This window comes from Bidens hawaiensis, unplaced genomic scaffold (genome assembly GCF_021521415.1).
Source record: "Bidens hawaiensis isolate Kalapana, Puna unplaced genomic scaffold, B.hawaiensis_p1.1 tig00016868_1, whole genome shotgun sequence".
Taxonomy (NCBI): Eukaryota; Viridiplantae; Streptophyta; class Magnoliopsida; order Asterales; family Asteraceae; genus Bidens; species Bidens hawaiensis.
Window position 1 is genome coordinate 468,573 of NW_027492558.1, and position 71,905 is coordinate 540,477.

Here is a 71,905-nt window from a genome sequence, read left to right on the forward strand (position 1 = left end):
AACACAAAAAACGGCAACCCTTCACGCAGGTCAGTCATAGGTAAAGTTTGGTGATCCCACTAAATGAAAGTGCCGGTCCTAACCGCACAAATCATGATAGAGGAAACCGAACTAACCTGTTGACAACCGCGCGTCGAACGGTTAGTTTATTCAAAACACTGATATTCCGGTTTTCACCGCATAAATAAGTGTAAAGAAATCGTTGCGTGTGGACGGCGGCAAAACCCGCGTAAACACAATAAACGGAAAACCTTCACGCAGGTCAGTTATAGGTAAAGTTTGGTGATCCCACTAAATGAAACCGAACTAACCTATTGACAACCGCGCGTCGAACGGTTAACCTATTCAAAATACTTAGAAAATTTCTAACGGAAGGATGATGAAAACCTCCGCGCAGGTCAGATATAGGTGAAGTTTAGCCATCCTACCAAGTGCAAGTGACGGTTTTACCAGCACAATCACGAAGGAGGAAGCAAAACTTCAACCTATTATCTACCACGTTCAAAGGTTAACTTATTCTAAACACTTAGAAAATTTCTAACGAAAAGATGAGGAAAACCTCCACGCAGGTCAGATATAGGTAAAGTTTAGCCATCCTACTAAGTGCAAGTGACGGTCTTACCCGCACAATCACGAAGGAGGAAACAAAACTTCAACCTATTATCTACCACGTTCAAAGGTTAACTTATTCAGAACACTTGGAAAGTTGCTAATTTAAACTAAAGTATGCATGAGCAAGTCATATAACTTTTATAAAGCAAGTCATCCAGTGAAAGTAGCTGTCTTACCTGCACAAAGATTTATATTTCATAATAATTCATTACAAGAATGGCCGGGTAACTACCCGCCTACATGAATATAAATCTATACAATGTAAACCTATCCTAACAGTGGGAAGGGATCTTAAGGTTCAAGCTTCAGGACCACTCCCTCCAAACCCACTTGTACCCGCACCATCAGTTGGCTGTGGCGGTTCAAGGAAGGTCTTTAGAATGGTTAGCCCATCATCAGCAGCAGCAACTTCGTTCACCTTCTCCACCACCGGATGCGGGAAGGCGGCATACTGGTTCACTGCTTGGTCATATACAGCTTCAGTATCCACATCATATAAAGGGAAGTTGGAAGGCGGGATGCCATTCTCAATGAACCCTAGACCAAGCAGGAAGCCGGCCTTTTCCCCATCCTCATGAGAAGCGTTGAGGGCTGCGCTCATGGCATCGTCATATGATGTGTCCGTGAAGACTCGATGCACAACCTACAAGAAAAAATACAAGTATCAAAACCTTTTCTATGCACAAAGAAAAGCGTAAAGATATCATGAAATTACGCATACCTGAGACAACGCTTCTCGAAGAAGCCATTCCTTGGCAACCAGAGCCTCCTGGAGGGCAGCTTGAGCTTGGTTACGGGCGCGTTCGGCTTCACTTTTGTTAAGGTTGGCGAGCAACACTTCCTTAGCAGCAGCCTCTTCAACGCCCTTTAGCTTCCGCTCAGTGTGGTCAAGCACGCCCCTCTGGTCCAAGATCTCCTGGAGCTTCTTGGCGTCTTCCATAGCCAAGGCATCATGAGCCTGCTGGAGCCTCTCTAGCTTGGCTTTAAGCTCCTCATTCTCAATGCGTAGAGGCTCAGCAACAGTTTCAGCCTTGGTGGCCCTCTCAGTTGCGTTCCGTGCAGTTTCCTTAGCCAGCCGAAGCTGTTCGTTAACAGCTTGGGCAGCCTTGGAACGGGCCTCGAGACGGGCCTGAACTTCAACTTCAAGGGCCTGGAAGGCCTTCTCCTTTTCCGCAGCCACTGCGGCAAGCCTCTTGTTCTCCTCCCGGATGGCCCGCGCCTGAGCCACTTCCAGGCTACGCGCCGTCTTTAACTTGTCGTTTTCACGACAAAGTAACTCGACGCGCAGCTGCATCCGGGCAAGGAGAATCCGCAGTTCATTCGACAGCCTACCCTCCTGGTAGCTGGACATGGCTTCCCCCAGCGCACCGGCGGGGGCGGCGTGGCGCGCCCATTCGACGCATTCGACAGGCGTCCGAAGGGTTGTTCCTCGGCGGATGTTCCATCGTGAAACATACACTTCATTGGAATCCGACACTGCAAAAGCATAAGGCAGTTAGGAAAAGATGATAAAATATATATATATATAAAATAAAGGCCAAAATAACCCTACGCACCTGTAGGGTCGACGACAGGCCTGTAGCCGCCAAACCCATCACCCGAACCTAACGGATATCCATCTAAGAGGTCAGGCAGATGGGAAGGAGGCAGAGATTGGCTTGACGCCCCAACCCCGGACATACCTGAAGGACCGGCCGTAGTCGCCGGCGCCGGAGGAGGCATAGCGGAGGCCGCTGTGGTAGAAACCAGCGGAGGTGAACTCACCGGAGGTGAACTCACAACCGCGGCCGCGGCTGTGGAAGAATCCACAGAAATACTCACCGCCGGCTCAGTGAAAGAATCAGTGAATATGGCAATGACAACCGGCGGGGACGTCGTCACGGTTGGAACAGTTGGCTCAACCGGGTGAGCAACTGAACCAACAACTGAAGCAGGCGCAGTCGCCTGGGTCATCGCCTCAGATAGGTTGACCAAACCTACCGTCATGGGTCCGGAGGTGCTCCTCCCCGCTCCGCCCTGGAATGCGGTAGCATCCACGCCTACACGAAGACAAGATATATAAGTATAATGGCGGAAAGATATGAAGTTAAAAGTAAAGGAAGATTATACTTACGGGTTTTCTTGAGCCTAAAAGTTCTGACAGGCGGGGACGAACCCGATGGAGCCGGCCTCTTCACGCCGCTCACCGTCGTCACACTGGGCTGCCCTGAGGTGACAGCCGTCTCAGCCTCCGGAGCAGTGGTCTCAACACCACCTGGGTTCCCCGCCGCCTCCTCGCTCTCGGTCCCCGGATCGGCAGTGGAGGCAACCTTCGCCTTCCCCTTCCCGCCGGCAGCCTCTTCTTCCTCGCCAATAAAGGACCATCTGCGGATTCCTCATCAGAAGATGACAAAATTAGAGGAATTCCCGCAGAGGTTTGAGCATTGAGAGGGCGAGGGTCAAAAAGTTCTTTACCTGGCTGCCTGGCGCTCAGGATCACGTGGCCTGGCGGGTAGACCTCCACGAACCGATCCGCCGTTTGCTCAAGGACGGGCAACTCGTGCTCATCTAGAGCACGAGTACCCATCCGAGCGGGACCATCACTCTCCCGCGGCTGCAGGAGAGACTGCAAGTCGTTTCCCTCTGAAATAAAAAAAGAAACAATTAGAAGAAAAACCTATATCAACAAAGAAAACAGAGCATACCGTAAGGGACAGAGTTCAAACCGTATTCGAGGACGATGGGAATCTGTGACCCCTCCTTCCACACCCGGCTCATCCCGAGCATCACCATCCCGGACTCCGCAAAGCGGTACACCGGAGTCTGGATCCGGGAGATCTTGGCGAACCACTCCGCCTCTTGGTAGTTGAGGGCGTGAAGGGCGGGGAGTGCTCTCCCATTCTTAAACGTCATCGCAAGGGGGACGACGCGAGCGGAAATATAGAAAAATTCCCGCTTCCACGACCGAAGACTGCGCTCGGTAGCGCAGATCTTCAAACCCTTGATCCGATTGACCAAGGTGTACCACCCCTGGATGCACCTCCAGGAGTAAAAGGTCATCAACCAATCAACGTGGGGCTCCACGCCTAGAACGAGGCACACCCACTCAAAGAGGCGGATCTTGGCGACCGCCATCGGGTGTACCTCTGTCAGATGCACACCGTGCCTCTCCAAGACACGATATACAAACTTCATCAATGGGAACCTGAGATTCCCATAGACGAAGAACGCATCGTACACCCCTATCTTGCCCTTGGGGGCATCGTACACCGTCTGGTGTGGCTCCGGAAACTCAGGCTCGAACGGCTCGAGCATGAACTTCCGGACGACGTACTGATAGAGGTCGGCCGGAAGAGCACACTGGCACTCGCCAGCAGTACTCTTATCGTCCTTATCGGAAGTGGACGACGGATTCTCGACGAACACGTCAGACTCCTCGGCAGTGGCCTCAACATCATGGGAAGAAGACATTCTGGAAGGATGAAAGGCAACGATTTCAGAAAGAATATTCGCCGGAAATCGCTTAGAAGGAGAAGATAGAAGTGAAAGTGTGGATTACAAAGGACTCTCTCCCCCTTTATATACTCATCGCAATAAATGCGATGAATTTAATGCGGAAGAGAGAGAAATCACAGGTGCAATGAAACTATGACACGTGGCAAAGACCAAGCTGGCAACAGCTGTCGAAAGGACGCATGCCATAAATTTCGCGGCCACGCGCCCGAAAACTCGCGCCCACGCGCCTGAAAAAGCGTCTGGAATGACCATGTACTGTCACGTCGCCATAACTTCCTGCACGTCCTGACACTGTCAGAAGAAACCGTCGGACGACGTTTCAACAGTTTGGACTGTTCTTATCCTTTCACCAACTCTTCGAATTTCAAAAAGATTCAAAAGTAAGCGGGAATATACCCCTTACCTTGGCAACCAAGTAACTATAAGACAGGTGCGAGTACAGTGTTAAGGCAAAACCCTTCACATACTTAGCACCTACAGGGAATTGAAGCCAAGAATACCTCGGCAACCAAGTAACCATAAGACGGGTGCGAGTACAGTGTCAAGGCAAAACCCTTCACATACTAAGCACCCGTAGGGAATTGAAGCCAGGAATACCTTGGAAGTAACTATAAGACGAGTGCGGGTACAGTGTCAAGGCGAAACCCTTCACATACCTAGCACTCCGCAGGGAATTGAAACCAAGAAGGATCTTCTGGGCCATGCTTGCGGAAACGGGAATAACATCCCCGCAAAGCGGGAACGTCGAGAACTAGATTGTTTGAAGCTCCAAGATGGAATTGGTTGTTTAAACATAATTGATCACTATGTTCAAAACTACCAAAACCTCATGGAGAATCTACACAAGTGGAACTCAACGCTCCTGACTTGCGAGGAGGTTACAGACCTACCCGCATCATACCCAAAGATCAAGCAGGAAAGTCGGGAATTTCTGCACGTGACATTAGGACTTCCGTGGGAAGAATCCCCATGGAAAACCTTAAAACTATAACCCTTTTCAAAACCCTTTGCTTAAGTCCAAAAGTTCACCTCACTTATTAACAATTAATGAGAAGAACATTGGACTGGGGGACTTGAAGAGGTAGATCCCAGCAGAGCCCAGTTGGACCCGCAAGACTCACCTCAAAGAGGGACGTCTGCGCAGTTGAACCCGCAAGACTCACCTTCAACAGGGACGTCTGCGCAAAAGCTAAACTCGCAACCCCTTGAAGAGGGACGTCTGCGCAGAAACCAACTGGGCCCGCAGGACCCACCATGCTCAGAGACGTGACGTCCTTATGCGCAGTACGCAAGCTGTTCCCGCAGGAAAAGCCTCCCAATGGTGAAGTACTCTGCCTGTTCCCGCAGCTGCGGATACAAGCCATCAAGGAAGGATACCTGCGCAGCAAGGCTACACGCACAAGGCACTTAACTCTTAAATAATTCAGTAATGTCACCTGAAGGAGTGAGCAAGCCGGGAACACTCCCGCACAAAGCCGGGAACACTCCCGCACAAATGAGCCAGTCCGTACGATACTGGAGGATCTTTTGTACTGTACCTGACGAGATATGGACAAAAGATCTGACCAAAGATACGACAGCTCACTGACAACAGTACGACGAGCAGCACGCTCTTGTACTGTATGTCACTATTAGCCGCTGCCTACTCACCAACCTGTCGGAGGACGTGCATAGCCTGCAGTTGGTGGAACAGGAATAGTACACAGCCGGCCTGGTCATTATCAGCCGCTGCCTACCCACCAACCACCAGCATGGCATGTGCGTAGCCCACAGTTGGTAGAACAGGAACACTATTCAGCCGGCTGTACCTGCTTGGAAACCTACCTTCGGCTATAAATACTCCAACACCTTGGAATGGTATTATCTCATCTGATCTTATCTCATATCTTGATATATTACCTGATATCTGCTCTAGTCATTCTCTTAATATACACTTATATTCAAGAGCAATCTAGTCTGATTCTCACGCCGGAGGGTGGTCACAAGGAGGTACCCCCCCCTTCTCAGTGACGAGCTCATGGTGTCTATTTTGCAGGTTATCAGAAGAACCATCTTCGCCGGATCTAACCCCTCGTGGGAAACATCTATTTAACCCCCAGATTATCCGTAATCTGTCCGGGGTCGATTAGTGTTTCTTCAACTAGTGATCTCCATAACCGCCATTGCCGAGTGGTACCAAACTTCTGCAGCGCCTTTTTCTAACAGAACCGCAAAGCAAAGTAGAGCTCGTGACTCGGTAATGGTTTTACAAATGGTGGGATTCTGTTTAGCAAGATGCCAGAGTGCGCGTGCAGCCATTGATTTCATGTAAGCTTTTGTCGCCGGATCCTCTAACTCCCGCCCTTTGTGTAAACTATTGGCGGAGAGTGAAAGACTAGGATGTGATGAACGTTCGGCTTGTGAGTCGAAGTTGGTAACGCCCCGTTCTGTTTAAGTCCATCTTTCATGATCATTGTGCTCGCTACCACACTATGCATTTTAACCGGTTGTTTGTTAAAACCAGACGGATGAGCCACTCGGCTCTTAAACTCATCATCATATGTCGAGTTGTTACTAGCATTATTATTACCATTAGTATTGTTACTAGCTAAAACAACTGCGTGAATGGAAGTCGGTTTATTACTAGTAATCGCATACTTACTATGCTCTTCAACCGTCTCAAACGCAAGATGACCGACAAGCAACCTTACAATCCCGTGCTGCGCAAACAAATCCTGGCATTCGGGATTATGCGCCACGAGCTCCGAAACCGCCCACGCGACGACCGCTTGCACCTTCATAGGGCTTTCTTTCAAAATCTTAACAAAAACCGAACAAACACCCGCTTGAACCATAAGCTCAACGCTCTCGAAATCCCTTCCAAGCAACCCGATCGCATTCGCAGCGTTCTCCTGACCTTCCGGTTTCCCCTCCTTAACTAACTTCAGCAACGGACCGACACCGCCTTCCTCGATAATTAACTTCCCATACCGATCGTTGTCACGCGCAAGCGACACGAGCGACGCCGCAGCATCGGACCGGTCATCCAACGTCCCGGTGTGCAAAATAGCGATTTGTTCCCAAATTAAACACAAAATCGGCTCATTCGCAGCGATCGGAGGAAGACCCAGGTACTCATCAGTCGAATTATTCGGGGCGGACACACGTAACAGCCACGACACGTCACCAATTGAGTTCTCGAGCTGTAACGACATCTTCCGGAAGGCGGCTGCCGGGTCGAGGTTAAACACGCGCTTGACGAAGCCGTTGTTTCGACACTTTAAGGTTAGGGAATGGGCTTTTTCTAGAACCTGTTCGGTGTCGTCGATGATGCGTCTGGCGGGACGTTCGTAGAGGTCGTTGCTGGCACGCGCCGCCTGGCGGAGGAGTCCGGCGAGTTTTTCGGTCTTGGATTTGAGTTCGGCGCATTCTTGTTTGTTGTTGCAGGCTTCGCCGGCGAGCTTGATGATTTGGTCGGATAAGTGGATGGGTTTGGCTAGGATGTGTTTGACTAGGTCCGCCATGAGTGGTGGCCTGAGGGATTGGGTGTGTGGTGAGGAATGGAAGAAGAAGAAGAAGAAGAAGAAGAATATTATTTATTCAGAGTCGACGGGCTTTACAAAGTCAAAAGTCAAAACAGGCTTTCAATTGGTCTCATATCGTATTCATACCTGTTCCAAGATAACTATTGTTTATTTCACTTTGTTATACAAAATTATTTTTAGCTAGTGGGTGTAGAGGCCTTAAATAGACGCGAATCGGTTGATTTTGGTTACGTGTGTTATGCTATCAGAACTAAAACAAAATATATATAAAAATTGGGGTTAACTAATGGGTTGGTGTTTGTCGGTAAAACTCGGGCGTTGGAAAAACCCGAGCGTTGAAACGGTAAGTTTACGCAAATTCAGTCGGTTTACGTCACGTTCGTTATGGTACCGGAACAAAAGAAAAAAACAAATTTGGCATTCGGTCGGTTTACCTTACGTTCATTACTGTACCGAAACTAAAACAAAATGCGGTGAGTCTACACGAATTCGGTCAGTTAAAGTCACGTTCGTTACGGTACCGAAAATAAAAAACAAAACAAAACTGACATTCGATCGGTTTAAATTATGTGCTTTACGATACTGAAACCTGAATTAAAAAAATAAAATTAAATTTCATCAACCATATTGGGCTACTTGGCGGTACCAAAGTTGTCTTTGGCTACTTGGCGGTACCAAAGGGTTATTTGGTTTCTCTTATTGGAATCTGGTTTAAAGCATTTAGTATCATGTTAAGTCAAGGGATTTTTCAGGTTGTGGGTGTCGTTTTGGGTTGGTGAGCCTGGTAATCATGTTCTGTTTTATTAACGAAGTAGTGATCAATTTGTTAAAGTGATCCTGAATGTTTGGGCATAATAAAAACATGTTCTTTTTTATAATTATTTTCATTTGTTATATTAGTTTTACCTTTGTTATATGTTCCACACCTTGCTGGTTGTTGTTATTAATATATATATTAAAAAGGGGATTGAATCCTCCTCACTGACTTACTACTAAATATTTTAATATTTTATTAATTATTATAACCACTAAATCACTCACCGTAATTTCATTATAAATAGACATAATGATTTTTATTTTTTTTATTTTACTTTTTTTTTTCAACTATTTAAAATATCTAATAAACTATATTTTATTAAAACACTAAACCTGGACAGCTATCAGCTTTACATGTTTTATCTATCGGTTAAACGATTTTCTTAAACTTTGCTTTCATATTTTTTACAGTTTTGTCTTTACAATAAGAGTTAATAGCCATTTTCGTACCTATGGTTTGCTACTTTCACCACTTCAGTCCAAAGTTTGAAATTTTGTCAATTTAGTCCTTATAGTTTTAAACATTAGCCAATTACGTCCCCCCGTCTAACGGCATCCAACCATGTCGTTAGTTTTAGGGGTATTTTTGTCTTTCTCCTGTTTATATTTAGTTAATGGTCAATTTCATCCCTGTGGTTTGATACTTTTGCTACTTCAGTCCAAAGTTTGAAATTTGTCAATTTTATGTTTAATTTTTCAGAGTTTTTTTTTAGCTACTTCAGTCCATGATGGAATTCATTGGTAAAGTGGTCAGGGTAATTCCCTAAAACTGAACTATACCGAAAAAACTAAAATTGTTTCTCTGATTAATGCATAATAGCAAGGGTTTAGAGATTAACATATCGTAGCAAACATCTAGGTCGAAATCAACATCAGGAGGTCAATATCCCGCATTTCCATGTTCTCAAGAAATTGATGCACTAAATCGCATGTGTGTTCTTCAAATCATGGTGTTGTTCTTGAATTCGTCGAATTCAACCTAGAATTGTAGTAGATATGAAGAATTCAAGAACAACACCACGATTTGAAAAACACACATGCGATCTAGTGTATCAATTTCTTGAGCAAACATGGATATGCAGGATATTCAACCTCCTGATGTGATTTCGATCAAGATGTTTGCTACAATATGTTAATCTCTAAACCATAACTATTATGCATTAACCAAATAAACGATTTTAGTTTTATCAGTATAGTACGGTTTTAGGGAATTACCTTGACCACTTTACCAATGAATTCCACCATGGGAAGAGTTTAGAAAATGTCTAGAAACTAAATGCGAGGAGGGTATGATTATTGTTATCGACAGAGTAAACGTAAACCTGTTTTGGTCGATGCTCGATGGTTTTGGGCTTGGATTATGCTCTTAAGGGCTATAGACAAAAAAAAATCTGAATAAATTAAACATAAAATTGAAAAATTTTCAAACTTTGGACTGAAGTAGCAAAAGTATCAAACCACAGTGACGAAACTGACCATTAACTAAACATAAACAGGAGAAAGACAAAAATATCCCTTAAACTAACAGCATAGTTGGATGCCGTTAGACGAGAGGACGTAATTGGCTAATGTTTAAAACTATAAGGACTAAATTGACAAAATTTCAAACTTTGGACTGAAGTGGTGAAAGTAGCAAACCATATGGACGAAAATAGACATTAACTCTTAGAATAACCGAAACTTTGTTCATGATTTAAAAATATCCCATCGTCACATGGTTTTATACCCACGTTTTAACGTTTGATACCTAACCTTTATAAATTTTTTTGGTTTACTAATATATGCTTACGAATTTGTGTTGGTACCGTCGATACAAACCGAATTTGTGTTGGTTTGCAGCTGTAACGTGATGGTTTTTTTGGTTTTCTACATATGATAATTTGTTGTATTCTGGTATTGACGGGTTTATTTATTTTGTTTGGTTTCAATATTGTAACATGATACATACTGACTTCCCGTCAACTTACAACAAGTTTATGGTTTAATGTTTTTACTTATGTTTTTTTGTTTGATTTAACGGTCCGGCCGTGAAACGCGGGGTTATAAATCCTAGTTATAAATTAATAATAGATAGATGCTGTTGAAAGAAAGATAATTATTAAAGTGACTTTATACTACGGATCTTTCTTGATTGAGTAAAAAGAACTCATCATAGAAAGTCACCATTAGGCAAACTCTACACATGAATCTTTCTCGTAACGGTCTTTTTTTTAAAACATGGTATTTAAACTTTCTTCACTTATTAGAGACACAAAACTTTTATCGAATGCTATAATATTATTAGGCCAAAGACACTTTCATTTATAAGATTTTTATCATATATCATAAATTTTTAAATCTTTTAATTGTGCCTGATTTTTTTTGTCAATGGTCTTCTTTACGATAAAAGAAACTTTATCACAAAAAGACATAGTACTGTAGTAATATTAATACCGTAAGTTTTTAACGATATCTCTTGATTCACAAAACTCTTTTCACAATATATATATATATATACTTTCATAAAGCTAATTATCGTAGCTTCAGGGTCACCACAATTCATTAGTCATGCTAATTTCCTCTGTATCGTTTCAATTTTATCAAATGTGACTGAAAACACAAAGTAAAAATAGGTGGTATTTAAAGGACGTGCATTCATCATAAAAAAAAATTCATTAATAAAAATTATTTTTCACTATTATTCTTAGATTCTCTAGAAATCGGCAGAGGTCACAGTATGCAATCTTCTTTAAGATGACAGAAATCACTATAACTTCTTTCTTTTAAGATGTGAAAGGAAACACCATAATCTTCCAAGTTTTAAGACAGTGATCATGTGTCCATCGTCTCACTAATCTAGATAGCGACACCTTCGTTATTCTCTAAATTGGAATTAAATATTTTGATCTTGATCTCTCAAATAAATGAATAATATAGAATGTTACTTGAAAGAACATTGTTTCGTGTTAGATTAATGAAAGGTTTGTTAAAATGCATGTAAGAAGTCCATGAGTGCGACACTTTTAAACATGTGATTGGTTAATGTATATAAAGTAAAGCTGATTTATTAAATAATTGTTTTATTCCCAAAGCGTTCACTTCTCTATTTGATTAAACCACCCTTTTAATGTATATTGGATTTTAATAAGCTTTCACCTGTTGACTGATATTAATTTTAACTTAAAAAATTCTTTATATTAATCTCAATTTGTATTATTGGCTTTTGCTGAGCCTTTCTCTAATAGGAACTAACCCGGTTAATTTTAGAGCAAAATATATCATTTATCCAATTTGAGAGAGACAAATGAAAATATAATCTAACTTAAAAACTCACCACCACGGCCCCCGCCACCACCACCACCACTGCCGCCGTCGCCACCGCCGACACCGCCACGGCCACCAACGCCACCACCGATGCCACCACCGCGACCGCCGCCGCCGCCACCTCCATCGCTGCCGCCACCACTTGTTTCTCCAAAAGTTGAGGGAGACAAACGAAAAATGTAGTTTAGCTTAAAAGCTCACCACCACGGCTGCCGCCGCCACCACTGCTGCCGCCACCACCAACAACACCCCGCCGCCGACACCACCACCAACACCGCAACCGTCACCGCCACCACCGCGATAGCCGTTGTCGTGAGTGCCGCCACCACCACTGCCACCACCATCTCCGCCTGCTTGAAAATTTATATAATTATTATTGCCGGCTAAAAGACCAAAGTTTGGATTATTGAAATCCAATATCCCATTTTCAAACCCTCCCTTCAAAGGTGGTGGCAGCGGCGGCTGTGGCGGTGGTGGTGGTGGTGGCGGCAGCGACAGTGGTGGTGAGTTTTTAAGTTAAATTACATTTTTCATTTGTCTCCCTCAACTTGAAGAAATAATACATTTTGCTCTAAAACTTACCGGGTTAGTTCTCGTTAAAAAAATAGCTCAGTGAAGGCCAATAGAGTGCAAATTGGGATTAATATAGAGAATTTCTTAGGTTGGGGATTAATATTGGCCAATAAACCAAAGTTTGTATTATTAAAATCCAATATCCTTTTATTAAATACATGTGAATTACTATTTCTTAAGAAAACTTCTTCCAATAATTATGATCCAAAAATTAGCAACTTTTTATAATCTTTGACTTGTTCTTGTGAAAATAGTTCCTCAAAAATGGTTAAAAATAAGACTTTGTTGACTGATTCATCATATATGTTTTGGCATTTATCTATCTTGCGTTTTTCGGCATTTAATCTCGACTGCACATATGAAGCACGATTCATGGTTGAGAAAAATATGTCTAGTGATTGGACAATTAATCCAAAGTTACAGTTGGACGATGACAATGGCCGTGTCTGACTATGATGAAAATCATCATCATCATCATCATCATCATCATCATCATCGTACTCAGTATATCCCACCAATAGCAAAGCTATGGTAGGGTCTGAGGAGGGTAAGATGTAGGCAGCCTTACCTCTACCCCATAGGGATAGAGAGGCTGCTTCCGGTGAGACCCCCGGCTCGATAGTAGTTTTGCATCAAGCCTTGGACATAAGGCACGTAGCACTCAATCATCGGGACACCGGCTGATCGGTGCATGTACCCTTATCTTTCAGCTATCAACGCCACTACATGATGCCTGATTAACCGTCCGTCACTTTTAACGTTATTTTCACGAGATTAGTAAAATAACGTCAAAATTAGTGCAATTTCACTTTTGCCCACCCGAGGGTTCACACATATATACATCATATGTGCGCACCGCAAGCAGGGCTACTGACTATGATGAAAATATGCGATCAATACTGCATATGTCGTTGCATCAACCTTGAGTTTATAGCTTGTAGATTAATCTATCTTTTTTCTTTTCGTTTTCGCAAGGCTTTACATAAAAACAATTTGTAATAAATATTTTCATCACATGCATATTCTTATCTTTATGATTTATTATCATAAAACTAGTGTTTTATACTTATAGTTTATGAATGTAAAAGGTCTATGTTCCATTAATGCATATTCCCAGCCAAAAATCTATGTACCCTATTACCAACCTCTATTGAACTCAATCCTGCAGTCTTAACAATCCCTGAATCATTCATCATTGCTCTCCAGCGATCCGCTTCATCCCAATGATCACACGACGCATACAAATTCGACACCAGCATATAATCTCCATCATTTAAACCATCAAACTTTAACAGCATCTTCACTACTTTCTCTCCAATCTCCAGATCCCTATAATTCACACAAGCACTAAGCAATGCACCCAAAACAGACCTTCCTGGCCTAAATGGCATCGTCTCAATGATCATATACGCACTTTCAAGAAAACCGGCTCGACCCAGAAGGTCAACAATGCACCCATAATGCTCCACTCTACGAGTCACACCATGCGCGGTTTCCATAGATTCAAAAAGGGTTTGACCCTCTTTTATCAGCCCAGAATGGCTGCATGCACTAAGCAAAGCTATGAAGGTTATATCATCAGGCTTTGTGCTTTGAAGCATTTTATTAAACACCTTGAGTGCAGCAACACCGTATCCATGAAGTGCGAGTCCAGATATTAACGCGTTCCAACAGAAAATATCTCGCGTTTTGGACTTGTAAAACACGCGCAAGAAACTGCTTACACATCCACATTTGGCATACATGTCTATCAAAGAAGTGATCACATGTACACTCGAAACGAGCCCCAAATCAAGCGCGCATACATGAATCTCACGGCCTTTCTCTAGTAACCCTAACCCAGCACAAGCAGATAAAGCGGTTGTTACCGTAAGGTAATCCGGAACTACAGTCTTCTCCACTGACATCGTTTCAAAAAGCATAATAACCTCATCAAACAACCCGTTATTCAAATAAATACCAAGTAACGTGTTCCATGAAACGACATTTCGTTCAGGCATTTCATCAAACACCTTATGCGCACCTTTAACATCTCCGTACTTCCCACACGCCAAAATCATAGCGTTCCAAGACACGACACTTCTTTGAGGCATTTCATTGAACACCTTGTGTGCAGAACCCACATCACCGATTTCCGCAAACCCGGACAGCATTATATTAAACGAATAAAGATCCCTATCAGGCATTAATCCAAACAATTGAATAGCAACATCCATATTCTTAAATGAAGCATACGCATCCAACATGGAGTTCCAAGCAATAATATCTTTCATTTGCATATTATCAAACACTTTACGAGCTTCGTGTAGTTTGTTAACAGATGCATACATGTTGAGAAGTGAAGTTTGAACCAGCATGTGGCTGTGAAATGGGGTTTTTGCTATCTGGCCATGGAGGGTTAATCCGGTTTGAAGATTGGAATGATTAGAGACTGCTTTGAGTAATACTGGGTATGTGAAGTTATCTGGAATGAATGATTGTTGCATTTGTTGGTATGAATGGAAAGCTTCTTTGGTGTTGCCTTCGGCTACTTGTTTCTTGATGATCTTGTTCCATGTTTTGAGGTCAAGAGAAGAAGGTGGAACAGAGCATTGCAGATAGAGAGCCATTCATAGCTTCACAATCCCGTTGAAAGATTGGAGCCTTTTGTTGAAGCACGTTAACATGTGTGTCGTGGTGAGACGTCGCTAAAATATAATGTTAGTAAAGGTTGCACGTACGTTATGATTGGTCTGGTTTTAATAAAATTTATATCAAAACGTTATTAAATAAGTAGGTATATATGCAAATTTAAGTTGTCGTGAAGAAAAATATATATATTATACTTGACCCATGCGTCTTACTGGGTTAGCTCGGTATTAAATAAAATTTATGTCGAATCGTACGTAGAAACATTGGTGCGTCGAAATTTAGAGTAACATAACTTGTGAAAAAAGTTAAAATATATTATAATAACCATGATCGGTGCCGCACAAAACTTCTACTAAAATGTAAATATAAATAATGGTTATTCGAAAGAAACATAGTAATTTAAATTTAAATATAAAGTATGTCAAATACCAATTATAGAAAGAAATAATGCAAAATAAAATATAAAAATGAATTAAAATCATTATGTACATGGAGAGACATAAACTAACATTAAAATCAAAGTTGAAAGTGAGTAGAGCATCCATCCGAGCCAAATATCGCAAAAATTTAATTAAGATTATTTCAATCTTTTTCACAAATCACAAATTATTCGCTTTCTCTCTACAAAAATACATATTTTTTTTTCCTTTTATACATTTTGCGCCACGGAAACCATCGATAAAACAAATCAATTGGTGTGTTGTACAGGATAACTAGTCAACATAAATTGTTTGATAAATGATCCAAAACCAATTCTTTTCTTTCCTTCTTAGATGATATATATGATATATATGAATAGAAGGCATATGAAGAAAACACTTTTGATACCAAGACTTAAAAGTTAAAACAATTATGACTACTTCTAGAATAAAACTAACAAACACGATGAACAAAGACAGCATATGAGGACATCTCTTAGCGGTTTTGGTTGGTTCACTCAAGTCACCAATTTACCAGTTCGGTTTTTGTTTCAAAACCACTAAGTTTGGTTTTGGCCTACAATAAAGCTCATGAAATTTTTACTTCTATTTTCACAAATTACCAGCTCTGAGCAGTGCATTGATAAAAATTAGATAATAGAAGGTGAGAGGAAGAATAACAAACAGACCACTTAAAGATAACAAGATCACTAGCCCTGTTTGCGCTTAGATCTTGAATCAGCCCACTTAAAGTAACCACAATTTGCTTCAGGATTTGATGCTGGCCCCTGCAAAGTAATGTTTCTCATATAAGCCAAACCAAAACACATATGTAATGAACATAAAGACACCATTTACAAAACCACAAAATATACCTCTGCACGAGCACAAACATAAAAACGGCGACCAAAAGTGGGTCCTGCTTTCTTCACAACCCGAGAAACGCATTGCTCACCATGACCCTTGCACACAGGAATACTACTCTGCATCATTTGTTGAATTCTTTGCCACTCTAATCGAGCACTTTGACTTTGACTAGCATCAGTTTGAGAAGAATTGCAAGCATCCGATTCACTTGGACACTCACCAGGTTGACATTGGTTGGACTTCACAATATCAGTTTCCGATCCGTCAACCGAATTACTTGTATGGTTGACTGACAACTCAGCGGTCGTGCTCTTAACATCGTTATTTACTGTTGAACTACTGTGAAAAAAGGACTTAAGTGAAAGCTGTGATGATTGACCCTTTTTCAACTTTTTCTTTGCTGCTGTCGAGTCAAAAACCAGACTTTTATCGCATATCTCACTATTTTGCACTTTAACTTCCTCATCAAGAATTTTGGTTTCGTCTGTTGATTGCCTTCTTGATAACATCGACACTACAAAACCGCATTCGGGTCTGTAAGCATCCAAGAAATAGTGCGCGCGCGCATTATCTAAATTAAATATCATTATGAAAATAAATGGTATATTATATACTACCAAGAGTTTGCTGACATCCTCGAACCTGAGGACAATATCTAGTTGATAAAGATGGAGTATTATGTTGTTGAATGTCGGAAATCTCGTTTAAACTCATAAAGACCGGGGCGTGATCTGAACCCTCCATCTTAGTATTTTTCCCTCCTTTCCATTTGTAACTAAAGGTACAAAAGTAACAAATTTGATTATAGTCCAATAAGAAAGAAGAAAACTTGAATCCTAAAAAGTCAAACCCACAAGTCATATATTTGATCCTATGTAAAAAACTTACCTTTGCATGGTCCCAGGTTTGCAGCGTTTAAACTGTGTTAATATGTCGCAATCTTTAACATGGCATGTAAAAAAGTTATGATCTTTCATATCTACATTTTCATGTAAGCATGATCCAGCAGTTATAATATGGTCAATCCTTGACCCAAAATTGAATATCTCCCCACCTGTGTTTGTGGACCAACACGTATACGCTTCTGTTCTATAAATAATTACAGATAATAATATGTTATAAGCAGTATTTAACAAAAATAAAAATTATGATTTATGTTGCACCTTTCAGGATGTTTTGCTCTGAACACATCAAAGAACACGCCTCCACTTTCCACTAGTAAAGATCTAAACCAGCTTCTAAACCTAATAGTATTCAAAATATAAAATTTGAAATGTTTCAAAATATGATTATTGCTTAATAGGGTTGTTAGAACGTAGAAGCTTACTCGTTATTTTCAAAATCTGGTCCCGCGTCACATCTATCTATAGAACAAGGAGCAATGTTAAAATCACCAACAACGATTATTCTCCTTCCTTTACGCATAAGTGCCTCCCATCGTTTCTATAACAAAGCACAAAAAACAAATCATAAAGAAAAAATTGCATTATAATACTTGATTTTAACAGTCGGCGTGAAAAAAAAAAAAGATTACTTGCAGTATCTTGTAGAATGAAAGCTTGAATTCAACCCGTTCAGCATCATCACAAGCGGCTCGAGGCCCGTAAATGTTGAAAAGAACTGCAATTTATAGTTTACTGATTCGTGATCTTATTACGCATTGTTCCAAAATTATTAATAACAACAATTAACAGCCATGACACTCACCAAAATGACCATGATCAGTGATGATACACCGTCCCTCACTATCAATTTTAAGAAGCTCATCTCGATCAAACCCTTCAAGCCCTTCCGCACGCGCCAAAGACTCGTGTTTTGTGGCTGCAAATCCTCTAGAATTCTCTAGCACACCAGTGAACCCTTCCTCTGCATCAACCGGCAGCGCAACTTCATTGCTAGAAAACGCAGATTGCACTTTGCAAAATGTTACCACACCTGTTTAAACATGATCCCAGAAACCAAATAACTTCAAATGTACAAAAACTACAGAAATCACTCGATTAGTGAAGTCAGTTTCATTGGGGCATTTTAACAAACACCTTGTGTGCATACCGGAATAACCCGTGCGGCCTTTTACGAGAGAACGAGTGCAAGAGAAGAATGACTCGTACCCATCTGCTGAAACCACGTCAGCTCTCAATTCTTGCCTAGACAATTTGATTTCCTAAATAATATTAAGTCAAAGAATTTGAAATTAGGTTGTTATTGTTAAACCCTAAACCTAAATAAAATTGGGAAGAGATGAATGGAGAAGAGACCTGGAAGCAGATGATATCGGAATCGAGAGAGTCGAGGAGTTTACGAAGGGAGCCGTACTGAGAGATTCGAGGCCTCAGGCCATTCACGTTATACGTTGCTATCTTCATTCATAAATTCATATGGCTCTCACTCCTTCCTACAACTTCAATGTTAAAGATCAGGTCTCTAATTGAGCCAAACCGCCATTGTTATCGGAAATGTAACAAATCCCGGGTTGCAAAAATCCCAGACTATAACTCAATTAATCACTAGTACTCAATTAATCCCGACTAGATTAATCGTTAGTACTCAATTAATCGGACTTTGTCGGTGGCGACGTTCCGGCTAAAATCGGCGGGTTTCGATGAGATTCCGACCAAATTCATGGCTTCCTGTAATATTCTGGCCAAAATGTACCAGTGTATACGTAAAACTAAAAATCACATATAAAAATATGTGTGTATGTAAGTAAAACTAAATATCAAACATTAAAGTCCTATACGATTTCTCCTGATTAATCGCTAATGACTACTAGCAATTTTTACAACACTGCCTCCAAAAAACCATTTTCGTGATGAGTAAAAGCTTTAATTTTTACAAGATAACATGAAGTAGAAACAGAATAGATGAATAGATTGGTAACACTAAAACTGGTTTCAATCCACTAATATTATAATTTACATAAAAATTTGTAACACAAGTGACAAGGTAGACTATGGCATTAAATTCTCCCAATATCATAACTTTAACTCTTTTAAGAGTTTGGATCAAACACAAACTTGAAAATTGCGAAAATTGTATGGATTGAAAGACATGTGAATTTTTAACGGTGGTATTTTTGTGATTAAATGATTTGTCTCTTTCGAGTTCGAGCTTTCAAAGCAATCGATAATTTGTAAAACCTAATTGATCAGTACCAAATCAATCAATCAACTGTAAATACCTAATAAATTGAAGTGCAAACAATTTGCAGAGTCGATAAAGATCGCACGATTCAGAATAGATAACTCAATTTGAAAGCTATATGATGATGGTTAATGAAACAGTAATAGTTATTGATTTGGTTTTAGACTTTTAGTGATGGATTCATATCCCTCTGCTCTAAACTTTGACAATCTATTTTGTGTTTGCAAAGCTTCTTAAACCCACGTGATTTTTTAAGTTTACTATTTGATGAAACAGAAGCCATTAGCATACTTATAGTGTAGTGTAAAAGGGTGTTTGGGATTTCTTATTTAACCTCCTTATAACCTATATAAGTCATAAGTTATAAGTTATAAAGTTGTAGTTTGTGACTTATCCATTTACAATGTTTAACTTTCTTAAACGCCTTTTAACTTATAAGTTAAAAGTCGTAAGAAGATAAATAAGCAATCTCAAGCACCCTCTAATTAATCGTGTGGCGTAATTACTTGAATTAGTAGCATGGTTATATTTATAAGTAATGTAGTGTAATTACTTGCTTTTGTTACTCTATATATTTTATAAGTAAAGTAATTTTATTACTCTATTTGTAAAATTTATGGAGTAATATTATTCTATACATAATTTTCACTAATAAAACTATATTTTCAATTTTTTACAATTATTTGTAATGATTTTGGCTATGACTTGGCAGCCAACTCATTATTTTAGAGCCCAATTCTTACATCACTACGTATAGTCTTAGAATCAACTTTGAGATTTGGCTTTCTCCACAATGTGAAGCTCATTTTGTTTTCTTGGTTTCATTTTTACTTTGAAGAGTTATTCATCAGGTTTATGTCGAAAAAGCTAGGCAAAAATAGAATCTAAACCGAGTCTGTGCCAATTGAAATTTTGGTGGACAATAATATATATATAAAAGATGTTAAAAACGAATAATGTAAAACACCCCGTATAATAATAATAATAATAATAATAATAATAATAATAATAATAATAATAAGGAAAATTGGAAATAAATAATCTCACCTTTTGTGTATTGGCCGATAATAATCTCACCTTTAAAAATCACTAGCAATGGTCCCACCTTTTAACTATTTTTGTCTCACTGGTCATCTGTTAAAAAATACTTAACGTCGTTATGTTTTTTCCCTAGTTTCAAACCGATGTTTTAGGGATTTTGATCGGAAGAACGATATAAGTCGACTGATGTAAAACTTATTTCGAAACGGTGATTCAAATGGCTTGATTTTTGTTAATTGGAAATTCAAGCACCCGAATTAAAACATTGTTTCGTCGTCTGGGTCACCATTTCGAGATACGTTTTACATCGGTCGACTCGTATCGTTCTTCCGATCAAAAGCCCTAAAACATCGGTTTGAAACTAGGGAAAAAACATAACGACGTTAAGTATTTTTTAACGAAGGACCAGTTAGACAAAAATAGTTAAAAGGTGGAACCATTACTAGTGATTTTTAAAGGTGTGATTATTATCGGCCAATACACAACATGTGAGATTATTTATTTCCAATTTTCTTAATAATAATAATAATAATAATAATAATAATAATAAAAATAAAAGTAGCACCAACAGCAACATGGATTCGTGGTGGGCACATGTCCATTTCCTGCTTACCATAAAAATAATAATGCCTTAATAAATAATGCCTTATGACACAACTCCCTCTAACCTCCATCTTCATCTTCATCTTCATCTTCATGGCAGTCTATATGTTCATTGCAACAAATCCCGTATCTTCAATTTAATCCTTACACCACCATCCACACTCATCTCTTCTTCACTTGTTCTGGTTTAGTAGCATGGATCAACCCAAGCTTGAACTGCATCAACATCAGCATCAGCATCAGCATCATTATAATCCCAATGATCAAAGGTTTGTTTGCATTTCCCTTTCGGTTTTCACTTCATTCATTCGGTGTCACCTTATGTGTTATAGATGAAATGGTAATGTGCTGGTAATTGCGGAATTGTTGTCGGATATTTTAGTGTAGTTGGATTTGACTTGTTTGACATGTGCATCATAATATTCATAACAAGTGAGAGGTGTGGGGCGCACGCTTGTTTGAGTTTGTTATAATCTTCGGTATCAGAACTTCATTGGTTCTAACTTCTAAGCATTAAACAATGGGGGATCTGAGCGCCCTGGAATGCATGTTCCAATGGCCTGAGCCCCCTGTTAGTGCAATCTTGCGTAAGTGTTGGGACTTAGTTGTCGTACTTACAAACCTAGGGGTTTTTGAGTTAGTTTTTCTTCTATTCTTGTCTAACAAGTAATCGTATGGTTATAAATAGGGATTATTTGTAATCAAGTAATCTTACCAATAACATTAATAATTAATACAATAAAAGTTTCGACTTGAAATCTTATAGTCTTCAAATACGACTTTGATCACCCTGATCTTTGGTTCTTGTAATTCACACAAACAGACACACATACATTGTTTGTGGTTAGGCTTCTGAGTTTTTTTTGATTGAGAATTTAAGGCGGTTCGCCAAATGATTTCAATCTGAAAGTGTCATTCACGACTCTCAGATTCTCAAAGCGCTAGATCTTACGAATCCCCAATAATTATGATGCTGTTTAATATATGTCCTTTTATAAATTCTTAATACATGTGATCTATCCTCTTAAATGTTTATAGAGCTTGCAAACATAATGTTGATTCATATTGTAGAGAGATTTTTATGGCTTTTAGATGCATTACTACTTGTGACACGTTATTTATCGGATTCCTAGCATAGAGACGACTGAAGTGGAAGCAAAAGATGCAAATGAAGCTCGGAAAGTTCAAAAAGCTGACCGTGAAAAACTGAGGAGAGACAAACTGAACGAGCAGTTTATTGAGCTGGGAAACGTTCTTGGTAATAACTTTGCCAAATTTATAACTATTACCTGCTCCACCATAAAAGTGTCAAATCGTACAAACGACACTGATTAACGATTAATCCAATGCGCAGATCCAGACAGACCCAAAAATGACAAGGCGAGTATCGTTATTGACGCGATCCAAGTGCTAAAGGATCTGACAACTGAAGTCAACAGATTAAAAGCCGAATGCAGAGCACTATCTGAAGAATCATCCGAGGTAATTACTAATTACTACTAAACCTTCACTTTAAACATCATAATAACATTTGCTTGCTAGGTTTAACTTTTAACGCAGTTAACTGTTTAAAACAGCTTACACAGGAGAAAACCGAACTCAGAGAGGAGAAAACATCATTGAAATCCGATATAGAAAACCTTAACGCAGAATATCAGCAAAGAGTCAGGGGTATGCTTCCTTGGGGTGCCATCAATCCTTCAGTTGTTTTGCCACCATCATTTCCAGTTGCTTTGCCCGTCCATACGGGGCCCATTCCAATGCCCGCGTTTCCTTTTTTCACAAATCATAATCCTACATCCGCCTCGGCTTTTATGCCATATCCAAATCAAGCAATTCCTGTATATGCAAATGTAGCACCTACCTCGTATAGTTCAAACAAGTCCACTGATTGTTCTAGGGGTAGCAATCATAATAATAATAATGAAAAACCGGATGACTCTAGCGACTTGGTAACGGTATTAGAGCTTAAAACCCCGGGGTCACAATCTGGTCAGGTAAAAAGTAAAAAAAACATAGTTTTGACTCGTTTAGATAAGAAATATGTTCGGTATGTAAAGTTTAAAATTTGAGTGATTTGCAGGAGTCATCGGGTGGAGATATAAAAGGGAAGCAACCGAAAGGCGGTTGGTCAAGCAGTAGACAAACTTCTTCATCAAATAGTGTGGTGGACAACAATGGAGGGGTCTAACGACCCGATCCACCTATTTGTATGGTCTTGTTAACTGGTTAGACATAACAGTTAGATAACCTGAGTAAAGCATAGGTGTGTGTTATTTTGATTAGATTCAGCCAGTGTTGTACACTAATTGATTTAAGATTTTAAATAACATCAAACATTATAAAAGAAAAAAAAAAGTCAACTCAGTGAGCCAATGTAATTTTCCATGCATGTTTTGTTTGGATTTTACTTAAATTCTTTTTAACAACTTTTGAAAATAGTGCATTTTCTAGATGTTTTCTAGTTGAGTCTAACTTTTAACAACCTTTTTCTTTAATCTTTGATTTGAATCAAATATTTTAATTGGGTGGCCCACCAAATGATGTCTATGGTTGTTCATGACAAATGACACCTTTTGTCTCTAGCTACCTATGGTGTGTCATCTTACATTATTGTTAACACCTAAACATAATAATTAACTTAATTCATTCAAAATATCACATGTGACTTTTATCTATTTTCTATGTTCACATTTGGTTTCATTGTCTGTCACAAGTTTTTCTTCAACTTTTAGCACTTTATAAGGGTTAGGCTTATAAATGAACCAACAAACATGAATAAAGGCATGTTGATGTTCGTTCATTTTAACTTTAAACGAACACGAATGCTTAATTGGACAAATATTTGTGTTAGTATTCGTTCCATTAAAAAGTATTCGTTTATGTTTGTTCGTTTAAAATTTTTTTTTTTCCATCACAATCGAAGTTTTATATAATTTATTATAAAACGATTACAATAAAGTGGCAGGCAAACGGGCAACAAGCTGCGCCGCAACCCCCTTTTGAACAGCAAAGCCAATCCTGCTAAAAACGAAGCTTTGGGACCTAGAAGCTGAAGAGGTTCCGTATACGACGCGCTGAACCCTACTCAAAAATTTCACAGCCTCTGGAGCCAGAAAACCAAATGTATCAAAGGCAAATGGTAGAAAGACATGTTGATTATCTAAACAAGTTTTCTCGTGTTTAACAACTTTGCCCGATTCAGCCTTCAACGCAGCCTGACCCACAACAAACCCACGGTCCCTGAGCCCAACAAGAGGAGACACTCATGTAAGATCCACACAGGCGTGTTTCCCCCCTGCCCACCCGGACACAAGAATATCAGCTGGTCGTAAAGTAGACCTCCCTTCAATAGGATCCGTGAGAAAGTTAACAGGGGCCTCCTTTTTAGCAGAAATCCCTGCCCGTTTAAGATCTAAACGAACATATATGAACACACGTAAACAAACATAAATGAAATCCCTTAAATAACCACAGATGAACATAACTAGAAGTTTACGAACAAAAATGAACAAATGAAACATGTGTTCATATCCGTTTGTTTAAATAAATGAATACGATTTTTTTGTTCATGTTCGTTATAAACGAATTTCCTGCCGAACGGTTGACGAACAGTTCACTAAACGTTCGGTTCATTTATAGGCATAATAAGGGTCTTTATTGTAAGTTAAAAGAAACACTTGATCAAAGCTAGAAAGTTAGAAACCTTGAGGTAAAGAAGGAACTCGTCTCTTTGGATCAAACGACTTAAAATCACAACGAACACCTGATAAAGTGCTTAAAAACCTTAAATTACATACTTAGGGAGAACCTTAAAAGGACATCAACTATACACACACAAGAAACAACTAAAGACTAACATAAACTATATTCTTGCATACATACATAGTATAAAACATTTTCCTTATACAACCTATGCCTGCGTTTTCTTGAAGAAAATGGCTGCTTTGAGATCTTGGTGAATAAGGGCAAATATCATCCACTCAATAAGAAAACCAATTCACACATGAAAACAAGAAATCTTTTTTTTTTTTTTCTGACGTTGGTATAAAACCTAATTTTTATGTAAACCTTTATGTGCAGTCGGGCTAGAGAGGTTACTTGCGGTTCTTAACAGTCTACGGAACTCAGGCAAGCTGATCCGCCCATCTTTGTCCATGTCAGCCTCCTCTAGAATTGGATCTATCGAGCCTCGCAAACCCGTATGCTGCAAAAGTCAACAATTAGGTGTGAGTAGGCCAAATGGCATAACTTTAAACTAAAAACTGATACGTGTATTTTGAAACCTCATGAAAAATGTAATGCTTGGATTGAATATTATAGTTAAAGTGATGGGCCCGAAAAAGTTGGCGTTAAATTTCTTAGAAAACGAGCATATATTTCGAGTTTGAAAAGAAGCTCCGTTTGACTTGAAAAGGTAATGCAAACTCAAAAGATATTAGTTTTCAACTAAAAAGATACTAGTTTTGATTCTAAAAGGAGTTTGTTCAACCTGAAAAAGTCGATGGTAAACAAATGCTATGCATGTAAAAGTAAAACATGATAAGAAGGGGTACCATTTTGAGTTCTTCAGGAGTTATGTAGCCATCTCTATCAACATCAAATTTTTCGAAAGCAGCCTGTGACAACTGTTGCCATTTTACAGAGTTATGTTCCTCTAATTGATGAACATGGAGAGTCGCAGCCACAAACTCCGTGAAATCCACAAGCCCATCTGTATTGCTGTCTATCTGTATCACACAAACGATATATCCATCAAAACCATGAAACATGATGTGTCTACGTTACAACAAAGTAAAAGAGTTTTGAGTTAGATACATATTTGTTGACTTTTGCATAGCATTGTAAACGTGGGGTTTTCTTAAATAATAGAGAACAACATATCTACTTTATAAAATAAATATAAATATAAATATAAATATTCAAGATTCGCAGACACAGGATTAAGGTTAAGGACTTTTAGAGGAATGGTATAAATTTTGGCTTAGCTTTTCCTATACTTTTGGTGGCCTTTGCACGTTATCTTCTTCTGTGTTCGTATCTCTATAATGTTTTATCTGTTACCATTATACTTCTTCACCATTTTCAATCATAGGTGGCTTTCTAATATTATAGTTTTTGCTTTCTATTGTTAAAATTCCATGTGAAGCACTTTATGTTTCCAATATACTTTTTATGTCCATATATGGTTTTAAAGTCAAGGGTCTCTCTAGAAGAAGCTTCTCTATCCTTGGTATAGAGGTATTGCTTGCCGGCATTTCATCCTTCCCACACCCTACCGATAACTTTGTTATGGGTGAGATTTTACTGGATACGATTGTTGTAATATTCCCCTAATCTCAAATGTCAAGGTCTTCGCTACGACTTAGCCCAACATGTAAACTGTTAGTTAGTTTATATTAGGTTTCAGCCCATATGTCATTAATATGTCATTAGATAGTTAGACAAAGCCCATGGGCTATTACTGGATGTAATTAGGGTTTGCTTCTTGTATATATACGTGTACACACCATTGTAATATTTATTCACTCAATAAACATCCTCTCTTTTACATGGTATCAGAGATACGGCTCTCGATCCAAACCCTAGCCGCCACCTGATCAGAATCCAAATCTGAAAGAAAACGAGTTCCGGTCTCGTTGCATAAACCCTAGCCGCCACCACAAAATCCTTTTTCGACACGTCCCCTAACATCACCGCCATCACCATCGTCACCGGAAACCCCCGATTTATCTTTCCTGAAAAGCCGCCGCCGAACCCCCGCCCCACGCGCCCCCACGCGCCACCGCCGCTCCGCCACTGCCACCCACGCGCCGACGAGTGACGGCGCGTGAACACTGTTCCGGCCGCCGGATTTTTTTCAGATTTCTTGTTTTTCACCTCCGAACCTCCCTGTGTTGTTACTTTTTCGATTCGGGCACTTTTACTTTCCTGTCCCAGCTCGTGTGCTCGTTCTTGCTCGGTGTTCTAAATCTCAGATTCAATGGCCAATAACAAGACTCCAGAAAATCAGATTGCTCCAGGAATCATCAACTGCTCTGCTGTCCTACGCATTCCTGTCAAGCTTGACTCCAAAAATTGGGGTTCGTGGAGTCTCTTTGTCCAAAAAGGCCTTACTGGTGTGGACAAAGACGAACATCTCACTTAGCTACCTCCTGATCCGATTACCCGAGAGTGGCGTATTGATGACTGTGGAATACAAATGGCACTATAGAATGCCATGGAACCACAAATTCTTACTATTGCCCAAAACTTTTCCACTGTGAAGAAGATGTGGGATCACCTTTCTTCATCCTTTTCGGCTTAAGAGTCTCTATCTCATGCATATTCTATGGTCCAGGCCTATGGCAGAGCTGAACAAGGCGATTCTACATTCACCGATTACTTTGCAAGATTTTCTAAACTCCAGGATGAGCTTTGTGCTGCGTATCCACCCACTACTGATTTACAGGTCCAGGAGGAGCGAAACACCAAGATGGATGTCATGACCTTCATTGCCGGTTTATCACCCAAGTATTCAAGCGCTCGGCCTTTACTGTTAAGTAACCCTTCGGCTACTTCCTCTGTTGAATCAACTTATCATTTGTTACGAGAGATGTATGGTCATGATGCAACTCCTACAGACACATCAGCTATGTATACCTCTACTAGTAAAGGTGTTGGTCGAGGCTCATACGACCCACAAAAAAGGTATTGGACGAGGTAATGGTCTTGTCTATCACTATTGCAAGGAACCTGGTCACACTAAATGGGATTGCCCAAATCATCCCCCGGGAAGCCAGCCGCCTCCTCGTCCCAAAGCTCACGTGGCTACCACCGGTGAGGCTTCAGATCCGGTCGCTACTCCAGCCTACACATTTAGTGAATTCTTCGCCTGCAACATCTTCTAAACTCTCAGACACCTGCCCCACTCCACGCGCCAATACGGCCAATTCAGGTACATTTCCTAGTCTCACTTCATCTTGGGTTATTGATTCAGGTGCTACTCATCACATGACTGGAACCCCAATATCCTTTCCAGCCTACACAAAGTTTCCCACCAGCCAGTTCGACTTGCTGATGGATCTTCTTGCCCGGTCCTTGGCATTGGATCCATCACCAATTCGTCAAACCTAAACCTTTCTTCTATTTTGTTTGTTCCTACATTTCCTGATAGCCTTTGTTCCTTGAGCCAACTTACTAAACAAAATAATTGTTCTGCTAAGTTTTATCCTACTCATTGTATCTTTCAGGAGTTGGGGACGAACCGGTAGGAGGCCTCTACCGCTTAACCTTCCCATCACGTCCTACAGCAAACACTTGCGTTTCTAAAGTCATAGAGGACCACTGCTGGTTAGGTCGTCCCTCTACAGCGGTTATGAGGCAAATGAGACCAGATTTACCACTTTCGTCGTTTAATTTTTATTTTGAGTCGTGTCAACTTGGTAAACACACCAGGCGTCCCTATCCCCCTAGAGTGTAATCGAGTCAGTTGTTTTGAACTTTTGCATTCTGATGTATGGGGTCCTTGCCCTAATAAATCTACATTGGGTTTTGAATATTTTGTTACCTTTATTGATGATTATTCTTGTGCTAGTTGGGTTTATTTATTGAAATCTCGTAGTGAGGTGTTTTCCACCTAATGCTTATGTTCAAAACCAGTTTAACACATCAATTAAAACTCTACGATCTAATAACGCAAAAGAATATTTTTCCACCGAATTCACATCATACTTAAAACACCCATGGCATTGTTCATGAATCCTCGTGTGCGTATACATCCCAACAAAATGGTGTCTCACTGTCTCTGAACGCAAGAATCGTCACCTATTAGATGTTGCTCGCACAATCATGTTTCAATCTCATGTTCCACATCGCTTCTGGGAGGACGCCGTTCTCACTGCCACATATCTAATAAATCGCATGCCTACGCCCGTTCTTCATGGTAAAACACCATTTTCTATCCTTTTTCCTACTGGCACTCCATTTCCTCTCGCACCTAAAGTTTTTGGTTATGTGGCCTATGTTCATAATCATCGTCCGAATGTCACTAAACTTGACCCCCGAGCTATCCGTTGTGTCTTTCTTGGTTACTCACGAGTTCAAAAGGGGTATCGGTGCTATAGCCCATCCCTTCACCGATACTTTACCAGTGCCGATGTCACCTTTCGTTAGTCATGTCCCTACTTTCTCGAGCCTACCACTCCTGTGTCTGACCCTTTCCCCGACCTTGATCTACCCACCTCTATCTTCATCCCCACCTTTCCCATGCCCAGTGTACCAGATTCCCCAGCCTTAACTGCTTTTGATCCTGCTCCTATGGGTCCACCGACAGAACCTCCACCCCTACTCTTCACATATAGTCGTCAACGTCGTAATCACTCGTCACAACCTCCTGATTCCCAACCGGACCATGATATGTCCTCAGTTCCACCTCCCGCTTCTGAGACCAACCTCCCCCCACCCACTCCCGAACCCAATCCTACCTCCACTACACCATACGATCCTCTAGGTGCCCCTTTTCCCGATATACCTATTGCCTTTCGCAAAGAACCTCGATGTTGCACCCGTTACCTGATTCAGGATTATGTTGCCTATTCTCATTTGTCTCCTGAATCTCATGCCTACACCACTACCCTTGATTCCTACCCGATTCCCAGGAATGTGATGACAGCTCTTGCTCATCCAGGATGGAGGATGGAGGCAGGCTATGGAGGAGGAAATTGGGGCTCTTAGATCCAATCATACATGGGATCTTGAAACACTTCCTGTAGGGAAGCGTGTTGTTGGTTGTCGTTGGGTATTCACAGTCAAACTACACCCGGATGGCTCGTTACATCGCTTAAAGGCGTGATTGGTCGCCAAAGGTTTTTCTCAGGCATATGGCATTGATTATGATGAAACTTTCTCGCCGGTTGCTAAAATGCCATCTGTCCGTATTTGCATTGCTCTTGCTGCTATTAATCATTGGCCGCTCCACCGGCTTGATGTCAAGAACGCCTTTCTTAATGGTGTTCTTGAAGAGGAAGTGTATATGGAGCAGCCACCAGGGTACCAGGGTTTATTGTTGAGGAGGAGGCCTCGAAAGTTTGCAGACTACGTTGTTCTCTCTATGGTATTAAACAGTCTCCCAGGGCATGGTTTGGTCGATTATCGAGTGTTATGGGACAGTTCGGGATGACACATAGTGCATACGATCATTCTGTCTTTTTTAGACATCAAAAAGGGAAAAGGATTATTGTAGTTGTTTATGTGGATGACATCATAACTACAGGTGATGATACTACCGGGATCACTGAACTCAAACAGTTCCTTCAAACTCAGTTTCAGGTTAGCGACTTAGGTCGGCTGAGGTACTTCCTTGGCATAGAGGTATCTCGCTCTCCACAAGGAATACTTCTCTCTCAACGGAAGTATGTCCTTGATATGTTGACTGAATGTGGCTTGCTGGGTTGCAAACCAGTTGATACCCCAATGCTTCCTACAAAGAAGCTCCTCCCAAAATAAGGGGATCCGATGAAGGATCCTGAGCGATACAGACGGTTGGTTGGTAAACTTAATTATTTAATTGTCACGCGACCGGATATTTCTTTTTCTGTTAGTGTTCTAAGCCAATTCATGGCTGAACCATACACCAGTCACTGGGATGCTGCTCTTCGTGTTTTAAGATATCTCAAGGCCACACCAGGCCTTGGCATCCTATATTCTGATCAGGGTCATTGTCGAGTAGGAGCTTTCACAGAAGAGGGAGATGGTTGGATATCAGGTTTCTCAGACGCAGACTGGGCAGGTTGTCCGATTTCACGACGATCTACTACCGGGTATTGTGTGTTTGTCGGAGGAAATCTTGTATCATGGAAAAGTAAGAAACAACACACGGTATCTAGATCGAGCGCTGAATCGGAGTATAGAGCCATGGCAGATGTAACATCGGAGATGACATGGATTCGTTGTCTTCTCATAGAACTTGGAGTTGTTTCTAAAGACTTGATGCGGCTATACTGTGATTATCAATCAGCCATTTATATAGCCAAAAATCAAGTTTTTCATGAAAGGACAAAACACATTGAGGTTGACTACCATCTTATTAGAGACCGGGTAGTAGGCACACAAATAGATCCTCCATCCATTCAACCGATTCATATTAAGACAAACTTTCAGCTTGCGGATATTCTCACTAAGCCTCTCCGGAAACCTCAAATAGATTTTATTTGTAACAAGTTGGGCATGATTAACATATATGCTCCAACTTGAGGAGGAGTGTTAGTTAGTTTATATTGAGTTTCAGCCCATATGTCATTAGATAGTTAGACAAAGCCCATGGGCCTATTACTGGATGTAATTAGGGTTTGCTTCTTGTATATATACGTGTACACACCATTGTAATATTTATTCACTCAATAAACATCCTCTCTTTTACATAAACCTTCCATTCTAAAACCAATTGGCAATAGGAGCATCCCACCAAACTTAGGATAGAACCCCAAGCGGCTTATATGTTGGGCCTTCCGAGACTTGGGCTAGTCGTGTTTGCTATAATTGATATCAAAGCTACAGTGTTGCCCCTGTGTAGGCATGGTTCATGGACTTGCCAAGTTTGTTCAAAGAGAGACGATATATTGTACTCGTTGACTCGAAGGTGAATCGTGTGAAATAATCGTTAGAATTAATTATAAAAGATTCTCTAACTTTCATGGATAGGATTATTATAATCACATGCTAGCTTATTTGAAACACTTACAGCTTCTAGAATCTCTGAAACACGCGATTCTTTGATCTTCCACGGGAGATCTTTAGCAAGGGCCTAATAAAGAACCATGATAAATTATTAAATTTAGACGAATGCAACAATACACGTTATTCACCTGCCTCACAATCAAATACTGAAATAAACAAACTTGAAGTCAGCATACCTGTCTCATTTCCTCAAGACTAATAGCACCACTCTTATCTATATCAATGGCATGGAATTGATCTTTGAGATCAGACAGTTCCTCTTCATCAAGAGTGCTAGCCAATGCCTGTTACACAATCTTGAGCTTTAGTAACACTTCTTTAATATAATATTAACTAACAAAAAAAATATGCTTACCCGTAAAGCAAACTGTTTTAGGCGACTATATCTCACAAACTGTCGCATGTTTGATAAGACAGAAATGTCAAGAGGAATCTCAGAAGCATCACCACCTTCTCTAACCCACGGGTGTGCTGCAAACGTCCAACAAATTAATACCTTATTGGCCAAAAATACAACACAAAACAAAAATATAGAAGATAAAAAAGATACATACATAGGGCTTGAGCAGCAGTGAGTCGCGCACGCGGATCTTTAACAAGTAACTTTCGCACGAAATCTTTAGCACTTTGGCTTATGCTTGGCCATGGCTTGCGTCGGAAATCAGGCTTGTTTCTTAATACCTATTAATTAAAATAATATTATTCAATTATAGAAAGAAATGGTGTCATTAATGTACAAAGTAGTGTTTCATGCAAAGAAATAACCTCTTTGAAAATCCCGTCCTCTGTTTTATCCCAAAAGGGTCTACGCCCACAAAGTAGAATGTATGAAATTACACCTATACTCCATACATCCGACTCGGGCCCCGATTTACGCCTTAACACTTCGGGAGCGACGTAATAAGCACTACCGACAATATCAGTAAACTTCTTTCCTGCATTAATTAATAAAACAATTAATGAGACTATAAAATGAGAAAAAAGAATCTTGGTGAACTAAATCAATATCATTAAATTATTTGTAACAAAAGTAACTTTTAGGCTTGTAAACAAACGCAACATGTTCATGTTCGTTCATTAACTTTAACCAAACAAACAATTGAACACGAACAATTAAACGAATGAACAGAAATGAGCATAAATGAACAAACAAAAATGTATCGATGTTCGTTCGTTTAACTAAATGAACAAAAAGTTTAACAGCTCACTGAACGCTCGGTTCGTTTACAGAACTAGTAATTTTAGCTTGAAATCTTAAACAAAAAATAGACTATTGTAGACATTTAAGATATTAAACATACCCGGTCTTATGAAGTCCGACAATCCAAAATCGGTAGCCTTCAAATGTGAATCTACTTTTGGTGACTTGAAAAGAAAATTCTGAAAAAATAAAGCAAAACTTATAGTTAGCATCATCCTATGAACACATATTAATAAAAAAATCCCGTGTGGCCTTAGTTGACTATTGACCTTCACGAGTTACTTGCCATCACCCGGAAATCACAAATCTTTATTCGTTGGTACCTCTGGTTTCATATCACGATGCACCAAACCATGTAAGTGACACTGAGCTGCCACTTTAAGCATTTGCCTTACAACTACTGCAGCATCTTTCTCTGTGTATCGACTGTCTTTTCTGCAATAACAAATTAATATTACAACATAAGAAAACCAATAGTTTGACCTCAAAAGTCAACATAGTTCTCTTTTGATAAATCTTCAAAATAATGGGAATTCTTACTTTGATAGGATTCGATCCAGTAATTCACCGCCTTCACATAACCTAAAAAGATAAAGTCATAAACTTTATAAGAATCAAAGCTGTAAAACCGGATCAAGATTCTGATTTTGACTTTGACTCAAAAGATATATGTATTATAACCACTAAATGAATAATATTTAGAACATACTCCATAGCTATATACACGTAAGAATCGTCTTCATATGCATTGTAAAACTGGACCACATTTTCGTGGCCGCTTAACGCTTGCAATATCTTCACTTCTCGCTTCACATCCTCAACTGCAACCGGAAGCATCATCTGCCATAAAACCCAAAGAACAATTCAAGATCACTAAACTCTAGGCTTTGACTAAAAGTCAACACTTTTTTTTAAGTCAATTCCTGCAACTTTGATAATTGATCTAAACCCTAGAGTTTGATAGGCTCAGAAAGTTATGCAAATTATCAGCAGCATACATTTTAATAATAAACAAAAAGTCAAAGAAAAACAAGACATAAATTTAGGATTTTTAACCAAAAAAGTGACAAAATTTACCTTATTTTTATCAATTTTCTTGACTGCAACACGATCTCCACTAATTTTATCAATAGCAACATAAGTATACCCAAATTGACCATGACCCAATAACTTCCCAATTGAATACCTCTGATCAAAATCTTTAAGGTACCCAAAATCAGTTCTTTTCCCACAAGATATCACTCCATTTTGTCTCCTTGAAGTAGCCTTGTTCTTCATCTTATTCTTATTATTATTATTATTATTATTAATATTACTATGGGTATCTTTGGTTTTATGGGAATTGAAATCAGACCCACCTCCATCATGGGCTGTTGATGTTGTTGTCCGGCGGTGGACGACGGCTGTGGCGGCGGCGGCGGCGGAGGATGATGGGGCGTTGCTGCTGGAACCGCTGATCTTGGTGGTTGAAAAACAGGTGCCCATGTTGAAATTGGATTAAAAAGATTGAAACTTTAGTGTTGGAATTGGAATAGGAGTAGAAAAGAATTCAACCCATGTGTGGAAACTTGGGGGACAATGGGTTTGTGGTTATATATTATTATGCATAGAGGAAGAAATGGAAATGGAAATAATTGAAAGGAATTAAAAAAAGAAAGAGGAAAGGTTTAAGCAGATAGGAGGAAAGAGGGGAGAAAGGGAGGTGGTCAAAAACTCAAAATGTGGACTTTTAATTGGTAAAAGGGAAGACCAAAGTTGTGTAGTGTGTGAGTATGACTGACTGACTGTGTGAGAGAGATATTAAAGTGGCTGTGAAGAGCTTTTGTTCATGTTTTGTTTACATGGAGGAAGTGAGATTCTTGAATCTTGACTTTACAGTTCACACCCCCAAAGAGTGTTCGGTGCTGTTTGTTTTTCAGAGGTAAAATGTCAGAAAACTGCGAAACCACATCTGCCAACATCTGTAGCAGAAGAGGTGGACCAAAACTCTGCAGTCTGCAACAAGAAGACTGTTTGTTTTTTAATAACTGCAGACTACCAAAACTATTCTAAATCTAATCTAATCTAATCTCAGAAGACATATAACAAGTTAATGTTTGATATATTAGCTAGCATTCACAGTTCAAGTAACTTCAAAACAATTATCTTTTCCACAAACTAACGCCTAACATAGCAACAATTATCAAGTAAAATCATGAAAATGTTTATAGCATAAAAATAACAATCAAAACACGTATTCATTACCACGAGACAAACAAACACACACTCTGGTTCAATAAGCCCTAACAATCACCAAAATCAATCAAAACATGTATTAACCACTACGAGATAGCATAATCTGGTTCAATAAACCCTAAAATCACCAAACTCAATAATAATAGAACCTACACACCAAACATCAATAGTAACAAAAGGTATGAAATTAAACCTGATATGGGGGAATAGAGGACGGCGGGGTTGCAGCGGTGGGGCGGCACTGGAGCAGTAGAGCGGCAGCGGCAGGTTGCGGCGGTGGGGCGGTGGCGCTGGAGCAGTGGAGAGATGGGGTTGCAGCGGTGGGAGAGTTGGGCGGCAGTGGAGTGACGGGTTGATGGTGGGTGAGTTGGGTGGCAGTGGAGAGGATGAGGGGATTAGGGTTTGGGAGTGTCTGATGGAATAAGAAAGATGGAAAGAAATTGGTTAGAAGAGGTGAGAAGTAACAATACCAACACTTCTGGGAGAAGAGGGCGCGCAGACGTTTTTTAATGAAACGTCTTCGGAAAAACAAACACACTGCAGAGCCCAACGTCTGCGCGCCCTCTTCTCAGTGCAGACAAAAGATGTGGAGAAGTGCTTTTGAGGAAAAACAAACAGCACCTTCCTTTCTTTTACCTCCTAGAGGGTTTTCTCAAAAACCGGTTTCATGTTGTAAACCGATTCAGTTAGGTTAACTTTGGTCAAAACCCTAAACCGGTGTTGGTGGAAAGGAGAAATAGGTTCGGGTCATAAATCGGTGTTGGTGGAAAATATTCGGACCCTGCATAGTTAATGGTTTGGGTCAGATTGAAACGGATTTGGGTTGGGTTGGAACCATGTTGGTAGGGTCGTAAATTGGTTTGAGTGACGAGAGGTGGACCCGATAAACAAACTGGCATTTGGGTCAGGCTGGAACCGGGTTAGCTTAAATCAGTGTAATAGTGTAACGTCCTAGTTTGGATAATAAATAAATGAAATGTCGCGAGTCATTTTAGTTATAGAGCCTTTAGGCTTTGCCTATTTAAACCCTAAAACCCTAAATCATCCTTATCTTTATCATTTCATCATCATTATCACACCCATACACAAACAAATCTCCTACCTCGTCCATTCAAGTTATTCAAGATTCATCCAATCTAAAATAGGTAAACTTTATATTTATTTATCTCGATTCCCTTCTAGTTAAGATTATTAATATGTGACCGAGCCCAACCGACATAAAACGAGCCGACCAAAACAAGTTTCAAGCAAATCTAACAACAATGAAATCATGAAAGCAAAATGAATACAAATCTGAAGATAATAATAAAGATAACAGTAGGTTGTGAAGAACGGAATGCAAGCTATAACAAAACGGTGTGAACAGGGTTCAACGAAACCCGGAGCCCCGTAACCGGAAACCCAAACCAGAATCCGAACTGCTCGGCTAAGGGTTCGAACCCGAGCCCAGATCTGAGCCATAATAAGTCTTGTGTTCAAACCCCTACGAAACCGAACTCGAACCACCCCGTCTGACCAGCGGTGAGCACCCAAGACGGCCACAATCGAGAAACCCAAACCAGATCCAGAAACTCCATTAACCAGTGCGAATCGCCTATGCGAAATGGAGATTTCGCACGGCGTGCGAACTTCCATGCGAGACCCGTACGAAACTTGATGCGAAACCCGATGCGAATTTTTGGTGCGAATTCTCTTGGATGCGGACCGTTGACGTGCGTATAGATGGAGCGTAACCCAGAGGAACGGTGCACAGGCCTAGCCCAACTCCTTCCTCATAACGGTGGAGGCCGGCGCCGGTGGCCGGAGGCTGCAGTGGCGGCGGAGTGAACAAGAAAGAAAAGAAGAAGATGATGGGGGGAGGGAGCAGGTCATGGGTCTTATGTGGGTGTATGGGAATAATAATAATAATAATAATAATAATAATAATAATATTAATAATAATATATTAATATTAGTAGGAATAGAATATTAATAAAGATTTACTTGGATGTGAGGACCCGAACGAAACCCGAACCCGATACCCGACTCGTTTTGAACCCATAACCCGCCAATGACTTATGGGACTCGGGTGAGGTTATAAATAAGATAAGTGAGGAGGGGTGTTTTGGAAATTGTAAGAAATAATAATAAACATAAATAAGAACTAAGCCGAGCATGGATCAAATGTATACCCGACACGGACCCGGACTCACTTAAGGAAGCGTTAACTCATTAACACGATAAGAATGTGAAGTAATAATAATGAAGCAAGTATAATATAAATAATAAAGAAACGAGTATAACAAATAAATAATTATATAATATAATAAATATGAATAGTAATGAACTAATATAATAATAAAAATAAATGCGATAATGATAAGTGTCGATAAGAACGCAAACTAATAAAGACGATTCACTAATAAGATAAAGCCAAGTATATTAAGTGAATATGAACGGTTAAAAAAGAATGCGTGTCGGTTCCGTTAACTTAAAAAGTTAACCTCATTAACTTTAGAAATGAATAAGAAGAGGATTAATGTATGTACATCATTAACAGTTAGTCGAGCCCAGCTGAAGAGAGGGATTACCATTAATTCAGAAATGAATCGACTCCAGTTGAGTTCTAGCCCCTTTTATGTGTTATGTTTTCGGGGTTGTGTGTATACTACGATGTGTTTAGAATTATACACTTAACTTAAATGGTAAGTGTATATTAGATATATGTTTGCGAATGAATGTGAATTGTATGAATAGATTAACTAGTATGCACGTAGTTGTTATATTAGTTATAATTGAAGAAAGTAGAAAGGAAATGTAACGAAGGTAGAATTGTATGGTTGAATGAATATAGGGTTGCGGACCCTACTAATATCTGCGAAGAATATAGGGTGCGGATCCTGCTAATATCTGCGAAGAATAAAGGGTGGCGGACCCTAATAATATATGCGAAGTTTATAGGATGAAAGGCTCTTAAAATATAGAAAGGACGCGTAGGTATTAATTAAAGAAAGTCAGATAAAGTATGGCAGATTGTATGAATGTATGTACGTATATATGTCTGTATGTATGTATACAAGTATGTATGAATGTTAGAAGAACAGGTAACTAATTAATACGTATCCTCGGACGCGTATTATTAAGTAAGTGGATGCAATGTATGTTAATTAACTAGAACTCACTCAGCGTAGCTGACTTTTAGTATGCACGCAGGTGAGTAGAATGAGGCAGGTTGCTTAGAGTGGGACACTTGGCAAATAAAAGAAGACTGGCATCGAAGAAAAGAAGAATCACGCGTTATTTGTATTATGTTAAGTCTTATGTTATTTCAGTTTAAGGACAAAGTATTTAAGCTTATGTAAGAATGATTGACTTTATATTCCGCGAAATGTTTTAATTAACTCTGATTTTCCGAATTATGTGAATGAGTAAAGCCAACCAGCGAGAAAGTAGGGCACCCGGGTCCGGGGCCTTACAAATAGGTAGCATCATGTCGAGTTACGAACCGCTTTGGGCTTCCAGCGTGGTTTTAACACCTTTATTCTCTCCTACCTTTCTTCTTATCTGCCCTACACAAAGATCTCATCTTCACTGATCTTCATCTCCATTGCAGCCCTTTCAAAGGGTCTCTTCATGACTCTCAAAAGCCTGAAGATGGTCTTATAATAGCCAAGGTGGAACATCCTCGTTTTAGAGATTATTTAAATTAGATAATATAAGGTCGTTTAAACGGATGTTGTGTTGTGTTATTTAAGTTAAGTAAATAATATGTATAGAATGGATAAGGTTAAGAGAGATAAATTGGACTTAAGAGTGATTTGGGCCTAAAAGCCTTTGGGCTTTGCCTATTTAAACCCTAAACCCTAGTTTTATCCTTATCTCCATTTCACCATCATTATCCCACCCCTACACACACAAAACCTCTTGTGCACAAACGTTCTCAAATCCAAATTCATCCAACCAAGATATTCAAGATCTAGTTTAATCAAATCCAAAAAGGTAAACCTTATAACTATTTCAATATATTTCTCGTTAAGATTATTAACGCGCAAACCGAGCCAAACCGATATTAAACGAACCAGGCTAAACAAGTTTCAAACAAATATAAGAATAATAATAAAATCATGAGATTTAACAGATACAAATGAAAATAATTTGGTGCAAACGGGTTCGGTGAAACCCGAATCCTAACAGTCGGTCAAACTGGAACTCGAGCCCAGATCCGAGCCATGACGAGTCTCGCGTCCCAAGCCTCTGTCAAACCGAACCCAAACAGGTTCGGGGTGTACGAGTTTAAAACCCAGATCTGAGTGACGACGGAAACCCGGTATGCGAAAAGTCTGAGAAGCGAAATTCGGCGTGCGACACAATCTGATGCGAAACAGTAAATTCGCATCCCAAGCGAAAAACCCTAAGCGAAATACTCCAAGCGAAACCCTTTATGCGAAATCCCTCATGCGAAATTCCTCATGCGAAACCTGACGCGAAATCCCATGCGAATCAGCTTCAATGACACGATGGTGGTCGCCGGAAGGAGAAGGAAGCACTGGGTGACGGCGGCGCTAGGGAAGCACGATGGTGGTGGGGATTGGTGAATGGGCGGAATCGGTAGCGGCGTGGCTGCGGTGGTTGATGGAAGCCGCAAGCAGGGAAGAAAGAAAGAGGAAGATGAAGAGTTGGGGGGGGGGGCTCTTGGGACGGTTAAAGGTTAGGGTTAGGGTTGGGTGGTTGGTGAGTATATATAATAATAATGATAATAATAATAATAATAATTTTTTTTAAACGACTAATTTAGATCACTCACGGACCACTAATATAAAGTTTAATAATAATCCCATTAATAATAAATAATAATAATATAATACTAAGAGTGTGTGCGGATGCAAGAACTTGAACGAACCCGAGACCGACTTGTCTAATGACCCGTGAACCGCCCGAATAAAGGAATGTGAGTTGAAGGTGAACCAAACACAAGAACCTACCCGCTAAAGAAATGAAATATTAATGGAGTTAAGTATAAACCCGAACCCGAACTCGCTTAGGGAAACGCAACTCATAAACGCATTAAGGACGTAAATTAATAATAATGAAGTGAATAAAATAATAAATATATAATAACAATAAATGAGGATTTAAAGTATATTAAATTAATATGAACGGTTTAAGAAGGTTACATGTTGGTTCAGTTAACTTGAAAGTTAACCCCGTTAACTTAAGAAAGGAATAACATGAGATTATAGAGGATTGATATGTGTACATTATTAACAGTTAGTCGGGCACAGTTGAAGAAAAGAATTACTATTAACGGTGAACGCAACAGGATCCAGGTGAGTTATAGCCCCCTTTTTCCTTTAAACGTTTTTGGGGCTGTATGCATACTCCTATGTGAAAGAATAGATATGTGTGACTTTAGTTAATGACATATATCTTGTATGAACGTGTTTATATATATTAATTTATATATATATATATATATACCAAAAGAACCAGAAGGTCCTTATACAATGAAACATACTCATGATAGATTGAATAATAGAAAGCATAACTCTTCAACTTCTGAAGATTTAAAAGCTGAAATAGCCAAACTAAAAAGAGAAATAATAAATCTAAAAAAACAAAGTTATGACTTTGAAAAAAGGATCCTAGATCTTGAAAAAACTAGTATTTATAATACTAAATTAGGAGAAACAACTACTAAATCTCCCACTTATTCCGAAATATTCCCTCCTATGAATTTAGAAGATGAACATATTCATACCATAGAAAATATTATATCACAAAAATGGCTGGTAAAGATTACTTTGTTAATTGAGAATAACTTCAAAAATGATTTTATAGTTCTTATTGACTCAGGAGCAGACCTAAATTGTTTAAGAGAAGGTCTTATCCCCACAAAATACTTTGAAAAAACAACGCATATTCTTAGGACAACTAACCACCAAGATATAGGTGTGAAATACAAGCTTCCTAAAGCAAAGATTTGCCACAATGGAGAATGTATTACTACTTCATTCTTATTAGTAAAAAATATATCTAATGAAGTTATCTCAGGAACACCGTTCTTATCAAAAATATTCCCATTAAAGGAAGTAAACAAAAAAGGTTTCACAGCAACCTATAATGGGAAGAATCTCTACTTTGAGTTTATAACTCAACCTATTGAAAAGATGATAAATGAAATATTGATTCAGGCAAAAACTAGTCAGATTAATTTTCTCAAAGAAGAAATTAATGTTAATACAATTGAAGGTTAAAAAACCCGAAACTATTATTAAAAACTGAACTCCTAAAAAACCAATTTACAAATGACATATGTAATGATCATCCAAATGCTTTCTGGGATGAAAAACAACATATAGTTTCTCTCCCTTATGAAGAAGACTTCCATGAAAGTAATGTCCCGACAAAGGCAAGACCGTGTCAAATGAACTCTGAATATTTAGAGTTATGTAAAAAGGAAATATCTTCGCTTCAACAAAAGGGATTAATACATCCCTCAAAATCTCCTTGGTCGTGCACAGCCTTTTATGTAAATAAACATTCTGAACAAGAAAGGGGAGTGCCAAGGTTAGTAATAAATTATAAACCTCTAAATAAGGTATTAAAGTGGATTAGATACCCAATCCCAAACAAAAAAGACTTGTTGGACAGGTTATATGATTCGCTAATCTTTTCAAAATTTGATTTAAAATCTGGGTATTGGCAAATCCAGATTGACCAAAAGGATAGATATAAGACAGCTTTTAACGTTCCTTTTGGTCAGTATGAATGGAACGTTATGCCTTTTGGGCTTAAAAATGCCCCTTCAGAATTTCAAAAAATTATGAATGATATATTCATTCCATTTTCAAACTTTATAATTGTCTACATAGATGATATATTAGTATTTTCTAAAGATATTGAGACTCATTTTAAACATTTAAATTTGTTTAAAACTATTATAATAAAAAACGGACTAGTTATTTCTAGTCAAAAAATGGTGCTATTTCAAACAAATGTTAAGTTCTTGGGACATATAATTGAAAAGGGAAAAATAGTCCCTATCGGTAGGAGTATAGAATTTGCAAATAAATTCCCTGATAAAATTATTGATAAAACCCAATTGCAAAGATTTCTAGGGAGTTTAAATTATATCGCCCCATACTATAAAGACTTAGCTAAAGATTCGTCTATATTATATGATAGATTAAAAAAGAATCCTAAGCGTTGGGACGAAAATCATACAAAAACAGTAATAAAGATAAAACAAAAGGTCTCTAATCTTCCGTGCTTAACCATTGCTAACCCAAATTGGGATAAATTATAGAGACAGATGCTTCAGACATAGGTTTTGGAGGAATACTAAAACAAATTTCTCCTCAAACTAAACAAGAATATTTTGTCCGATTCTATTCAGGAAAGTGATCTGATGGCCAAAAGAATTATGCTACCATAGCTAAAGAGATTTTAGCAATATTAAAGTGTGTTCTAAAATTCCAGGATGATTTATATAACAAAAAATTTATAATAAAAACCGACTGCCAAGCGGCTAGATTCATGTTTAAAAAGGATTTTAAGCATGATGTTTCTAAACAAATGTTTGCCAGATGGCAGTCACAGTTAGTCCCGTTTGACTTTGAAATATTATATAAAAAAAGAACTGACAACAGTCTTCCTGATTTTCTTTCCAGGGAATACATAAATGAGAAGAAAAATTAAAGGTCCTTTAAAGATTTCATTTAATAATATAGAGCAGGATATAAACCTTCATAATCTAATTATGAGAGATCAAATGCGTAGAATCCATGATATACAGCTTGATTTCACTGTTCATCCATATGATAGACTAAGAAGGATCAGATTTTATTATAATACAATTTATAATGCTAGAGAAAGGATAAAACTCCTAAAAGAAAAGGAAAAAAAAATCTCTTCGGCTTAATTTTGTGCTTTCAGGAATGATTCCTCGAGGAAGAGGAAGAGGCTCTCCTAATAGAGGAAGAGGTAGATGACTCAGTATTAATAACAGGCAGGATATAGTCCTAGCCCAAATGGGAACCAGGAGGCTTATAGCCTCAAACATTGCTTCTAGCTCAAATGCTGCCTCCAGTTCAAATGTTGTTAATAACAACACAAATGATACAGAAATTCAAATTGACCCGAATGATCCGTTATATGAAAAGATTAGGGCCATGATACAGGCCCAGAAAGAAGAGGAAGCTTCAAAAGCTCCTATGTAACATCCCGAAATTTCCAAAATGATATTAATTATATTACTTAATAATAGAGGGAAAGTTTACTCGGATTATCAGGAAATAAATAAATAGAGTAGGAGTTGGTATGGGTCGGGCTAGTGTTGGGTAATGGATATGGGTTATGGACTTGGGTTATGAAAGAAGGAAGGAGAGTCCATGGGCTTAAGCCCATGATCCCTAAATATAAATACCATTAACCACCATTTAATCCTCATTTCCATACACACACACACCCAAAACACACACGACCCGAACCAAGATCCGAAGGCGAAAACCCGAGCTTGTTGGTGCTGGAACGTCGTGACGGACCAAAACAACATCAAGGCTTAACCGTGTTCGTAGTTCAACTCGTTCAAGTCAGCCGAGCTCAGTTAAAGAAGGGATTTACAACTATCAGAGGAAGAAGCAGAGTTCAGGTGAGTTTCTAGCCCCATTCCTTGTTATGTTTTCGGGGCTGTGTGCATAATCGATGTGGAGTGTGAATACACTTACCTTAAGTGGTAAGTGTATGCTATAGATGTTATACGAGGTATATATTTTATAATGCTTGTCGGTACGTGAACGATCTTCGGATATTGCACGTATCGCCAAGGATAGTAAATTCCAAGTGGTTGATAGTGTGTACGAATGTTATGATGTGACTGGTTTATTACGTAAATACCGAACTGATATGAAGTGTGATATAGGCAGGTAGAGGTAGAGTGTGTTAAAAGTGGCAAGAGTCTAGCAAGGGTGTTAGTGGCATAACGTGAGCGCGTGATAGGGAAAGCCTGTATGTGCCATCGTTATTATGTGTGTATGATTGTTGATGTGACATGCTTATTATGTAAATGATATGAAGCGTGTTGTAGACAAGTAGAGGTAGAACGTGTTAGAAGTGGCAAGAGTCTAGTAAGAGTGTTAGTGGCATAACGATAGTACGTGGTAGGGTAAGCCTATACGTGCCTTCGTTATTAAAGTGGCATAACGTTTTACGTTATTAAAGTGGAAAAGTGGCATAACGTTTTACGTTATTAAAGTGGCAAAGTGGCATAACGTTATACGTTATTAAAGTGGCAAAATGGCATAACGTTTTACGTTATTAAAGTGGCAAAGTGGCATAACGTTTTTCGTTATTAAGTGGCAAAGTGGCATAACGTTATACGTTATTAAAGTGGCAAAGTGGCAAGGTGGTAGGTGTAAATAAGAGGCTAAGTGGTAAGTTAAGCAGGTTAGATGCGAAAGTGTGAATACACTTACCTTAAGTGGTAAGTGTATAGATGTTATACAAGTAGCTATTATGTAATGCTTGTCGGTACGTGAACGATCTTCGGATATTGCACGTATCGTCAAGGAGAGTGATTGTCAAGTGGTTGTTAGTGTGTATGTATTCTATGATGCGACTTGCTTATTATGTAAATATTGTATTGGTATAAAGAGTGCTGTAGACAAGTAGTGGTAGAGTGTGATAGAAGTGGCAGAGTCTAGTAAGAGTGTTAGTGGCATGACGATAGTACGTGGTAGGGTAAGCCTATACGTGACTTCGTTATTAAGGTGGCATCAAGTGGCATAAAGTGGCATAAGTGGCTAAGCTGTAGGGGTAATTAAGAGGCTAAGCTATAGGGGTAATTAAGTGGTTAAACAGTGGCATGTTAGACAGTGGACTATGTGTCTTCGGATACGTATATATTGTATGAAGTGGTTGTATGATAAGTTGCTTGATTAACTAGAACTCACTCAGCGTAGCTGACTTTTAGTATGCACGCAGGTGAGTAGGATGAGGCAGCTCGCTTGAGGAGACACGTGGCACTGAATAAGAGGCTGGCATCGAAAGACTCAAGACGTTTAAGTTAATGTTCGTTAATTTTGAAAGACAAAATGATGTTTTAAGACAAGGCGTGTTTTGTTACGAAATGTTTTATGAAAGTTTTTATATTCCGCGAAAGTTTTAATGAACTCTGATTTGTAAGAACTGTGTTTATGAGTAAATCCGACGCTAAAGTAAGGCTACCGGGTTCGGGGCCTTACATCCTACTTATGCATATGTTACTCAAGACAATGATGAAGAAGATTCCTGGTTCATAACCGAGAGACAAAAGAAAATAATCCTTCTAAATCAAGAAGATATCGAATCTTTTGATGATCCCTGGATACTTATGCAAAAATATATTGAACCAGCTTCATATGAAGCGCCGTCTTATAAAACACGGCAATATTATGAAAATATTTTGCGACTTAAAGAAACTGCAGAAATAAGACACTTTTATCCCGGAGAGAGAGAAAGAAATATGTATAATTTTAGTAAAGTTTTTATAAAAACAATTATACCTCCTCAAAAATGGGGGTTAAGTACCCTAAAAGAAAGGGAATTCATATATCCCGAAACAACTGACAGGCAAACTTATAAATATAACTATTGGGATTATATCCATGGATTCGAGAAATGTTTGTTTTATGAGAATCCAAAAAGAAAACATTCATGGTTTATAAAATTCAGTGATAATATCTTCAAACAAGGTATACCTTGTTGGTTCCAAAAATGGTTCATTCTATATGGACCAACAGTCCAGATTTTTCTTGAACCATTTAAAGAGTTATATTTGGAATGGGTAAAAGTATCACCCAATCTTATAGAAGCAAAAAATAATATTTCATGGTTTGAGGGAATAGCCTCAATGTACTTTTTTCTAGAATTTTCAATTCCATGGATTTGTAAATGGAAGCCGACCACAGGGTATACCCTAAGGGATAATTTCCCATGCCTTAAAAGGACTTGTTATACCAAGTTCTGAACAAAAATGACCAGGATAAATATATCTACCAACAAGATTGAATGCCAGGATACGGTGGATATAATCACCTCAAGAATAGAATATTATAAAACCCAGATGGTAAAAAGACAACAAAAGGAAATCAACAGTCCGTTCGAACAGATTTCGAAAAGGTTAATAGAAGGAAAACAAGAAGTTTCAAAGTCTGAAATTATCAAGTCTTATATAGAAGAAATGAAAAGAGAATTAAAGAAACATTTTTCTACAACCGATTCCTCAAAGGCCATGTCCATTTCGTCTAATAGTCAGAGAGATTATAATGAGTTTTCTTGTTTAGCAGGAGAGGCACAAGAAATAGAAGACATCACATGCCTAGATGCAGACTTGGAGAAATATCTAAGAAAACTCCAAGAAGAATTCATAGACCAACCGGGGGAATCTTCCCAAAGCAAATTCGACAAAGAAAAAGAAAAGGTCCAAAATAAATAAAGTTTATTCCCTGTTCATAATGGGAATCTCTGAGTGCTCTGATAAAGCTCTGACAAAAGGAGATATCCTATAAATCATGATAAGATTCTCCGACATAGCACCATAATGGAGACTTAGGATGTCAATTTAAATGGCCCTTCTCTTATAGAGCATCTTTACTTTTCTATAACTTTTGTAATTTTAATTTATTTGTTTTGTACTTTTCCCGTATGTTTTCCCTATAAAAGGGGAGTTAGATTTTAGATAGAGGGGGGAAGTTTTAACACCTCTCTTCTTTCCTTTCAGTACTCTTGTATAATATCCAGCAAATTAATAAAAACTTCAAGCTTTGAAGTCTTACTATTGGAGTGTTACTAGTCTTTCATTCTTATTCAAGTAAGAAGTTCTGATTCTATTATATTTGCATTACAAATTTATAAACTATATGATGGGCTAAGCCCTTAAAGTATTGAATCATGGCATAATAACACCCCTTTAAGAAATGGTTCTAAAATTATCTAAGTAATAATTAAGTAAAGGTTAAAGCAATATACTGGCTAAGTTAAAATTATAGACTGGCAGTTAGTATGTAAGGAAACTTTGTCCGTATGTTTAATTTGTTTTTAGGACGCCTTTTCATTCCTTACAAACTATCTTGACGGTTTATGGCTTTGTAAAACTTACTTATCCATGTCTACTCTGTTACTAATGGTATCAGATCAGTCACAGTTAGCCCCTTTTGACTTTGAAATATTATATAAAAAAGGAACTGACAACAGTCTTTCTGATTTTCTTTCCAGGGAATACATAAATGAGAAGAAAAATTATATATATATATATATATAGTTGAATGTTGAATGGTAGTTAATAGAATAGAAAGAGTTAAGGAATATATCCTACTAATGCTTGTGTAGAATGTTATATGAATATCAATGAGTATGAATGCTATGTATAGAAGAATGTGTATATGTTCATGCGTAGAACCTTCGAGCCTCATGCATGCGTAATAAGTTAGGATGGCAAATCCCTCTAACTTTATAAGGCTCGGTTAAGAGCAAGGAAGGCTCGGTTATGAGCAAAGATAGGAGGCTCGGTTATGAGTAAGCGTACAAGAATATAGTTGTGAAATGATTGATATACAGACATAGAGAAAGTAAATAAAGAATTATAAACGTTATGCTATATATAAAATGTATGAAAGATGTGACTTGCTTATAAATCGTATGTTGTGAAAAGTAAAGAAACGTTAGAACTCATTCAGCGTATAGCTAACTTTTAGTATGCATGCAGGTATTATTGATGACGTGATAAGCTTGTGGCGCGTACGAGGCTATCCATATTGAAGACTAGTTAGAAGAAGTTATTTATGTAAAAGTTTTAGTTTCCGCTGCAAATTGATTATGCTTCCGCTGTATCAAACTGAGTTTATGAGTAAATCCAACACCGAATGTAAGGCTACCGGGATCGGGGCCTTACACAAGGCCGGTTTTGAGAAAGCAAAAAAACTTTTGGGCCAAAGGCGAAATTTTTTTGGGGCCTTAAGTAAAAGGAGTATTTTGTTAGCTTTAAGCAATTTGATTTTTATACGAGCTTGCTTGGTTATAATTTGGGTTGTGTAAAAAACTTTTGTATAAAAAAAGACTTAAATATGTCTCAAGTGAGGCTAGAACTCACAACCTCTTGGTTATAAGTAATACCCATTTGCCACTAGACCAAACTAGTGATTATATAATTGTGTTTAAACATTAAATATAGATATTGTTTTTAATAAAAATACATATAATTTTTTTTCAAAAAAAAATATTTTCAGACCTAGCGTGGTGTCTGGCCTATGGTCGTCGACCACCCTGCCACCCCAAAGAGCCGGCCCTGACAACAACCTATAAAAATTATTATGGTTACCATGAACTCTTGAGAGAAATAAAAGATTGTATATAATCGTTTGTATTTATTTAAAGGTATATTGGTTTTTAATCACTGCTGATCCCAACTAATGAATTGGCTACTAATGGTCCCAACTTTTAAAGTATTTGTTTCTAACGGTTCATGACTAACAGAATCCTAACGTCGTTAGTTTCAGGTCGCCGGAAAAACGGTTTTGGCCGGAAAACTCAATTTTTTTCCCGAAAACTCAACATTTTCGTCCCAAACATCTTGGTATCTTCGTATCGGGCCTTTAGGAACCTTTTTCTAGTAAAAGCCCCAATTATTAAGGTCGATGGAAACCTTAGAACCATCATTGGAATTGGTTGATAGTGCTCAAGTGGTGGTAGTTGGTTAGCGGTGAGTCAATTAGCAGTGGTTGCAGTGTTTAGGTGGTGTTTTCCGGCAACAAATTTCAATTTTCCAGCCAAAAACGTTTTCCCTGCGACCTGAAATTAACGGCGTTAAGATTCTGTTAGTCACGGACTATTAAGAACAAATACTTTAAGAGTTGAGACAGTAGCCAATTCATTAGGCTACTCCCATCGGCTCCATTTTGTTCGGTCGGTCGGACAGAAAGAAATTAAAAGAAAATGGAAACTCTATTAATTGGACCAACCAGGTTAATGGACCGACTTTGAGTCGGTCGGAGACCAAGGCACCACCTGCAACACAATTTTCCATCTCAACTTAAATTACTTTTTCAAAATGTAAAATCTATATATATTTTTTTTGATAAACTTATCATCTAAAAATATAATTTTATATTATGGTTGTCTCCGAGAATCATGAAAAAAATTTTGGTCGAATACGAAAAAAAAATTGGGCATTAAATTAGTTGAGTAAATAGGTTTAAACATTAAGAATACATATTTCTTTTTCAATATATATAATTTAAAAAAAATAATAATTCAGGCCTATCGAGGTGTCGGGTCAGGGTCCGTCGACCACCCGGCCCTACCTCATAGCTGGCTCTATTTTATCTAGTTCAACAAAATATAAAAAGAAACGATTTTAGTTGATTATAATGTTAATAACATATTTGATTTCCATAGCACTTCTATCACTTTTGATTCTCTACTTCTAGTCTCTTTCAATTTCTTATTTTCGACCATGGATCCGAATTTTTATTTCGACCTGTATTTAATTTATTTGTTTTCTATTTAAAAGTAAATACTTTTTCTTATAAAAAAATGTTATTTTGATTTCTTATATTATTTTTAATACAATGGAAACTATAATTATGGTATATATTTGTTTAATAAAAAAAATTATCTGGTTGGGTTGTGAATGAGAGTGAAAATTTGAGTTTGATTGGGTTGTATAGATGGAAGAGAAAGAAATTAGTTTTTTAATAAAAAGTTGGGTTGAGTTTGGTTATGAATGAGAGTAGTCTTAGTTGGGACCAGCAGTGACCAAAAGGCAATAGTTAAGACCATTAAAAACCAATATACCTTATTTAAATCTAAGGTATTCGTAACATCACAGAGAAACACATATTAGATGTGAGAGATATAGAGAGACGCAGAATTATTAAGGAATGTTTCACCTTAAATTTCACTAACTTGTTTTGGACGCATTGATTGTGATTTGTAAATGAGAGGAGACGTTTACACTTAAGCACAGTGGCGGACCCAGGATTTTTTGTCAATGGGGTCCCAATTTTTCCGGTTTACAAAATTTTTCGGGTCGGTCGTTATTCGGGTCGGGTCGAGGCGAGGAACACAATAAAACACGGAACTATGGTGTCATTGGAAACGAATAGGTAGAAAGAATCTAAATTACAAACTAGATGAAACATACACTTTTAATTCATACCCGAAAAACATGAACATAATCTATATATATGGTCTTACATAATTGACCAAAACATGAAAAAATAACTCTAACACAAATAAATGATTAATTATAATATACATACACAAGGTAAATAATAAAAGAATATGCAAAATCCATGTTAACATTATATATGTTGCATGGTGATAATGACTATATGAGAGAAACTAACAAAAAGCACAAATACCCTAATTGAATAACTAAGACTAGGATATTAAAAAAACAACAAAAAAGGAGTATGGTGGGGCTTGAACCTACAACCTCTCACAAGTAAAACAAGGGACTTTCCACTGTACCAGTTCAATCTTAATAGTATGGGTTCCAAGTATTAATTTTTATGGGGTCCTTACAAAATTTAATATACCGTCTCTAAGTAATTTTTAAAAAACATCGGTGTCCCGGGACCCTGATCGGACCTATGTGGGTCCGCCCCTGCTTAAGCATACTTGAGTGGTATACGAAGTCTTATTTGGACAACCCAAAACATTTATATGAGCCTAGGTTGACAAAGCAAACAATATTTGTTGATTCAGGTCGAAATAGTTCCTACCAAACAATGATTAAGATGTTTTGTAACACCTAATAATCCATTCAGCATAATGGGCTCGAGAACAGACAAGGCATGAGCCAGTATGATGCAGGACCAGCGAGAACACCGATGTGCATGCCTTGGCTGCGCGCGCAAAATCAACCTCGAGTGGGGTTTCCCACCCAAACACTAAGCTGCTCCAATTCTTTTTTTTTTATCGTTAATAAAACTTTTGAATGACTATAGTTATATTTTTCTTATTACCAATAATCATCCTCTTGTATACCTACTCAACATCTTCATGTTTTCCACACAAATGTTAACCATTCTCTCTTAACTAAGGGTGCTAAAACAAACCCAAATAGGTTGTTTTGGGTCAATTTGGATAATTTTTAAAATTGAGATGGGTCAGGATGGATCAAAAGAATTTTACAAGAAGGTCATGATGGGTTGGATAGATGTAGTGACTTTTGGTTATAGGTTAGAATGGGTTTGTTTATGGGTTAGAATGGACTAAAACAAGCTTTATTCAATTTTATTTCAAACAAAACCCACGCAACCGAATAGAAACCGAGAAATCAAAACCGAAATCATTGAAACTGAACATATATCGAAACTGACCGAAATGAAAAAAAGCAAAACCGAAGCGAAAAAAGAAACCTAAAAAAACCGAACCTGAGCCGAGACGAAACTGAGTTCTTTTTTTTTTGTTATGAACGAGGAAGACGGAAGAAACATTTTAGTTGTTTTACTTTTTGCGTTTTCGATTTGTATTTTGAGTTATTATTTTTTTATTAATTTTTTTGAATATTTTTTGAGGGGTTTTGAAACCCTTTGTATTTTAGCATTTGTTTAGTTCAAGATGTGTTAACTTTACCCAGCTTGATCCGTACCCATCCTAAAACGAATAAAACCGAGAAATCAAAACCGAACAAAAACCGAAAACATTGAAACCGAATATATACAAAACGAAAAAAAGCAAAAATGAACCGAAAAAAACCGAACCTGAGCCGAGACGAAACCGATTTTTTTTTTATGAATGAGGAAGACGGGAGAAACATTTTAGTTGTTTTACTTTTTGCGTTTTCGATATATATTTTGAGTTATTATTTTTTATTTATTTTTTCGAATATTTTTTTGAAGGGTTTTTAAAACCCATTGGATTTCAACCTTTACTTGGGTCAAGACGGATTAACTTTACCCATCTTGACCCATACCCATCCTAACCCTCTATTTTAAAAATCCATCCTGACCCATACCCATTCTGACCCAAACCCATTCTAACCCATCACCCAAATCCAACCCAACCCACTCATATTGCCACCTCTACTCTTAACATTCTTCATTTTTTATTGTCACTCAATGAATTCAACCCCTCGTAACACTAAGAAAACTGGTTCAAGCCAAAACAAGTGCAAAGATCAAACCTAATTCTCGCAAAATCAAGTCCAATTCTCAAATTTTTACAATTTTCAACAACCCTTTGTACAAAGTACCGAGTTTCCGACAAACTTAGCATAACTTTGATCCATTGTATTACCCAAATCCAAATCCACCAATTGATTAAGCAACGAAACCCGACCCATCACACAACCTAACATGGTCGTCACACAACCTAACATAGATTCTGACAAGTTAGCATCGTTTAATTTGCTTGTAGCACGAAAGTATGAAATAGCACAAAGTTATGTAGAAGAAGAAATGTTATCTTTTAATCGTTTTTTTATTTTGATATTATGTTGTATTCTTTTAAGTTATAAAATGCTATTTTATGATTTGATTTTTTATAACTTTTGTTACTTTTTATTTATTTTAGTTAACTTATTTAAAAATAATAATTTTGGGGATAGAAGGATATAGAAAGATGTATTGCAAGAGTTTAAAAGTAGTTATGTGCAAATTTAGAAAGTGAAGGTGAACATGTGAACTTGTAGATGCAAATAATAAACCTATACTATGCTCGGTTTGGGCGTTCACACTCACTTATTATTATGAAAAAAATATGGATGTTTAATGTTTAAATCTTATTAATTTATTTAAATTTATTTAAAAATTAAATTGTTTAAGTTAAATAAAAAAGAAAAAAAAACTTTTTACTTAAGATCTAATTTTTTTTTGTCTTCGACTCAAAATTCTTAACAGGTTTTTAAGGACGGCTTGTTCATTAGAAACTTTAATTCATAGTAATATTTGTTTAATAAAGTAAGATGCCTTTAGTTTTAAAAAACTGAATCACGTGTCGATATAAAATCATTACGTCACAAAGCCAAGAATGCAAAATTGGGTCCATGTCTATGTCGGTGTACGTGTGACGAGTGAGTGTTAGACTCGGTCTTTAGTAAATTGCCAAAAGTCGTGTGGTCCAGTCCAGGTCACTCCCATCATCCCTAATCATAGCTATATTCGAGCATCGAATATGCACCATAGAAATATTTTTAATCACTTATACATGCATAGATAAAAATAAATATGAAATCATTGGCTCTCTATGTGTGTGTGTATACATGTATATATGCACTCATGCGATGGTTTAATACAACATTAAATTTAGACAAAAGAAATGAGATAATCGTTTAAATACATGTATATTTATATGTTGTTTTGACTGAAACACGTAACATCAGTTTTGGCGAAATCATTAGGTGCTAGTCGAGCGGTAAGGTAGGGACTAGAAATTAGTCAGTATTAATCAGATTTGAATTTATATGTATTTTTTCAAACACAAACATATATATACACCAAATTAATTTTATATATAAAATTTTTAATTTTGACTAAATAGGGGCTAATCAAAGACTAGTCGATAGGGCCGTAGGGGTACTGACTAATGATTAATCATGAATTAATTGACGTCTAGGCGGGATTTTTGCGGCCATGCTTAGCATACTAATATATACCTAACAACATAATTTATTCTTTTTATCTCACACACTAAACTTGACTTGGTCTTTAGTAGATTGTCAAAGATCGTCGGTAACCCAAGTCACTACCATCATCACTAATCTTATTTATATGCATTATAGCCATTGAATATAAATCATAAGAAAAGTCCTTTTGATTACTTGTGCATATATAAATGAAAATAGCATGAAATTTAGGCTATTGCTGGTAGCATCCTAAATCTGAAAACATTCTTTATATATATATATATATATATATATATATATATATATATATATATATATATATATATATAGGAGAGGGATATTTTGAGAACCATGTTGAGTTTTAAGAACTTAAGAACTTCAATTCTAGACCATACATTTAATTAAATGGGTTGGAATATGTGGTTGAGATTAAATCTAGCAAAAAAGTCAAAGTATGAGAGAGAATAAATATGTAAGTGGCTACACTAACTTTTACGTCCGTTACACATGTGTAAAAAGTCGACTCGGTGCGTAAAAAATTGTGTAATTTTTTTACGTGTATGTAATTTACATATATTACGCATGTGTAAAAAAAATTCAAAAAAAAAATCGTTACACTGAGTTCTTTCGAGTTCTTAAAACTCAAAGGGGTTCTTAATTGAAACCTCCCCTATATATATATATATATATATAATTACAGAAAATACGGTTCAAAATAAATATTTTCACTTCTCTATTTTCTCATCACAAAATACAAACCTATTTTCGAAAATCATTAGTTTAGTTTAATACAAACAATACTTGGCAAACAACATTTGACGTATTTACCGATAATAATGTGATTTGAACTTTATGACGTGTGTCCATAATATGTCCCGAGCACTTGATTATCTTGCAACCCCCTATCCAAGAGCCTTGCCTAAAGTACTTGAGCACTTAATCAAAGATCCAAGTTGTTGTACACTCCCCATATTTGACAACCAAACCTTCCACCATGAACCTTTCCCATTGTCCCGAAAACTTGGTCATCGATCCTCAAAGCAACATAATGGTTTCCTAATGTATATCCATACGACCATACCACACGATAGTAATAATAGTGCATAGCATCAACTATAATCATCTTATAACCTATGTCAAAATATGTTAAAATTACAATAAAAAAATACAATTTCATAAAAAAAACCAGCATAAACCAAAGCCTTCTTGGCGCAACATCCTACGCTGCAAGGTGCAGGGTATGCCTCCATGGGAGTAGGGTACGTTGCCTGCCAATTTTCCATTTTCAGCTTTTTTGACTTGTTTGTTCGATCCCGATCAACTTGTACCTGTTTCTAGATGAGAGACTGCGTTGGACGAAGTATGTGAGATTGTGAGAAGATAGCTCATTTCCACGCTACGTTTTTTCATGATGAAATATAAAAGATGAAGCTGAAAATGGTAGAACCAAAGACAAAGAAACCAAGGTAAGACGATTAAGGCGGATTAGTAAACCTAACTTGAGATGTGCAAATGTGGCATTGGATGTAGAAGCGCTAGTCGCTCAAGATATCGATGTCATTGCCTTTACAACAAGCTTTGAACCACAAAGCGTGGACACAAACGAACAAGATTGCATGTGGCACATGGATGATGCACAAAGACTGACTACAACAAATGAGAAGCATAGTGAGATGGACGAATGACGTGATGCTAAATAACCAAAAATGATGGCCTGTGTGTGGGGGTTAATTTTTAAGGCAGCTACACTACCGATGAATGAGACAAGCGGGCTAAATGTTGTTCCAACGAGTGATAGTAGACCAAGAATGAATGAGCCGCATGTGATGCCTGATGTTTAGCCTTTCAAGAGCAACTTGCAAGTATTGTACCAAATGAAGTCCAATAGTAACATTCAAAGAGTTACGGGTATTTTAGGGTGTGAAAGATCTTGGAGGAACATGTCAGGATCCAGAAAGAGATCGATATAAGAGTATGAATGAGCTTAGTAGGAACAAATGTTTAAAAATGAATTCATCATTAGGTCTGGTGTGATCTCAAAGGAATAGTTTGAAGGAGATCAAACTTAATACATTAGGGACTGAGTTATCAATTTTTATTTTACTAGAGGTATCTTAAATCGAAGATTAGTAGGATACGTTGCCTAGGATTAACCCTTCATAACCCCATTACTCCCAATATGTTCCTCCTATGTCTTGGATTCCCAAAAACACACCTCTAGTCCCACGACTCATTCGTGATCCTTGACTTGTTGCATATGCTAACCAAAACATAATTTACTCCCCATGCTGTATCAACAACCTTGCTTCCTCCTCGAGCCCATTACTTTTGATCACCATCATGATAATCGTAGTCACAATTTTCATCTCTACTTCTCTTCACGTATATCAACAAAAAGAAAAGATAGATTAAAACCAATAATTCAAACTAAACACAAAAATCATAATTTATCTAAAAAAGCCTCATTCGAAACACATGTTTATAAAGCAGACACCCCGTTCAAAACACATGTATTTGTCTTACAATCTTTTGGGATTACATTGTATCTTATTTAAAGTTTTAAAACAAAATTTAATCAACACTTGTGACCTTTACAAGCCTACTTGAAGGTTATGATTTTTTTAATTTAAAAATGTTGGTAACATTTATGTTCTTTTAGCATAAATGTGAATAATCCTTTTCCTCAAACAAAAATATATTTGACGAGCCAAACGAGCCCTTAGTCTATCATATAACCAAGCAAATAGGTTTTTGACTCGTTTAACCATATGAATATCTTCAAACCAAAATTACTTATTTGTAACTTATCTTATGACTCAACCTATCAAATCGAATTGTTTGCAACATAGTCTTCGCTAACATGTTTCAAAAAAATATAAAAAAAAAATTGACAATTAATAGTTTTAATTGACCATAAAATAAAAAATAAGCCCACATCTTTCAAAAGTGAACAAAGTTAATATAAAAACCAAAGACGACAGATTTGTTAAGAGTATTATAAGCATCAAATCTTCACCTTCCAACACTTGCATACACTGATACACATATATAAATGCACTTTATTTATTTTATAAATATTATAAGAAATTTGGTTTAGCAGTAATTATAATATTTAAAAGAAAGGCAACTAAAAGTTTACACTTGTTACACAACTCTGTTTGAACTTGAACGCAACTTATAAAATAATATTAATTTAATAACTTAAATGATAAGTTAATGGTGGCATTACCAATAACATTTAAAAAGTAAATCAAACACATGATCATTCATAGAAAACATTATTTATGCATTATTGTTTTATTTCATTACCCGAAGTTAAGAAGCCAATTGACTTATTTTATTAGGCAATACAAATGTAGTGTTAAGTACATAGAGATCTAGTATCATTTGCCTCATAAGCTGTACAATTGATGAATTATACCCTTTTAGAAGAGGGTTGGTTATTCACAATTAGTAGTTTTTAACATATAACACAACTATTTTAATCATGTAAACGTCAGTATTCCTCTCCCTTAACAGATAATGTTCAACTAGAAGCTTGTGAGGCACTCGTGCAACATGTCAACCGCATGCTATCATGGCACGATTCGTGCTGTGTGAGGGAGGGAGGAGATAGTAGCGCACTAGCGTCCACGAGAGAGGCTGTTCAGGCTTATGCGTAGATGGTCATGCTGTCCGGGACGTCTTTACCAATATGAATTATCTTAAATTTCATGCGCATTAGGTATGACTTTTAATGTTCATTATCAAAACTTCTCATGTATATATCATACCCAGAACTTAACAAACATGTATTATTTATTTATTTTTACTTCTAAAAGTAGGTCTGTTCACGAGCCGAGACCGAGCGAAGAATGAAACGAGCCAAAATCGAATCGCGTATTTTTCGATCGAACATCGAGCAATTTTCGAGCATTATTTATTTCCTTTTCACTTAAAATTTTAATAAGAAACAAGTTTGAAGGCTGTAAATAATATATTTTGTAAACAAAATAGTAGTTTTTAGACAAAGGTATAATAGGTTATAAATTTTAGAAGAATTCAAATTGAAGTAAGATATAATGAACATATAAATAGACTTTTAGTATTCTGAAAACTTGAATCGACCTAATAAAACTATAAAATTGACGGGATAAGAATAATTTAAAATGGTTTAAAAAATTGTATACTTATATTTTATGTGTGTTGTCTATATTTGTTCATATATATTTATATATAAAATAAATTAAAAATATTCGAGCCGAGCCAAACTGAACCAAGCAGACCTTTGCTCGTTGTTTGTCTCGTTTACAAACCGATCCGAGCAAAGCGGCTAGTTTGCAATCGAGTAAAAAACGAGCGAGCATTTTCCAAGCGAACGGCGAGCGAGTTCGAGCGACAAACGGTTTGGACGGCCCAGTCTTAAAGTAACCATGAATTAAGCTTGCTCAGCATTAAGTTTGGGCTAGAAACTTACAAGCCCATAGTCTAAGCCCAACCTAAAACAACACCACAATCACATAACGGATACGCAACGGCTAGTTTCGAGATAACCCGACCCGAATAGAGACGCTCCATTGTTCCCAACGGCTAGTTACAGTAGAACCCTAAATTCAAAATCGCCATAAAATCCCCCAATCATCCGTATCTTCCCTCACACCAATCAATTTCAAAGAAACAATAAAATGGAAACCCCACTGTCATCAAGAAGAATCACAAAATCACAAGCCTCAAGTAAGTTCTTTTATCAATTTCCCATATGGGTCTTCAATCTTTACAATAAAAATTGTATTTTTAGGGGTGGAAGATGAAGAATCCAATATTTTATCAATTTCCCATCTGGGTTTTCAATCTTTACAATAAAAAATGCATTTTTAGGGGTGGAAGATGAAGAATCCAATAACCGGAGTGTTGCGAAACCAAAGCATCAAGAAAGAGAGAAATCGGCATTATCCGATATAACAAACGGCTCCCCGATCATCGGGCTTGCAACCGGGAGTTTAAAGACGCCTTCATCGAGATGTAACAGGACTCCTGGATCTGGGGAGACTTTGTTGAGGGGTCAAGTGAAAACCCTTTTGAAGAAAGTGGAAGAAGACGGTGTGGTTTCGAAGATTTGTTTTGAACCCGATCGGTTGATGTATAGAAGGTTTTTGAACTCTCCAATGGCTGTTCTTGCACCTACTCCTGCTAATACTCCTCAAGTTTATAACTTATCTTGTATTAGTAATAATGGTTTGGGATCATTTATTGTCTCTCCTGTTGCTGAAAATTTCAATTTTACTAAGGTTTGATTTATTTATTTATTATTTTAAAATCTTTATGGCTTTCTTTAATTAGGTTTTTTTTAATGTTTAGATGCTTAATGAGGTTATTGCTGAATCAAATGAAGAAGAGGATGTGGTAACAAGGTCATTATTCATGGACTTCTCCGAGAAATCGCAAGATTCGGGTTCATCTGGATGGTCGGTTCAGGTGAATGCAAGCACAAGTGAGGAGTGTAAAGATGTGGTGGTGGATGAGTTGTGTGAAGAAATGAGCAAGATTAATGTTAACAAAGCTGATAAGTTCACCGGGAAACATACAAGGTTTGTGTATGAAAGTGATGGGGAAGCCGAAGGAGAGTTGTCGTCGTCATCAAAGGGAAGCATTTGAATTTGTTTTAAGATGATGGTTGGTTTGGTTGTCTATCTTGTGACACCTATAACTGTTTAGTTCCTGAGTTGAATTATTATTGTGTGTCTGCTGGTTCTAAATTTGATGAAAAGAAATCTTGATTTGAACATTTGATCAAAGTTATGTGAATTTCTGATTCTTTGAAAGCCTAATTTAGTTTGTAAAACATATTTGGATAGACTTTTTGCCAATAAATCTCAACACAAAATCCGAATTCAGACGTTGAAACAAAGTGCATATGCAGTTGTTGTCTTCTTGATATTCTGCAAGGTTTGAATCCGATCTGTTGTTAAGGTGGAGTATTGATCAACAACACTAACCTTTGCACATTGCAAGCATTGATTTTTTTATCACTTGTGTATATGGGCTGCTCGCCACAACTTGGATCACGCATTCAGATCCCAAAACCAAAACTGGATCCCTGCAAAAATAGAGGTGCATAAAGCTAAGATGGTTCCAAACCGGTTCTGGGTATGGTCAGCGCAAGTCAATACCGGTTCCAGGTGGAATCAGGTCGGATATGGACCATAGTTTTTGGTCATTTTCCCTACTTAATTACTTTTATAGACCTTCTTAGCCATTTAATCTTGTTACACCCTTTATCACAGCACACCACTTCCTTTCGTCACTTTAGAAATCATACCGAAAACCTATTTCCTCTGCTACCCACATGGCGAAGATTCTCCTGAATAAACCCAAGGTCAACCGTCAATGCTCAGTTTCTATCTGATTGAGAATTTCTACCGGATCTCTTTTCCCTACTCCATACACATCCCCAACAAAACGGGGTCGCAGAACATAAGAACCACGGCCCGTTCCCTCTTTTATCATGCCTATATACCAAATAAATATTATGGTTGCAAACTTTAGTGCATTAAATATTAACTATTAATATACCAAATGAATTTGGGTTGTAACGGGTAATGGTCGAAATGAGTTCAAGTTGAAAAGGTTTTCTTAAAAGATTGTCAAATTGGTCACGATCAAAAAGGTTATCATAAGAATGAGTTAGGGTGTTGTTTTAAATATTTGTATTTTCTAACTTAAATGACCAATTCGTTATTCATGTGTTCTTAGTTTTGTATGTGAACTTAAACGGGCGGGATGAGTTCACCTTTTACTTTTATAAGTCAAACTGTCAAATTGGCCAAAACTTGGTCTTAACTGTCACTGTCACAACTCTGTTACAGGTCTTAATTGCCACCAATCTGTTACGGGTCTTACTTGTCACAAATCTGTTATACACAAATCACTGTTTCGAAACAAGTTTTACATTAGTTGGCTCGTATCCTTCTTCCGATCAAAACCTAAAACATTGGTTTGAAACTCGAGAAAAACTTAACGGCGTTAAGTGTTTTTTAATAGAGGTCCATTGAGACAAAAATAGTTGAAATATTGGACAATTGGTGATCTTTTTTAAAGATGAGATTATTATCGGTCAATTCACAAAAGATGAGATTGTTTATTTCCAATTTGATTAAACTAAAATAGTGGAGTGTATCAAAATACCCTTTTAGCATATAAAAAAAACTAGTGGTATGGAATTTGAGACATTTGACCCTTTAAATTGAGATTTAAAGATGATGCATTTAAATATCGGCAAATATATATATATATCAATCAATCAATCATACCCAGTAAAATCCCACCGACAGCAGAGCTATAGGTAGGGTCTGGGGAGGGTGGGATGTAGGCACACCGTACCTCTATCCAAAGGAATAAAGAGGTGGCTTCCAGAGAGACCCTCGGCTCTAAGAACATGTGTATGAAGCAAAAAAAGGAAATCAAAGTTTAACAGTTATATAAAAAACTACTACTAATTATAATAATATTAATAAAAAGGTCACAGTTTAACCGCAATATAAAAGCTAATAATAATAATAATAAAATATGTAAGGGAAATACCATTATGGTATGTGACCTAAATAAGTTAAGTCTAAGCCCTAAGGTATTCAATTCTCTCTAAAAATCCTTAACTTTAATTCTACTTCTCCACGAATTCCTATCCTCAACCATGTCCTCGGAGAGGTTTAGGTCTATCAAATCATGCCTAATCCTCTCATCCCAAGTCAATTTCGGTCGTCCTCTACCCCTCCTCCCCTCTATAGTAATGTTTTCTACGGATCTAACAGGATTCGTCGTCTGTCTTCTCTTTACATGTCCAAACCATCTCAATCTCCACTCTCTTATCTTATCTGCTATGTTCGCCACCCCTAATCTCTCGCGAAGCACAACGTTTCTTATTCTGTCTAGCCTTGTGTGCCCACACATCCAACGTAGCATTCTCATTTCTGTTACCTCCATCTTCCGCACTTGTGCCTTCTTGATGGCCCAACAATCTGTTCCATATAGCATTGCAGGTCTAACTGCCACCCTATAGAATTTTCCCTTCAGATTAGTCGGGAAACTCTTGTCGCATAATATACCTGTGGCTGCTTTCCATCTACACCATCCTACCTGAACTCGGTGGGTCACATCACTGTCTAATTCCCCATCGCTCTGTACAAATGATCCTAAATACTTGAACTTCGTTACCTGCGGGACCACCTGCCCTTCAATTGTGATGTGTGCGTCTTCACTGTCGTTTATCTCACCAAATATCGGCAAATATAACGTTAGGATTTTAAATGAAAAATTTGTTGTTAAAACACACAATAGAAACAAAAAAAAGTCATTTGACCCAAATCTTATGTTCATACAGGCACCAAAAATAAGTTTGTTAAGAAAGAAAATAAAAGGGGAACTAGAAAAAGGGCATCACTCTATATTTGTATTCACGCTAGGTTCATTTTCGTTAAGTTTCTTGAAAACAAAAACATAACTATATTTTTATATTATATACTATACATGAAATATTTATTCATTATCTAGTAGTACTTGCAATCTCACTGCATCCCTTTCATTAACTTTTCTTTTCGTATTGACGATCATAAATTATGTAGCAGACTGGGATGACATGAAAAAAGAAAAGAAAATAACTATTTGGTGGTATGATAATATGATATCTCTTCTTACAAACGTAAGGTAGTGGGTTTAAATTCTTATACAAATGTAAGGTTAAAGTCGTTTAAGCAAGGCAACTTACTGACATTTAATCAAAATATAGTATAGCTTCTATTATTATATGAATTTAGTTATATAACTAATTGATAACTATTTTTTTATTAATCTTTAGTTAAACTTATAAAAACACAATACCATCATATCCGATAGCCTTAATGTGCAAATTTGTTAGGTTCAAAAATACAAAATTCACCTAAACTTAGCTAACTAAAGCATTGATGGGTTAATTTAATTATGGACAAGAGTAAAGTGGGATAGGAGAAGGGTCAAAATCACAAGAGAAGACAATAAAAAGAAATGAGTGGGCCATGTCCAAGTTTTGTTACATTTGATCTCTCTTTACTTACGACTACAATTTAGTATTTGTACGTTCGATCCGAACGCATATTTAATATATTATTTATCTGCCTATTACAATGTTCATTATTGATTGTTGATCATGCCCATCTTCAACGTTGGTACTAAAATGTAATAGTGATAACGAAGTTTACATTAGTTGAATCGTTAGTTGACCTAATACATGCATATCCGATATCAGATACATATGTTAGTTTGTTAATAAAGCATTCGTTAGCATCCGCAACTCATTTCTTGATGTTTTAATTTATATATGGTTCACTCAAGAAAGAATAAAAAATAGTTAATTAGTATATTATTTTATGTCCCAAAAAAAAAGTTTAGGGGTTTAGTTAAATTGGTATATATATCTCGTAATCTCGAGTAATCAAGCCATGTATCACTTAATTAATTCCTTGAAATATCCTCCACTACTATATAGGTATTTAATTGTTTTGGAGTATTTGATGGTATGGCTACGTAGGGTGGTGGTAGAAATTAGAAGATTAAAAAGGGAAGAAGACGGTTCAACCACCAAACTAAAAACATCACCCTCCATTAACAGAATCATATAGTGAAGTGGACGCAAAGATACAACCTCTTTCTATTCAACTCTCTCTCTCTCTCTCTATTATATCTTCCATAACTCCATTTCACCTTTCAGTGTGTGCATGCACGTGATTTAAAGATCAATGGAGATAGAGGAAGGATTGGTAGTGAGAGGAAGGGTGGAAATCGATATGCGAAGGCCTTTCAAGTCGGTTAAAGAGGCTGTCATGTTGTTCGGAGAGAAAGTGTTGGCGAACGAAGTCTATGCCGGCCAGAAGCTCAAACAGGTTTACTTCTATATTCATTCAAACTCATGAATACAAACCTAGGTAACTTTGTGTTTGTTGACAATATTATGAGTTACATGCATGTTTTGTGCGTATGCTTGAGTTCTACGTGCATTTGCATGGCCATAACTCATGGTACCTTATGGGTTACATCTCTAGTTTGTTGTATAACAATTGACTCAAATTTGGTACCTAAATTGTGGTTATATGCATCTTATGGTCATTTCTTACATATACATTATCTTGCTAGACAACGGTCATTGAAGGAGAAAACAACTATGAATACCGAACAAAAGTCGGAGCAATAGCCGCAGAGCTTGAAGAGACAAAACAAACCCTAGAGAAAGCAAAAGAGGAAGAAACATGCATGGCTTACTACCTCGCCTCGCTCAAACAAGAACTTGAAGAAACCAAGTCCGAGCTAAAACAACTCAAGTTAAAACGAGAACCGTATCATCAAAAGCAGTTGTTTCTGGCTGATAAGGAGATAGAAGAGATCAAATGCATTGAAAATCCTATGATTGTTGAAGTAAACCATCCGGAGAAGGAAGAAAGTGATGACGATGATGATGATTACCCGGTGTTTGAAAAGAAGAGATCGGTAAAGTTTGCTAGCCCTCCTTCTTTAACCAAAGTGATGGTTGAAGCCAAATTAATGCAAGAAACAAGCCCTTCTTCACTCAAGAAGAAAGCCTTGAGAAAAACCATTATTCCTTCACTTGGGAGAATTTTTTCAAGAAAGAAGGGTGGTCAATCTTCAAGAACACCCAAAACTATAAAATGAAAGAAGTTTGTTCTTATAATTGATTCAAACATGGTTTGTTATGATTCCGATCTTCGTATGGCCGATTTTATATAGACGGTACCAATAACTGAAGATGATTACATGTAACATAACCAATAGCTAACATTGGTGAAGTTTAGTAATTTTTATTTTTTTTTGGTTAAATATTACGTTGTTTTAGAATCTTTGGTTTTAGGGATTCAAATCTTTAACTCCTTTGGAATAAAGTGTTTCAGTGATTACATATGTCATCCGAAACTATGTTTTGTATGCAAGTTTGTATGTTTCGTGTTAGGGGCGGACCTCCATATTACATATGTTGTTACGGGTTCACCAGAATCCCCTAGCAAACCTAAAGCAAACCCCTAAATATATCATGAGATAAACCTCTATAGAAAATGCCAAAATACGGTAACACCCCGGCTTTAAGCGAAATACGCCCGGGTGTAACGTACAGATCATTCAAAGCTCGTAACGCTATTAAAGCGACATTAATTATAATTAATTCATTTCATATCATCAAAAGTACACACATTGTTCATAAATAAAAGAAAACAAACACTTCATCGAAAAGTAAACAAGTTCTTTATTTCAATATCTTAAGGCATATTAGTGATCTTCTTCCTTAGCACACCATCGGTTCAACCTGTAACATGTTGAAAATAATATATTTTGTCAACAATTAAGTTGGTGAGTTTTCATAAGTTTTTGCGTATACATATATATAGGAAACTCGCGATTCAACAATCGTAATGCAATAAGTATTCAAGCGTAAAGTAAATGAAATCAAATAATGTCGTCCTCCCGTTCATTTAGCCGAAGCCGTTGAAGTCGGGGAAATGAGAACCACCTTACGTAAACAACCGAAGTTGTAACATTAGATGACGCGGGTACGTCCCGTCGGACCCTCCCACTATGTGTATGCGTTTGCGTAACTTCCACCATAAAAACAATAAACACATTGCAAGCAAGTTCCCGTATAATCATAAACAATATGCACGAATAACATTAACATGTACGATATAAGTGAATCGGTTTGTAAACAATCACATAACTAACGAAAGAAACTTGTAACGTGTTACCCCCAAAATATTATAAAACGTTAAAATGGGGTTATGAAGAACTTACTTGGAATGAGGAATACGATAATGAGAAGACGGTAAGGATTAGAGTAAGCTAGTTGGTCCCGCGATAATTCCCGACAATTTGTCCTAATTATTAAAGCGCAACTAAAGTAAATACTTGAACGAAATAAACGAACAAGACACAAAGAGATGGGTTTGCAACGAATTTGGGGTCGATAATACATTAGTTATATGCCATAAAATTATTGGTAAAGGTGTAATTCAATTTTTATTAATTTTAATTATTAGAAAAATAATTGAAAAGTTATATTTATTTATTAAGAAAAACATTATAAATATGAATACCGACTTTTCTATGAAACGATTTAGGTGATAGTTTTAACGAGATTTCATTTAGAAAGATAAGTAGCACCTTTATTACTATTATTATTATTGTTGTTGTTATTATTATTATCATTGTTATTTTTAATGTAATATATATATATATATATAAATAATTGTGTGTATTTATATATTTATATATATGTATATGAAATTTTATTTTAGAAACTTATCGGAGTTCGGTTCAGTTAAACGAGTGTAACAAAAATTATGGTTTCAATGTATATATAGTTCTTATATTAATTAAAACAAATAAATAATAAAAATATATAAAAACCAGACCAGGGGAGGATCGAACCTGCGCCCTGGCCGGGTTTAGTGTTTTACGTGTTATGAAAGGCCATCTGCGCTAGTATTCAACTTGTTAATAGACACATAAAATAATATATATAACCAGTAGTTTAAACAGAAGCCTCAAATTCATATAAACCCTAATTGTATCAAATTGATAATTGAGGATCGTTTGCCCTCTGTCAATTGGAATTGACAGAGGGCTTTTGTTCCTTGAATAAATCCGAAACACTACCATGAATCAATTACCAGTTTTTAGTTTGATATGAGGGAAAAACGAGGTGCTAGGGCTCGGCTTCAATACACGACTTTGACACGATCTTGGATGGCTTCTAAGCTGCAATTAACTTTGGGTTCTGGTTCATAAGGTATAAGTGAAGGTGAGGAACGAGTTAATTGTGTTATAACCGGGTATTTATAGGCTAATGAATTCAATTTTAGTCCGCGGCTCGAGTTAAATGATTTTGATTATAATTGATTCGATTAGTTGGCAATTACTCGTTATTTCCATATGGACGACTGGCGTGGAGGTTAAGCGTCCTTAATTCCTGATTTTACGGGTCAAAAGAAGCAGAATTATGGAAGGGGGTGGGGTTTTCGTCGGTGATGACGAGGAAGAGAAGAAAGGGAGGGAAGATGGGTTTGGGTATTTGCAATTTGGTCCCTTGAGTTTGGCTTGGTGATCAAAAGTTGTAAACACAAAGGTGAAGGGGCTAAAATGCACTTGATAGATACATTAGATGTAAATAAACATAATATAATCAATAAAAATTCATGGTTTTATTAATTACAAGAATTCGGTTACATAAGCATAATAAAAGCGAAAACAAAATTTTAAAATTCAAAAATTGACAAATGTCACAACTACCTTAGCAGGATATGGCATGTTCCTTTCAACCGAGTTGTTAATGGTAACGAGGAATTTTCATTTGTGTCAAGATAATAACTGAAACACTGATAATTTAAATTATGTAAACCGGATGAAAGCGGCATTATCTCATTTAGCTAACCAAAGAGGGTGCTTCTTTTTAAGGTGAAAACCCGCGCCTCAAGAGCTTCTTATACAATTCAGAATGGTGTTTAATTAAGGTAGAAATTTAAAAATGTACAAACATAGTAGACAATGAATCTTATAGCTATGTTTACATCTTGTCTCTTGCTTTTGGTTGGTTGCGAAAAGTGTGGTGAGAGTTGTATTTTTTAGTTATTTTCACCTCCATTGTAGTTATTACAAGAACAAAAAAAAGGAAAATTCTGGAAATAATCCAAAAGAAGAGAGAGATTTTCAAAATAGTACTTGAAAATCTAACATTCCAGAAATAGTCCCATTAACCCTTGAGATTTCAAGCCAAGTCTATCTGATTCGTGACATTTGGGTTTGTGCCAAATTCGTGAGATTTCAAGCCAAATACATCTGACCCATGAGATTTTCAAGCCAAATCTGTCTGACCCCTGAGATTTCAAGCCAAATCCGTCTGGCCCGTGAGTTTTGATACCAAAACTATTTCCTTGAAAATCATCTCCTTCGTTAGATTTGGAAAAAGTTTGAATTCATCTCTATCCACCATTAATTCACCATCACCACCACCTCACTTCTTTGAAATAATCCCGATCAATCTTCGTCACCATCTTCGTCCTTCAACATCCAACATCACCATCTCCGGCTACCGTCGGCTACATTATCTCCAACCACCGTTGCATTCACCATCTCCAGCTACTGTCGTATTCACCATCCAATATTACCATGTCCAGCCACCGTTGCCTTCACCATCCAACATCAACATATCCGGCCACCGTGGTCTTCGTGCTAGCCTCCATTTCATGATGAATCAACTCCGTCGTCTTCCAACATCAACATATCTGCATCACGTCGTCTTCTTCACCATTTTCTCTGATTTCCTGCAAGTTACGATGGTGGTGGTGGTGGTGGTGAATCAATGGTTCCGTCGTCTTCTCTGGTTTCCGGCAAGTGGCGACAGCGGCGGCGGCGGTGGTGAATTAATGGTGGATATAGATGAATTCAAACTTTTTCCAAATCTCACGGAGGAGATGATTTTCAAGGAAATAGTTTTTGTATCAAAACTCACAGGTCAAACGGATTTAGCTTGAAATCTCGAGTCAAAACAGATTTGGCTTGAAAATCTCATGGGTCAGATGGATTTGGCTTGAAATCTCATGGATTTGGCATAAACCCAAATGTCACGAGTCAGATAGATTTGGCTTGAAATCTTAAGGGTTAATGGGATTATTTCTGGAATGTTAGATTTTCAATGACTATTTTAGGAATCTCTCTTCTTTTGAATTATTTTCAGAATTTTTCCAAAAAAAAAATGTAGGAAGGGCCAAAAAACCTTAAACTTGAGCTACATTAATAATAATTAGTGTTGACCGTAGCCCGTAGGTTCTATTTCATCCAGTGTTTGTGGAAGATTGATGTCAACATAAAATGGTTGTTTGGTATAACAAATAAGCAAGATCCTTGTATGTCACATGCCTCGCGGTAAAACTTTGCTAGTCGAAATCTGTGGGTGTGACAGGTTAGACCCGCCGAACCCGTTAACCCGGTTTACAAAACCTATGAAATCTTAACCAGTGTTAGAAAGCATGTTTGATTCTGTATTCCATAACTAACTGGGAATTGGTCCAGTCTGGTTATGAACCGCCAGAAAAAGTGATACCCGTGAATATAAATCTTGGTCTGCAAATATGTTCTTCATATCCATGTTCTGCAAATCAATTTGTAAGTCCAGCCCAAGGTTACATACACAAAACACACTTATGTGAGCGACCAAACTGTTTGCTCCATTTCCTTATATTAAAACCAAGAATTCAACGTATATAAATAGGAAAACAAATAGAGAACGTGTACATGCACTACTGCGAAAAATTAACTAACTGACCGAACTACCATGGAGACTTAATCCACACAACTGAGCTTATTTATTTTACAATTAATGGAAAAGTAAATAAATTAACGCAACATGTACTTCTTTCATACTTGGTCATTCTGGACCAAGTTTTGTTACATGTGACCCATTAGCTACTAACCCATCAAGATTATACCCACACAACTGATAACTTACAAATTGGTTTTTATATCTTACAAATGAGAAGCATAGAAAAATGAAGCAACTTTAGACATTCAGTGAAATGGATATTTATGTTACATTTTTTTTAACATTAATCGAAATTTGTAATAACAATATAAAAATATTTAGATTACATCGAAACAGAAGGCAAGCCTTATGATTTGAGGTCATCAAGTTTCAGAAGTCAAACACTCACTTTTATTTGGGGTAATGCCTTATGATTTAAGTTGGGAAACCCGTTTAAAGCATAACGAGCCAAGAACATGTTTGGAACGTGTGATCTATGAGTAATGCAATTGCAAACCGGTTTCACGTGTAACCTGTTTAAAACTAATTCCAGAACCCACTTAAAACCCGGACCTACCCATATGTAAATCCGCTTAAAACCCAGACTGACCCATATGCAAATGGTTCGGTTCCAGGCTGAAAATACCTTCAAACCGGTTCCGGTTCACCATCAGGTACCGTTTATATCTCAATTTCCAGCATTTAAATGTATCTCGCAACTGTATCTCCGAACTAGAATTTTTTAACTAGGGGGTCATAATAGAAAATATTTTATTCGTTGGCGAATATCAATTAACCTTTTAACAATAATCGGTAACTGTAACTCTCGAGTTCCCATATCTTAAAACCATTGTAAAATCGCTTCATCTTGAACACTTGTGAAAAACATGTTCTCAACTATTAACCAAAAAATCGTTAATTGGATTAAGTAAGGCCATGTGACCAACAATAGTGTCTTCCAATAGTTGAACTTCTTATCGGCTTCTTTATTACTTTTAAGGATTTAATTTAAGCCTTCTTATCGGCTTCTTTATTACTTTTAAGGATTTAATTTAAGACTTCTTACCGATGCATGTATCGATAAAAAGTGTTTTAACTTATAATAAGAATAATAACTATCTTAAAAAATTAAACTAATAAATCCTAAATAAATATATATTAACTAAGAAACAATCTAATTTTTTTAATTATTTTTTAGAACGACGACTTTCTTGTATTTAGGCTACTGCGCTCTTCAAATTTGGAGAGCCCGATGTCCCACTCTGGCCAGACTATGTTGTCTTAACCGCGCTCATGATGGCTTAAAAGTTTGGCTTGGGCGTCCCTCTAGAAAACCATATCGCCGACTGCCACTTGACAGTTATTGTGCCACCACAAGAGCATAACTCTGAACGTAACACACGGTGGGACGAAAACCTGAAAAAATCTAATGACCATGCAAAATAAGTACATAATTAAAAACGAACTTTTCATATTATGGATTTAATAAATAAACAATTGTAGCAAAAAATGGATTCATACCTCAAAATTAGTGGCGTGAAAAAGAAAACAATAAAATATTAGTTTTATTTATTTGGGTTTTAGATGAGTAATTTAATAGGTTTTATTTAAAAACAATGGCCCGCATAATAGATTAATTGTTTCTTCCTGTTCGTATTCTCTTTTTGTTGAACGGCATGCCGGACTACCACTGAGCAGCCACAAGTCTCCGCTATAAAGTCATTAACTTCTACCTCTCTTATAATGTTTAATTCTCTCTTAGAAGAGAAATTCGAGAGGGTCAAACTGTAAAAAAGGTTTTAATAGACTACTCCGGCTTACCGTGTCAAACTGTCAACGGACCCTCCTGACCCCCTGTAAATCCGTCGATGGTTAAACTCCTATATCCATCCAAACTGACTTTAACACCCCCCCCCCCTTTTATTTTTTAATTTAGGGTCATGATTAAGCCATATCCCTAAAGATGAGAGATTAAAGCAGTAAAGAAACCAAACTTTACTAAATATCTTAGTCAACCATTTGATCACAAATAAGACTTCCAAAACCAACACTGAAATCTCAAAAACGAATATGCTCCAAAATTTACACTTTTTGGAACATTAGCTTTATTCTGATCTCTTCAGATCAATGATTCAATATTTCAATCTCAAATCTTAAAATATTTACTCTAAATTTACATAAAGAAATACTCTGAATTCAAAGCTTTAAACTCACAAAAATTATAAAGAGAATCCGAAAGAAACTGAAAATAAACAAAACAACACATGATCAAGCCTAGATCCGACAACAATCCGACAAAAAAACATAAGTCAAGCACAAACACCATGTGCTGAAACAGATCTACCGCTTACAATAAACGGCGTTTCTAAATCCCAAGAACACACCGTGTCTTGAGAAAACAAACTCAAAACACGACGTGTTCTTGAGCTTTAAGAGTCGCCGGAATCGTATGTAAAATTAAGATGAGATTGAGATGTCTGGTTTGGTGGAGGTATGTGGTGAATAGCAACTAAAATGAAAGGAAAATTCTAGAAAACCTACAGGACAAGCTAGAGAAACAGTTCTTGAACTATCCACCAACTTGCACTTAGACCCAGTTTTTTCTAAGAGTGAACCGCGGTTTTTGTTATTGTGGTTTGTCAAATATGCGGTTTTAATTCAATGGTTTTAAATTTATAATTTTTGTTCATGTAACTTCATTTCATTTGCAATTAATCCCGAATTCACTAATCCTGTTAATTCTGGTCGTTAAACCCATCAGCGTGTCCTTCACGTGAAGAGCAGTTTTGTCATTTTTTTCCCAAAATATTTTCGGCATTGTGTCTTTTTTCT

General features: G+C 37.4%; 7 protein-coding genes across 7 annotated transcripts; 3 read left to right on the forward strand and 4 right to left on the reverse strand.

The window, feature by feature from the left end:
• Positions 1-6,437: 6,437 nt before the first annotated feature.
• Positions 6,438-7,610, reverse strand: LOC143552414 (uncharacterized). Its single transcript, XM_077042645.1, has one exon. The coding sequence runs from the start codon at positions 7,608-7,610 to the stop codon at positions 6,438-6,440; it is 1,173 nt and encodes a 390-aa protein (XP_076898760.1).
• Positions 7,611-11,743: 4,133 nt separating this feature from the next.
• LOC143552415 (pentatricopeptide repeat-containing protein At3g29230-like) lies at positions 11,744-14,932 on the reverse strand. The gene is made up of 2 exons (XM_077042646.1): positions 13,465-14,932; positions 11,744-11,898 (listed from the first exon to the last, which is right to left on the reverse strand). The coding sequence occupies exons 1-2, from the start codon at positions 14,930-14,932 to the stop codon at positions 11,744-11,746; spliced, it is 1,623 nt and encodes a 540-aa protein (XP_076898761.1).
• A 1,134-nt stretch (positions 14,933-16,066) lies between these two features.
• Positions 16,067-18,618, reverse strand: LOC143552400 (DNA-(apurinic or apyrimidinic site) endonuclease 2-like). Its single transcript, XM_077042636.1, has 10 exons — positions 18,499-18,618; positions 18,293-18,404; positions 17,948-18,175; positions 17,775-17,860; positions 17,568-17,683; positions 17,404-17,484; positions 17,129-17,329; positions 16,858-17,015; positions 16,249-16,754; positions 16,067-16,161 (listed from the first exon to the last, which is right to left on the reverse strand). The coding sequence occupies exons 1-10, from the start codon at positions 18,604-18,606 to the stop codon at positions 16,084-16,086; spliced, it is 1,674 nt and encodes a 557-aa protein (XP_076898751.1). The 5' UTR covers positions 18,607-18,618; the 3' UTR covers positions 16,067-16,083.
• A 2,605-nt stretch (positions 18,619-21,223) lies between these two features.
• On the forward strand, positions 21,224-23,219 carry LOC143552416 (transcription factor bHLH121-like). The gene is made up of 5 exons (XM_077042647.1): positions 21,224-21,297; positions 22,162-22,286; positions 22,383-22,510; positions 22,606-23,025; positions 23,112-23,219. The coding sequence occupies exons 1-5, from the start codon at positions 21,224-21,226 to the stop codon at positions 23,217-23,219; spliced, it is 855 nt and encodes a 284-aa protein (XP_076898762.1).
• Positions 23,220-24,801: 1,582 nt separating this feature from the next.
• LOC143552423 (calcium-dependent protein kinase 28-like) lies at positions 24,802-34,530 on the reverse strand. The gene is made up of 12 exons (XM_077042653.1): positions 34,023-34,530; positions 33,655-33,785; positions 33,486-33,527; positions 33,269-33,380; positions 33,046-33,124; positions 32,510-32,679; positions 32,299-32,425; positions 32,100-32,215; positions 31,921-32,028; positions 31,749-31,811; positions 25,585-25,758; positions 24,802-25,235 (listed from the first exon to the last, which is right to left on the reverse strand). Exons 1-12 carry the CDS (start codon positions 34,428-34,430, stop codon positions 25,083-25,085), a joined length of 1,683 nt encoding a protein of 560 aa, XP_076898768.1. The 5' UTR covers positions 34,431-34,530; the 3' UTR covers positions 24,802-25,082.
• A 24,242-nt stretch (positions 34,531-58,772) lies between these two features.
• Positions 58,773-59,422, forward strand: LOC143552401 (uncharacterized). Its single transcript, XM_077042637.1, has 2 exons — positions 58,773-59,033; positions 59,104-59,422. Exons 1-2 carry the CDS (start codon positions 58,884-58,886, stop codon positions 59,398-59,400), a joined length of 447 nt encoding a protein of 148 aa, XP_076898752.1. The 5' UTR covers positions 58,773-58,883; the 3' UTR covers positions 59,401-59,422.
• Positions 59,423-63,510: 4,088 nt separating this feature from the next.
• LOC143552402 (WEB family protein At2g17940-like) lies at positions 63,511-64,498 on the forward strand. The gene is made up of 2 exons (XM_077042638.1): positions 63,511-63,656; positions 63,907-64,498. Exons 1-2 carry the CDS (start codon positions 63,513-63,515, stop codon positions 64,438-64,440), a joined length of 678 nt encoding a protein of 225 aa, XP_076898753.1. The 5' UTR covers positions 63,511-63,512; the 3' UTR covers positions 64,441-64,498.
• Positions 64,499-71,905: the final 7,407 nt, after the last annotated feature.

Bases quoted from the DNA above. Each gene is read 5' to 3' on its own strand.
- LOC143552414 (XM_077042645.1), bottom strand. From the start codon at position 7,610: ATGGCGGACCTAGTCAAACACATCCTAGCCAAACCCATCCACTTATCC.
- LOC143552415 (XM_077042646.1), bottom strand. From the start codon at position 14,932: ATGGCTCTCTATCTGCAATGCTCTGTTCCACCTTCTTCTCTTGACCTC. The intron at 11,899-13,464 runs GTAATAGGGTAC...CAACTTTTGGAG, and splicing joins ATTGAGTTCAATAGAGGTTG to AAACAAGTGGTGGCGGCAGC.
- LOC143552400 (XM_077042636.1), bottom strand. From the start codon at position 18,606: ATGAAGATAGCAACGTATAACGTGAATGGCCTGAGGCCTCGAATCTCT. The intron at 18,405-18,498 runs GTCTCTTCTCCA...AATATTATTTAG, and splicing joins CCGATATCATCTGCTTCCAG to GAAATCAAATTGTCTAGGCA. The intron at 17,016-17,128 runs GTAAGTTTTTTA...TTGTACCTTTAG, and splicing joins AAACCTGGGACCATGCAAAG to TTACAAATGGAAAGGAGGGA.
- LOC143552416 (XM_077042647.1), top strand. From the start codon at position 21,224: ATGGATCAACCCAAGCTTGAACTGCATCAACATCAGCATCAGCATCAG. The intron at 21,298-22,161 runs GTTTGTTTGCAT...TCGGATTCCTAG, and splicing joins TATAATCCCAATGATCAAAG to CATAGAGACGACTGAAGTGG. The intron at 22,287-22,382 runs GTAATAACTTTG...TCCAATGCGCAG, and splicing joins TGAGCTGGGAAACGTTCTTG to ATCCAGACAGACCCAAAAAT.
- LOC143552423 (XM_077042653.1), bottom strand. From the start codon at position 34,430: ATGGGCACCTGTTTTTCAACCACCAAGATCAGCGGTTCCAGCAGCAAC. The intron at 33,786-34,022 runs GTAAATTTTGTC...GTTTTATGGCAG, and splicing joins AGAAAATTGATAAAAATAAG to ATGATGCTTCCGGTTGCAGT. The intron at 32,216-32,298 runs GTATGTATCTTT...GGACGTTTGCAG, and splicing joins CACTGCTGCTCAAGCCCTAT to CACACCCGTGGGTTAGAGAA.
- LOC143552401 (XM_077042637.1), top strand. From the start codon at position 58,884: ATGTATAGAAGGTTTTTGAACTCTCCAATGGCTGTTCTTGCACCTACT. The intron at 59,034-59,103 runs GTTTGATTTATT...TTTAATGTTTAG, and splicing joins AAAATTTCAATTTTACTAAG to ATGCTTAATGAGGTTATTGC.
- LOC143552402 (XM_077042638.1), top strand. From the start codon at position 63,513: ATGGAGATAGAGGAAGGATTGGTAGTGAGAGGAAGGGTGGAAATCGAT. The intron at 63,657-63,906 runs GTTTACTTCTAT...TTATCTTGCTAG, and splicing joins CCGGCCAGAAGCTCAAACAG to ACAACGGTCATTGAAGGAGA.